Raw genomic sequence first — 72,089 nt, forward strand, 5'->3', positions numbered from 1 at the left:
AATCTGTCACAAGTACAGGGGTTAGGACTTCAACATATCCTTTTAAGGGACACAACTTAATCCACAACAGAAACTTTTCTTTCATTTCATGCTGATAATACCCCCTAAGAAGTAGGCGTCACTGTCTCAATTTTACTGGTGAAGAAAGGAAGACTTTAAAGAGGCTTTAGCATCCTACTTGCAGGTAGGATGGAAGAACTTGAACTCAAGTATTTGGACTCCACGTTTCATATGCCTTCTACTCTCCCACACTGCCTTTTAAGAAGATTCCAGAAAACCATCCTGATCTCATTCCTGCCCAAGGGGGAAGGCAGGACTCAACCTAACCACTAAAATTCAGACCCTGAGGAAATTCCTCCAGCCCACAAAGAACAGAGGGCCCTAAGAAGTTCAGTGAGGACACTACCTATTTGTTTCTTAAACAAATATTTACCAAATGGCAACTTGGCACCAGATGCCACTAGGCATCAGCCACACAGACAAGGCTTCTGCCTTTCAGAAATTTGGAGTGTGGAGACACAGGCAGGGATCAAGTACATATTTCCACAATTATTTAAGTGCAATTGAGTAAGTGCTATAAAGGAAAATATGGGAGGCTATAAGGTCATCATGGACCAGAAAGAAGTGAACCCATTATATGGGGTTAGAGAAGGCTTTCTGAAGGGAGTGCCCTTGAAGAAGACCCAAAGAGGAAGCATATGGTCACGCTCTTAGTATCTGCTCATCAACTCCTGGCTTCCAGTCCTGGGCCAAAGGAGAATAAACCTGCTAGACACGGAGGTTGGGTAGGATCACATGGGATAAAACATTTACAACATATTAAAGGATTATTCTTGTTAAGGGTATAGTCATGACTCTCACATAGATGAATACATTTCAAAAATTGTATTTAACTCATTAATTAAGATGTTCCAACCAGTTCAAAGTAGAATTCAAAACACTATACTTACATAGTTAAATCAGGAATGCTAAAATAAATTTATAAATACAAATGATCTTTTTTTTCGTGGAAGAAGGAGAAGATTGAATTGTCCCTCCAACAAACAGGGTATATTTTGCTATCAATAATCTATAACCTATATAGTTGTGAAGTAGCTCAAAGACAATGAAAGACAGGCATAGAGCCCGCACAGAATCAGATAACCTGGAAGGGTGTGAAAGACAATGTCTTGTTTTTCACTGAAGACACCCAGTATTCTTTTGGCCCACTTCAAAGTCTTTCACAATTTTCACCTACAAACATAAGCTGATTAAAATATATCCAGAATATATAGAGCACCCCTGCAAATCAATTATAAAGATAAAACAATTCCATAGAAAAGTGGGCCAGAGCATTGAACACGTGTTTTACAAAAGATAAGCTGAAGGCCATGAAACATATGAAAAAGATGTTAAACCACAGTAGTCACCAGGGAAATGAAAATGGAAAACCACACTAGAGAAAGTAGTTCTGATTCCAGCAATGGTGGAGGAGCTTGTATCAGACTAACCCTTTGACAGAGAACAGTTATAAACTCTGGGAAAACTATTTTTAGAATAACTATTTGGAGGCATGGAACGTGATCAAATGCAGGCAGACACTGGAGAGCATTCTTCCCTTTGAATATTTGTCTGAAGGCACTCTCCAGTCCACACAACCTGGTGCAACCAGAGCTCAAGCAGAACACTGAAGTCTTACTGGCTAAAGGAGTCAGATAATGAAACTCTGGACTGCATTTCCCGAGCTACCAAGTTAAGGGAAGATACACAGTGAAACATGACAGAGCTGAAATTCGGCAGCACTGCCTTGTTTTTCTGGGTCTCTTAAGTTTTCCACCTTTGACAGAGTGAAGTCTTACCACTTTTCCCTCACTTGTTTTAGCGGAAAATATTTGAGCATTCCTTCTATAACATGTTTCCACCTTACACAGGTTTTGGTTTTCACAACTTTTACTGTGCATAAAAGGAGAAAGCCCACTAACTGGAAGAGATCCATATTTATGCCTATTCCCAAGAAAGGTGATTGAACCAAATGCAGAAATTATTAAACAATATCATTAATATCACAGGGAAGTGAGATTTTGCTGAAGATCATTCCAAAGTGGCTGCAGCAGTATATTGACCCGGACTGGCCAGGAATTCAAGCTGGATTAAGAAGAGGACATGGAACTAGGAATATCATTGCTGATGTCAGATGGATCATGGCTGAAAGCAGAGAACACCAGAAAAAAGTTGTGACATTTATGATTATGTGTCCACAGTCCTATTCCATGGTTCTCACTGTTTGGCAGTCATATAATGTGATCACTTCCCTGTTGATATTTGATATGTGATCACCCCATGATGGAAACTGCTGTGAGTAGCTGATCAGTTGAAAGAAGATTTCCAGGGGTGTGTGGTCTGCATTCGAGTGTAAGTGGACATTCTGGTAAGGCTTGGGGGCTTTTTGCTCATTCTGGATTCTGCTTCTGGCGCTTGTTCATCTGACCTCTGGTTCTTGGGAATTGAGCTAACAACTTACCTGTGCTGTTGCTGCCAATCTTGGGATTCAATGATCTTCACAGCCTGTGAACAAGAGCCCTACTCCCTGACCTGCTGATCATGAGTTTGCCATCCTTCTCAGCTACATGGATCTTGAGAAGCCCCTATCCTAATCCATAGATGTGGAATGTCCCAGCCTCTACAACCGTGTGAGCCGTGTCCTTGATATGAATCGCTCTCTCTCTGTGTATGTTGTTTTTGCTTCTCTAGTGATCCCACTCTAAAACATTTGGTACCGAGAATGGTTCGAGACAAACAAAATTGTATGGATGACTTTTCTAAATTGGTCCTCAAGTCTGGTTAGTCTTAAAGGTGTTGATGACTCTTCTCCCAGTAGCAAAGAGGACATTGTTAATCCATGGCATAAGACGACAATTCGAATACGCAAAATATCACCACCAATAGATCAGGTATTGGTGAAAGGCGAGGCTTTAGGTAAAGGCATGTGTGACACTTTCCTACAAGGAGGATGAGAAGTATAAGGAAGCTGGGTGGTTTGTCCTAATTTTGGTAGAAACTGGTGAAAGAAAAGGATAACCTCAGGCCTTCAGAGTCAAAGCTCAAGTGCTGCATAAATGACCTCAAAGTTTACACTACTGCCTTGAAAGAAAACCTTATTTCTTGTAGTAACGGAACTGACATTGCAGAAAACCAAACCCAGAGTCTAGCTGAATTACAATGGCAACTCAAGTGCCAACATCAAGAGATGTCTGAAGTTAAAGTGAGGACATTTATTGGGAAGAAATGGGATCCTGAAACTTGGGATGGTGACATATAGGCAGATAATCAGGAAGCTGGAGACACTAAGTCCCTAAATTCCATTGAACCACTCCTGCCAACAGAACCTGCCCACTCACTCCCATCTGAAGAGATTACTCCATGTTTGTCTGCTAAATCACCCTGCCCAGTAAAACCATTAGCCTACCCACTTCCATCTGATGAGATTAACCCCACTGCATCTAAAGCATTGTTGTCTGAGTCATTGCCTGGCGATTTACAAGACAAACCTGAATGTTCTCAAAACATTTCCCCACCACTTTTGGCTCCTAGACCTATAACTAGACTTAAGTCTCAGTGAGCCCCAAAGGGTGAAGCACAAAGTGTGAACCAGGAGGAAGTATTTATGCTACACTCCAAAAGAACTGCTTGACTTTTCTAATAAGTACAGACAGACACCTGGGGACTATGTGTGGGAATGGCTATTAAGGGTGTGGGATAATAATAAAAGGAATATAAAGATGGATCTGTCTGAGTTTATTGATGCGGGATCACTAAGCACAGATTCTTCATTCAATGTTTCAGTTCAGGAAGTTTGAAAAGGGTCTAATAGTTTATTCGATTGGGTTGCTGAAGCATAGATTACATGGTGGCCTACACTAAATCAAGTTGAAGTACCAGACCAGACTTGGTGTACTCCAGAAGAAGGTATTCAAAGGCTTAGGGAAATTGGCACGCTAGAGTGAATTTATCAGGTTAGAATGACAGACACACACATGGAGCTCCCAGAGGACACACCTTTTACCAGAACTGTGAGGAACAAATTTGTGAAGGGAGCCCCAGCATCCTTGAAGACCGCTGTGATTGCTAATTTATGTAAGAGAGATTTCACAGTGAGAACTGCCCTGGCTGAACTAAGACACCTAACTACAATGGGGCTGGTTGGACCCATTGGTGGAAGGGGCCAAGCGGCAGCACTCAATCAGCAAAGACAAGATGGGCGTGGTTACCGTAATGGACAACAGGTCAAAGCAGCAATCAGAGTAGTCTGACTCATATGGACTTATGATACTGGGTACTTAGTCATGATGGCTCTAGGAGTGAAATAGATGGGAAATCTACTAAATATTTACTTGATCTGTACAAGTGGATGGATTCTAGGTCAAGTGAACAGCACTCTAATTGGTATCTCCAGAAGAGAGAACCATGGCCCCTCAAGCAATTCCCAGACTTGAGTGAGTTTAAAGACCTACAACTCCTTGATTGAAGGGGAGGCTGTTGTCCCCTTGAGGAAGGACTCCAACACACTGCCAAAAGCTTATACTGTTAATCTCTCACCCAGCCTTTCTTGAAGGGATCTATATAGCCTTTTATGAGGGAATGTTCTTTGGGAGAAAAGGAAACAATTAGAATTTTCTTTACTGGCTTTGAACTGACAGTAATTCCAGGAGACCCAAAATATCACTGTGGCCACCAGTCAAAGTGCGCGCATGTGGAGGTCAGGTTAATAATGGAGTCTTAGCTCATGTCCATCTCATCGAAGGTCCACTGGGCTCTGAACCCATCCTATAGTGATTTTCCCAGTTCTGGGATGCATAATTGGAATACATATACTCAGCAACTGTCAGAGCCCCCACATTTGATCCCCAACAAATGAAGGAAGGGCTGTTATGGTAGGAAAAGCCAAGTGGAAGCAATTTCCTACATCGGAAAATAATAAACCAAAAGCAATTCTGCATTCCTGCAGGGATCGCAGAGATTACCACCACCATCAAGGATTTAAAGGATGCAGGGGTGGTGATTCCCACCACACCCCCATTCAACTCACCTATTTGGCCTGTGCAAAAAACAGATGGATCTTGGAGAGTGACAGTGAATAATCGAAAACTTAACCAGGTGGTAACTCCAATCCCAGCTGCTGTTCCAGATGCAGTTTCATTGCTTGAGCAAATTAATACATCACTCGGTACCTGGTACGCAGCTATTGATCTGGCTAATGCCTTTTTCTCCATAGGTGTTTTGAAGGACCATCAGAGGCAGTTTGCCTTTGGCTGGCAAGGCCTGTCATACACCTTCAGTTGCCTGCCTCAGCACTACATCAACTCTCCAGGCCTTAGTCATAATTTAGTCTGAAGGGACCCAGATAATCTTTCCCTTCCACAAGATGTCACACTGGTCCATAACACTGATGGCATTATGCTGATCTGATCTAGTGAGGAATAAGTGTCAATGACTCTGGGCTTATTAGTAAAACATTTGCGTGCTAGAGGGTGGGAAGTTAATCCCACAACAATTGAGGCACCTTACATCACTGAAATTTCAGGGGTCCAGTGGTGTGGGGTATGTTGAGATATTCTTCCAAAGTGAAGAACAAGTTATTACATCTGGCTCCTCCCACAAGAAAAAAGGAGGCACCATGCCCAGTGGGCCTCTTTGGATTTTGGAGACAGCGTACTCCTCATTTGGGTGTGGTACTCCAGCCTATTTAACAAGTGACATGAAAAGCTGAGAGTTTTCAGCAGGAGCGAGAACAAGAGAAGACTCTGCAACTTGTCCAGACTGCCATGCAATTGCTCCATCACTTGGGCTATTTGATGTGGCTGGTCCAATGGTACTTGAAGTGTCAGTGGCAGATAGAGATGTGTTAGGAGTCTTTGGCAGTCCCCTATTGGTGAATCAAAAACAGACCCTCAGAATTTTGGACCAAAGTCCTGACGTTCTCTGCAGATAACTACTCTCCTTTTAAGAAACAACTTTTGCCTTGTTACTAGGGCTTAGTGGAGACTGAATGCTTAAACATGGGACACTAAATCACCATGTGGCCTGAGCTACCCTTCATGATCTCGGTGTTGTCTGACCCACAGAGTCGTAAGGTTGGACACGCACAGCAGCTCTCCACCATTAAATTAAAGTGATATATACAAGATCAGGCCCAAGCAGGACCTGAAAGAACAAGTATGAGGAAGCAGCCCAAATGTCCATGGTGTCTATTTCTGCCAAGTTAGTTGAAAAAGTCACTTTGGAAAACAGCTTAGTATCGTCTTCATATGTGACTGTTCTAGTTTTCTAGGGTACCTTAAAAAGCCATCACAAAGCAGGTGGCTTTAAAGAACAGAAACCTATTTTCTTACATTTTGGAAAACTAGAAGCCCAAATCAGGGTATCAACTGTGTCAATTTTTTCCGAGGGCTTTGAGAGATGAACCGCTCTCTTGAATTCCCCTAGTTTCTGGGGGCTGCCAGGAATCCTTCGTGTTCCTCTGCTGCTTATAGATATATCTGCCTCTATCATCATATGATCTTTGTCTTACCCCTATGTATGACTCTCTCTCCATGTCTGTTCTCTCCTTTTATAAGACACCATACAGAAGAGGTTAGAACTATAACCTACCCTACCCTTATATGACTTAACTGATAATACCTTCAAAGAAAGACTATTTTCCCAATCAAGATCACATTCACATATTCAGGAGTTGGGATAGCAACATATCTTTTTGAAGGACACTATTCAATCCATAACATTTACATATCTACATACTATATGACCAAGCAATTCCACCCCTAAGTGTGTACTCAAAAGAATCCCTTGCATTTATAAACCAGAAAAACACATACAACAGATCATTTGGATCACTTGGTATTATATCAGAAAAGCAGGACCACAGTTAATAATGAAGATTTATGTCAAGGGTTAGAATTTGTACAATTGGGAAAGCTGGGAAAGGAAAGGTGTGAAGGAGACTGGATCACTCAGGGCCCAGACAGAAACAGAGCCAGTAGGAGGAACACATTAAGAGATTTCTTGCAAGGAATTGGCTTATGGAACTGTGGACTCTGGCTAGGCATGTCTGAAATCTGTAGGGCAGACCATCAGGAAAGACATGCTGGAACTCTAGGGCATGATCCAAAGCTGCTATTGTTGTTGTGAGTTGCCACTGAGTCAGCTCCAACTCATGGTGACCTTATATATAACAGCACAAAGACTTGCCCAGTCCTGTGCAAAGGCAAGTTACGGGGCAAGGTTTCTCAGCTCAGGAATAAGCTTTGCCTAGGTTCTTGCCTTCTACTGACCAAGAATGACCAGGAGAGGCTCAGAGGTTCCACACAAACAAAGGTTTATTAGCAGCAGAATGAAAGTGAATGTTCGCAAGCTGGGAACAGAGAGGGATCAAGCAACGCTACCTTCTGTTCCCCTGAACAAAGGTTTTCTGGGGCTTATTTGGGTTTAGTGAGGATAATAGGATAATGAATATTTAGTAGGTTTCTTTAAGGGGCAGATATTTGCCAGAATGGCAGTGCATACTAAATAGCTACATGCATCTGGAATCCAAGATACAACCTGTAGCAAAGGCTCCTGGGACTGGATGGCAGGACTTATCATGGAGTGTCATGCCTGCACAGTCACTCCCCATGGTACCAGTTCAATTCCTGTCGAGGGTACTTGCATCAGGCGGAGGTCATCTGTAAATCACCTTGCGGATGTCTGCACATGCTCCAGGGACCAGATCCAGCCAGTCCTTCTAAAAGGCATCTTACAAGGGAGTACATTGTTTGTTCTTTCCTTATCACACATTCCAGGATGGGGCTTTTAAGTCAGTAGCCAAGCACATAATTTTTGTAAGTAAGTTGCAGGTGTTGCAGTGTTCCTTGCCTAGGGGCTCAGTCTCTTCCCTATCAGTCTCTGTATCTTCCCTATCTCAGGCAGAATTTCTTCTTCTTCAAGGAATCCTCAGCTCTGATCTGAAAAAAAATGATTCAGTCTGGATCACCCAGCTAAAACAATCTCCCATAAAGTCAACTGAAGATGGAGTTTGATCACATCTGTCAAATACCTCCACAGCAACAGATTGAAGAACTGGGGGCTGTAACCTATCCAAGGTGACACACAAAACTGACCTTCATAGGAACCGTAGTAGAAACAGAGAAAAATCACTGACCAGGGACCATGAAAGGGAGCTGGTGCCAATGTCCATGGATGGCTCTAGCTTCTGCATCTGGTGTGGACCCAATGTCTCTGTAAGTCATCAAGCCAGGGACTTGAAGGAAAGCTGGACAGAAAGCAGTGAAAAACAAGAGCAAACAGGCATCTATAAAGGCAACTGAAGCTCATGGAAAAATTTTTGGAACCTGAGTTTCGCTAACCTCTAGAAGAAGTTGATGACCTTCACCACACACATACTGTGGCCTGGGACACAGAAGAGTTGAAGAAGACATGGTGGAAGCTGAAGAAGAACTAGTCTATGCCAACAACTTGAGTCTGCTGATCAGCAACGGCACACATGAGCAACACCTGGAACTCTATACCTGCCTCCTCTCAAACATAAGGACTGCAGCTTCATCTTTGTCTTCCAAATCTTCTCTTGTGATCATCCCTGACTTTAGTACACATTCAGAGAAGGAAATTCTAAGAAATGTAGTTAGAGCTTAGCTAAGTTGACATACTCCAAAACTACCACAGTCCATTCCTTGACAACCAAACATGTCTCTTTAAACCTTTTTTTCTTCCAGATACAAACAATAGCAAACTTATTTCCACCGAACATGTTGAAACTATCCCACATACATCTTAAACATGTTCACCATCTTCCCAAATAAAGAGATAATTCAATCGATCACTTTAACTAGTTTTGAATGATGTTTATTTCTCTCCTTTGATGAGTTTCCTAGTACCACAAAGTGGCTGACTTAGAGGAATGGAAATTGATTTTGCCATAGTATGGAGGGTAGGAGTCTAAACCAGGGTGTCAGCAGGGCCATAACCTCTGACATTTTTAGAGGAAGATCCTGTCTTGTGTCTCCCAACTTCTGGTGGCCTCAGGCGTTCTTTGGCTTGCAACTGAATAACTCCAATTCCACCTCCAATGTCACATGGCTGTCTTCAGTCTTTTATAGGATATTAATCATATAGGATTAGAACCCTGTCTTAGTTATCCACTGCTGCTATCACGTCAGTACTGCAAGTGAGTGGCTTTAACAAACAGAAAATTTATTTTCTCACACTTAGGAGGGTAGAAGTCCAAATTCAGGGCACTGGCTCTAGAGGAAGACCCTCTCCATTTGTCAGCTCTGGGGGAAAGTTCTTGTCTCTTCAGGTTCTATTCCTTGGCTCCTTGGTGATCTTCATGTGATATGACATTTATCTTCCCCCATCTCTGCTTGATCACTTGCTTGTTTAATCTCTTTTGTATATCAAAAAAAAAAAGAGAGAGATTGACTTATGACACACCCTACACTAGTACTGTCTCATTAACATAACAAAGAAAAGCTATTTCCAAATGAGATTTTAACCACAAGTCTAGGGATTAGGATTTACAACACATACTTTTGAGTAACACAATTCAATCCATAATAGACCAACGTTACGGCAGTATGACCTCACATTGTCTGTTAACATCTTCAAAGACTCTGCTTCCCAAAAAGATCACATTCAAATGTACTGGGGTTAGGACTTCAACATTCCTTTTTGGGCAACACAATCTAAACTAATAAATAATAGGTTACCCCAGATATCTTACAACTTGAATACTGAGACATAAGATAAATCTCTACTAGTGCATCTTATGTGAGAAGTAGAGGAAAGAAAGGGAGAAAACAAGAAAAGAATTACAGACATACTCTATTTTGGTCCCATTGTGTAGCCACAACCCAATTACCTCCTTAGGTAATTGGTTTAGTCATGGTCCATTACCCCAGCTAGGAGACTAACTCCTCTTTTTTTTTTTTTTTAAGTTTCTTTGCCTGTTGTTTTATTGATATGAGGAGCCCAAAGTTTCCGGGAGAGAGTTTCTACTTCCAGTTTAATGGAACCATTGCTAAGGCCCCTGGTAGAAGCACTCTCCCATATGTAATTATAACTACTATACTACTTTTTTTTTTATACTACTATCAGGATCCAATGTTGGAAGGAAAAGAATTCAAGATCCATGTAGGTTAAAATTCTATTTTTGGTACAAATTTCTATTTTGGTTATTTTTTACTGCATAACAAACCACTCCAAGCTTAGTGGATTTAAACTATGTACTATCATTTTGACTTGGCTTAGCTTGGGATTCTCACCTGAGGCTTCTCATGTGGCAATAGTGAGATTTTGGGTGGAGCTGGAGTCATCTGATGGCTTAAATGGGCTGGAAGATCCAGTGTGGTTCCCTCAAAAGGCTGGTGGTTGATGCAGGTTGGTAGCTGGGAGTCCAGCTGGAATAACTGAATGGAGTGTCTACATATGGCGTTTTCATAGGGCTGGGGCTTCTCACAGCATGACAGCTGAGTTCTAAGTAGGAAGAGCCCAAGTGTTAGTGTTCCAAGAGGCAGGAATTGCTATACCTGGAAATTGCAAAGCATCGCTTCTGTCTTGTTATCTTGATCAGAGCATCCCCAAACCCCACCCAAGATAAAGGATGCTGAGAAGTGGCACAGACACATTGCCTAAAAGCTTGTGGCATGGGAGAGACAATTGTTGCCAAGTTTGGGAAATGTAATTGGTCACATTTATAAATGTTTAAGGTACCTCTGTTTATAACGGCAGTCCTAGAAACAAGCCAAAAGCACATGTATGAGAAAAATTAAGAAATAAAATCAAATCTTCAAAGACTCTTTTTATAAATAAGATGCACAGTGTCAGGGAATAGGATATGATATTTTGGGGGCCACCATTCAACCCACTACACATACTCAGATACCATTACAGGCACACTATATAGAAACAAAATTAAATTTTGAAAATACCAAATAGTAGCAAAATGTGGGTCACCTAGAACTCCTAGTAGTATTTTAAATTTGTAAAATCACGTCGATGTTTAATATTTTCTAACATAGTTGAATAAATTCAAACCATAAAGGATTCACTCCTAGGTACACACTCTAAGGAATTTCATATACAAGTGCACCACAAGACACATACAAGGACCTTCATGCAACAGTGTTCATAATGACCAAAAAATGGAGGATAAAACTAAAAATTCTACAAACACTAGAATGTATAAATATACTGTGGCATATGCATAAATTTAATTGAAGTGAGAATCAGTAACACAATATAAATACCTTAGCATGGATGATTCTTGCAAACATAGCATTAAAAGAAACATGCCACGAAAGAGTATATGCAGTATAATTCCCTTTACATAAATTTAACAAATAGAGTAAACCAAAATATATTTGTTTGGGGATATATAATAGAGATAAAATTCTAAAAGTGGGGACTTTCACATATGACCACTTTGGAGTAACTGGCACTGGTATTGATCTTCTATAGTAAACCCTTCAGATCACTGTCATGTCACTGAACTGACAAGAGATTGTGGTTTGGAGAGTCTAAAGTGGTTGGAATTAGTAGTAGAGAGAACTGGAGAGGAGGGAACAAGACAGAAGGAAAGTACCAGGCATACACACATAAATGTGATAGAGAATGCTAATGAAAACCAAACTGCATGTGTAAAGGGTATAACTCTATAAATTTGGGAAAAGTACTCCTAGGAGTCTGTAAGTTGACAAATCACCAGAGCATACACACGTCTGGGAGACATTGGAGTTTGATCCAGGTAGAATGTAAAGACCACTGTTACTACCCAAGGCATTCAGGAGACACCTCAGAATGGCCACGCTTTAGTGGTAGACCTGCTTGTCCAAACAAAGTTCAATAGTCATGAAATCAATCAACAAAGTCTAGACACTGTAACATCCACAATATCCACCACCCAGTGAAAAATTACTAGATAAGCATAGATGCAGGAAAATGCAGCCCATAACAAGGAGAAAATTGGTGAACAGAACAGGTCCAGAAATGAAAGAAATGGTGGAATTAACTATTATAAATAAATGCAAGATTTTTTAGAAAATAATATACATAATAGTAAAGGAAATAAGACATGTAAGCAAAAGCCAATAGAATTTGTACAGCTGAAAAATGCAATATCTGAAAGAAAAAATTCATTCATACAGAAAGAAATAAAATATGCAAAATGAAGTACAGAATGAAAAAAGAATAAAACAAAAAAGAAAAGAGACTCAGGAATCCATACAACAATAGCAAGCAATCAATTTTATAGGAAATTGGCAAAGAAAATAGAAAAACCCACAATTAGAGTTGGAGATTTCAACTTTCTCACTAAATGATAAAACAATCAGACAGGAGAAAACAATGCATGGAGTATAATTACACTTTTACAAAATTCTAAAACAGACAAAATTTATCCATAGTAACAGAAAGAAGTTCAATGTGTGGGGCTGGGAAGTGACGAATGACTGCAAAGGTGCATGAGGGAACTTTCTGGGATGATGAAAATGTTTGATATCATAAATGTGGTAGCGGTGATATGCGGGAATATCTAAAAAAAAAAGAAACGTAAAGTGGGTAATAATTGTTCACAAAAATCCAGACACTGATTGCCTCCCTGAAAAGAGGCACTTGGATGTGCTTAGAGTAGGTACACTGTCAAGATTCTAGTTCTTCAACTCAAATATTTATAATCATTCTTTTCACTTTGTGTATTTGTTATATATGCTCTTTTGTATACCTGTTACAATTCACAAATTTTATGTATTTTTAATCAGACTAATGAATTTGTGAAGGTATTTATTCCCTAGAAAATAGAGGTATTATAGTTTTTATATACACAAATGTCCTAATCAGATTTATGCTTGCTTCAGGAAAGTTAATTTACTAGTAACTGAAAATATCTTGGAACATTGAGAGAACAGAGGCAGAGAGACCACGAGAAAAGAAACTACCATAAAATGAAAGGAAAGAGATTCCAAATTGATGCTTTTCTTGTCCCCCTGAGGCAGGCTTCCAAAATCTACTGAGTGTGCTGCCCATTGTTTGCCATTCCCTGTGTATTAGTTATCTATTGCTGTGTAACAATTGCCAAAAGCTTAGCAGCCAAAACAACACACATTTATCTTCTCCCAGTTTCCATGGGTCAGGAGCCTCAGGAAGGCTTAGCTGGGTCATCTACTCAAAGTCTCATCAGGCTACAGTCAGGAATTAGTGAAGGCTGTGGTCTCATCAGAGGCTCAAAAGGGGAAAGATCCATTTCCAAACTCCCTCACTTGTTGGCAGAATTTATGTCCTTGCAACTAAGGAACAATGTCCTCATTCTCTTGCCAGTTGTTAGTTCTGGGTATCTATCTGTCCTAGTGGCCCCACAGTTCCTTGCCAGGTGGTCCTCTCACATGCCCTCTCACAACATGGCAGCTGACTTCTTCAAAGCCAACAGAAGACTCTGTCTCTCCAATTTGCTTAGAAAGAGTCTTACGTAACATAATGTTATCATAGGACTGACTATTCCCTCACCATTTCCATATAATATAACCTAATCGAAGGACTGTTATGGAATAACAGTCTCTGTACTTGTGGGTGTAATACCCTTTGGGAGTAAGGTTTTCACTGTTATGTTAATTAGATCATATCACTATAGAGTGTGTCCTAAACCTAATCACTCCTGAGTAATATAAACAGAATCATAGACACAGAGACATTATGGAACATCATAAGGAAGACAGGTTCCATGTGAGGACTGTCCACAAGTAAAGGAACCAAGGAATGCCTGGGGCTAATGACAAGGAAGGAACTGACATGGTCAAGACCCTGATTTGGGTTTTCAGCCTCCAGAGCTGAGAGAAACTTAATTTTTGTTCTTTAAAACCACCCACTTGTGGCATTTCTATTATAGCAGTACTAGGAAACTAATGGTCTGTTCCACAGTCTGCCCCTTGCCTTCTTCTGACTGATTATATTCTGTGGAACAGATCATCAATTTCTCATATGCAAGTTCAAGCTGAAACTGAAGAAAATCAGAGCAAGTCCACGAGAGCCAAAATATGACCATGAGTATATCCCACCTGAGTTTAGAGGCCATCTCAAAAATAGATTTGATGCATTGAACACTAGTGACCGAAGACCAGATGAGTTGTGGAATGACATCAAGGACATCATCCATGATGAAAGCAAGAGATCCCTGAAAAGAAAGAAAAGACCAAGGTGAATGTCAGAGGAGACTCTGAAACTTGCTCTTGAGCATCGAGCAGCTAAAGAAAAAGGAAGAATTGATGAAGTAAAAGAACTGAACAGAAGATTTCAAAGGGCCTCTCGAGAAGACAAAGTAAAGTATTATAATGACATGTGCAAAGAGCTGGAGATGGAAAACCAAAAGGGAAGAACACGTTCGGCGTTTCTCAAGCTGAAAGAACTGAAGAAAAAATTCAAGCCTCGATTTGCAATAGTGAAGGATTCCATGGGGAAAATATTAAACGACGCAGGAAGCATCAAAAGAAGATGGAAGGAAACACAGTCATTATACCAAAAAGAATTAGTTGATATTCAACCATTTCAAGAGGTGGCATATGATCAGGAACCGATAGTACTGAAGGAAGAAGTCCAAGCTGCTCTGAAGGCATTGGTGAAAAACAAGGCTCCAGGAATTGATGGAATATCAATTGAGATGTTTCAACAAACAGATGCACCGCTGGAGGTGCTCACTTGTCTATGCCAAGAAATATGGAAGACAGCTTCCTGGCCGACTGATTGGAAGAGATCTGTATTTATGCCTATTCCAAGAAAGGTGATCAAACCAAATGTGGAAATTATAGAACAATATCATTAATATCACACACAAGCAAAATTCTGCTGAAGATCATTCAAAAACAGCTGCAGCAGTATATCGACAGGGAAATGCCAGAAATTCAGGCCGGTTTCAGAAGAAGACGTGGAGCCAGGGATATCACTGCTGATGTCAGCTGAATCCTGGCTGAAAGCAGAGAATACCAAAAGGATGCTTATGTGTGTTTTATTGATTATGCAAAGGTATTTGACTGTGTGGAACATAACAAACTATGGATAACACTGAGAAGAATGGGAATTCCAGAACATTTAATTGTGCTCATGAGGAACCTTTACATAGATTAAGACGCAGTTGTTTACACAGATCGAGGGGATACAGATCGGTTTAAAGTCAGGGAAGGTGTGCGTCAGGGTCGTAGTCTTTCACCATACCTATTTAATCTGTATGCTAAGCAAATAATCCGAGAAGCTGGACTATATGAAGAAAAAAGGGGCATCAGGATTGGAGGAAGATTCATTAACAGCCTGTGTTATGCAGATGACACAACCTTGCTTGCTGAAAGTGAAGAGGACTTGAAGCACTTACTAATGAAGATCAAAGACCACAGCCTTCAGTATGGATTACACCTCAACATAAAGAAAACAAAAATCCTCACAACTGGACCAATGAGCAACATCATGATAAACAGAGAAAAGATTGAAGTTGTCAAGGATTTCATTTTACTTGGATCCACAATCAACAGCCATGGAAGCAGCAGTCAGGAAATCAAAAGACGCATTGCATTGGGCAAATCTGCTGCAATGGACCTCTTCAAAGTGTCGAAGAGCAAAGATGTCACCCTGACGACTAAGGTGCGCCTGACCCAAGCCATGGTATTTTCAATCACATCATATTCATGTATAAAGCTGAACAATGAATAAGGAAGACCGAAGAAGAGTTGACGCCTTTGAATTGTGCTGCTGGCGAAGAATATTGAATATACCATGGACTGCCAAAAGAACGAACAAATCTGTCTTAGAAGAAGTACAACCAGAATGCTCCTTAGAAGCAAGGATGGCGAGACTGTGTCTTACATACTCCGGGCATGTTGTCAGGAGGGATCAGTCCCTGGAGAAGGACATCATGCTTGACAGAGTGCAGGGTCAGCGGAAAAGAGGAAGACCCTCAATGAGGTGGATTGACACAGTGGCTGAACCAATGAGCTCAAGCATAACAATGATTGTAAGGATGGCGCAGGACCGGGCAGTGTTTCGTTCTGTTGTGCGTAGGGTCGCTATGAGTTGGAACCGACTCGAGGGCACCTAACAACAACATCAACAAGGAAACTAATACACCATCTTACTCATAAGCCCTGCCCACACTCAAGCGGAAGGGATTATACAGGGCATGTACACCAGGAGGTGGGAAATTTAGTACCTTTTTTTCCCCAATTATCCCCGCCACACTCTGGACCCACCTGATCCTATCAGTGGGGCACCCATGGTGAATGCTGAATGGAATATACCCAGTTTACAGAGAGACATAGCCCATGCCCTTAAGATGCGTGGGTTCATGAGGCTGGAGTCCAGAATTCTTTTTCAATCTATAAACAACCTTATGTAAGACTACTTCACACCCAGGAAAAAACAAAGCTGCGGTGCCACTTTTACCACCTAAGATGATGATTGTACTATCTTTGTCTATCTGCACCAAGAGGCCTCCTGCTGCTGTCCATAATGCCACTCTAGTTAGCCCTGGTGAAGATGTTCTGAACAGCTCTCCATGGTCTTGCTTTTGTTTGTCTCCACAACATATTTTAATAATAGGACTACTTTTGATAGACTTCTTCCAATTGATTATTTTGATGGTGTTACCCATGGTTCTGATATTGTATAAGCTTTACTCTATAATTGGATGCAAATGTCAAAGGCAATTCTTGAAAGGTACAGTCAATTTGGTAAAAATGATAACATAATTACAGTAACCTATATGTTTCTCCAGAAACTGGTGCCTCCTGATAACATGACCAAGCACCAGTCACTGCAGAAGGGCATCATGCTTGGTAAAGTAGAGGGTCAGTGAGGAAGAGGAAGACCTTCAACAAGGTTGATTGACACAGTGGCTTCAACAATGAGCTCAAACATAACAACGATTGTGAGCATGGTGCAGGGCTGGGCAGTGTTTCCTTCTGTTGAACATAAGCTCACCATGAGTCAGAATCAACTCAATAGCACCTAACACAGCAACAACTTATATCTATACTTGGAGTCCCTGGATGGAATAAACACTTAATGTCCTCCACTGCTACCTGAAAGGTGGGAAGTTTGAGTCCACCCAAGGTACTTTGGAAGAAAGGCCTGACAAGCTCTTTCTGAAAATTTTACCCATAAAAACAATATGGACCACAGTTCTACCCTAACACACATGGGGTTCCCATGAGTCAGAATTGACTCAATAGCAGCTGGCTAACTGGTTTATGTCTATATTCACATTTTAAATTAATAAAGATCAGAAAAGGTTAGGGCAGCCAGAGAAATATAAATATGCTGAGTTGTTCCTTTGTTGAGATTATAAAAAAGATACTCTTCGATTTTCAAGTTTGATAAGTACAGAAATAAATCTTTGATGTTTCTTTAGAATGTAAAATTACCATATTTACATTACACTTGGATAACGATAGACAATTGTCTTAGGCTGAGTTCTCTAGGGAAGCAAAATCAGTGAAGCATCCACATATATATATATATATAGACAGAGACAGAGAGACAGAGAAAGAAATTTCTATCAAGGAACTGACTCACATGGTTAGAGAGGTGGGAAACTTCCAAGTCTGTGATGTGGATCAGGATGGAGGCTTCTTCAGACTCATGGAGCTGCAGGGGCTGGCAAAGCCAAGATCCAGACTGCAGAGGCTGACAAACCCAAAGATCAGCAGACAAACTGCTAGCTCAATTCCCAAAGCCCAGAGGTCAGATGAATCGGAGCCAGCTAGAAGATCCAGCATAAGCAAAAGCCAGCGAGCTTTATCACAAAATCCTCCTATATTGGAAGCAGGCCAAGGAAAAGCCCTTTCAACATATTGGCTATGCACAACAGATCTCATCCTGGAGGTGATTACATCATTAAAAAACTGCAAACTGCATCATAACTGCCAAACCACTGTGAATCATGGCCCAGCCAAGTTGACACACAACCTTAACAATCACAACAAGGAAGATTCTCCCTACAGGAGAAGCAGGGCGTAATAAAAGAATAATTGAGACACCCAAGGTAGGGGCCTTCACATTGCCTGCCCAGCAGGATTTCAGAATTTCCATAAATCATCTGTGTCTTCTATTCTTGTTAAATGCCATTTTCCTGAACCTTTTCCATCACTGTATATTGTTTCACTTACAGGCTAGAGGGAATAATTTCTTGTTTATATCACAGTTCATAGGATTACAGGGCACCACTGAGGACCTAATGGAAATAAATGAGCACATCACTTATACATCTTGGCCTTTGGGTTTTTTCTTATAGAGTTGAAAAATGCAATATCTGAAAGGTAAAGAGCACCTGAACAGACAGCAATTTAAGTATCCAAAATGAAGCACAGAGAGAAGAAAGAAGGAAATAAAAATTAAAGAAGACCCGGTAGCGCATACAACAATAGCAAGAAGTGAAAATACATTTCCAAGCCCCCTACTCTGTGACGAGTCCTGACCAGAGAAATGTCAGCAATCATATACCATTTCTGGGCCGGGCCCCTAAAACCTCCTCTGGGACCCACTAGTTAGAAAGAAACTGGGGCCCAGAGTGATGTCGTCACCCATGATGGCTGTCTCAGGCCAGAGTGTGAGCATAAATAAATCAATGAAATGTCAAGCCACTGGGACTTGGAGGCATTATCCAATACCAGTTGGACTAAAGCAACGGCAAAATAAGTCACGCCGATCTCTTGAATCATCTGAGCTGTCTGCAGGAGATACACTAGAGTGATAGTCAAAGAATAAAAAGGGTCATCAACCCATAAGAACAAGGAAATTTTAGAAGAGACAACAACAGGTAACAAAATTTCGTATAGTGGGAAGCAATGGGAAAGGTTTCCTGGGTTATTATCAGGACTATTGAGGATCTGTGACCCTCACACCCCAAAAAGAAGTGTGCTGAAGCCCTAGTCCCTGCACCTATGAATGTGACATTGTTTGAATATAGAGTCTTTCTTTTGGTATGTTAATGATTATTCAGGCTTCGAGCCTCCATAACTGTGAAACAATAAATTTTTGTTTATTAAAGCCACTCACTTCTGTTTTTTTTCATTCTGGGAGCACTAGGTAACTAAGACTAAGATGGCACAAAGTAAAGACCCACAAAGAATACGGCATGTGAAACCAAACAAGTAAATTCATCCTGGAAAGGAACATGAGAGGAGGGTGGCAAGTATTTCTGAAGTCCAGGGCAAATAAAAAAAGTCTAAAAACTATTTAAAAGCATTTATAAACAGTAACTGAGCTTCTGGAGACCCTCCCACCCTCGCCTCATTATCCATTCTGGAATAAGATGGAGATCGATATGTACAAGGCATCCATCCACTACTACTCAGGGAATCTGGTAGACATCAGGGAGAGAGGAGAGCTATGAGATTGGAAATAGGGTCACTGAGCGGACCATCAGGCCACAGTCCTTTTGATGTTGCCCAGAACACTGGAAACAAGGTCAATCCCCCAAGAGAAAAGACCTACTGATGTTTAGATTTGGAGTTTACCAACAAAACTGTGCATTCCCACTTAATCGCACTAGTTAAACCAACTGGTCAACAAACTCCACTCACCCACACAGAGCATTCGGTCATGATTTAGTGATGCTCCATTCCTAAAACAAAAGAAAGACAACATCTCCAGGCATTTGAGGAAATCTTTTAGCATGAAAAACAAACAGGAAATAGAGACAATTCAGGAAACAAAAGAAAACTTCCAAAAAGCTGTGAATAATACATACCTAGGTAGTTGTTGCATTCAAAAAGCAAGAGTGAGGTGATGAAACTGAACATACATAGAAAAAGAAAGTGATCTTGAACATAAAATCTCTGTTAGCAAAAAATTTAAAAATTCAACAGATGCACTTAAAGACAAGGTGGAAAACAGAATAAAAAAGAGTTGGAAAATGAGAAAGTTAAAACATCTAAATAATAGACATTCTCCAGAGGAATTGGAGGGGAAGGGATTGTTAAATAAACAATACCTGAAAATGTCCCACAACCAAGAACAAGAGTTTCCATATAGTAAAAGTATAGGGAGCAGCCAGTACAATAAAAGAAAAAGATCCACAAAAGAGACACTTGTACCCCAGGGTTCACTGTAGCGTTATTCACAATAGCCAAAAGAGGAAACAACTCCAGTGCCCCTCAATGGATGGATGTACTAACAAAATCTGGTTCTTGCATAAAAGGGAGTATCATTCAGCCATAAAAAGAAATGCTGGTACATGAGGCAAAACGGAGGAACCTTAAAAACATGATGCCAAATGAAATAAGCCAGACACAAAAGGACAGATACTGTCTGATTCTATTGATGTGCAATGTCTGTAATAGTCAAATTCAGAGAGACAGAAAGTAGATTAGAGGTTACCAGGGACAATAGGGAGGGGAGAACAGGGAGAAATTGCTTAATGGGGGTGCTGAGTTTCTGTCTGCAGTAAAGTAAAAAATATAGAAATGGATAGTGGTGATCGTTGAACAGCATCAGGAATTTAATTAACCTCACTGAAATAAACATTCAAAATTCTTAAGATGTCAAATTTTATATTATATGTATTTGGCCATGATAAAACAAAAATTAAATATAAAAGTAAAGCGTGGTAACATTTCCAAATACCATAGATAAAAATAAAAGTTTCTAACAGCTGCCATTAAGAAAACGTAAGGTCAGCAATGTTAGGAAGCAAACTGCCCCACTCCTCACATTGCTCCTCCTGGGCCTTCAGTCCCCTATCCTACCCCACTCCTACCCTGGAAGTGGAAAGATGTTTACCTGATTGATTTGTGTGGGACCAAAAAGGTGGCCCCTTCTACAGACAGCTCTCTTTTGCCCATTATACAGTGGACAAACATGTATCACTCCAGAATCAGTATTAGGAAGCGTATTGTTGGTGCACTTATGAGCACATCCTCCAAACATGTTCGTTTAGAAATAAAGCTGACCTCCTTTATCGGTGACAGAGTAGAATTCCTCCATAGCATTTACTGGGCTATAATCTTAACAGGCTGCTAACGGAAATGTTGCCAGTTAGAACCCACCCAGCATTTCCTCATGAGAAAGACCTGTCAGTCTGCCTCTGAAGATTACAGCCTAGAAAACCACATAGGGAAGTTCTACTCTGTCACATGGGATCACTATGAGTTGGAATCGACTTGATGGCACCTAAGAACATCAACAATCTTAACAGAAGTAGTTTGTCAGGGCTTTCTTTCTCAAGGCTGCTGACTGGGATCAAACCACCAATACTTAGGTTAGCAGCCAATGACTGCAAACCAAGCTCCCATATAAATGATAAAAACAAAAAAAGGGAAGCATAATTACCTCAAAGTAGAAACTAGGACACAATGAAAAACAGTCCAAAAAAAACTGAAGAAAAATTATTTTCAATTTAAAATTCTACATGCTCTTAAACTAAATAAAATGTGAAGGTGAAATAAAGACATTCTCAGACACGTAAGATCTCAAAAACTTTTCCTTCCAGTCACTCTTCTTCAAAAAGCTACTAAAGGGTGTGCACCAACAGAATCACAGAGTAAATCAGGAATAAAGAAGACACACACTTGAGAGAGCCAGGAATCCAAAACAGGAGAGAGAGGTAGGGAGACTCCTGGATGATGATAGGAGTGAAATCAAAGGTGATACTCTGTTATCAGGCCTAGAAAGTGACCAGTCCAAAGAGAAGGAGGATTATGGGGAGTCCATGAAAAGTGTCCCCAGGGGAAAAAAACTACCTGCTGACAAATGAAATATATTCCTAGTAAATGACTTTCTCAGTTGGAAAATATTGAGAGAGGAAATTGTTTCTCCTGTCAGAGTGTTTGATAATGAATTGCTGAAAGGTATAGAAAACTGAGAAAAAAGTGGGGGGAATAAAAACAATTCTTAAATCTATGGGTAATAAGAAGTTATGTATGAGACGTCCAATTTCAGAACACTGACAATGTACCTGTGTGGTACAAATGGTTAACAATCTCAGCTGCTACCTGAAATGTTGGAGGTTCCAGTTCACCCACAGGTGCCTTGGAAAAAAGGCCTGGGGCTATACTTACAAAAAATCATCCATTGAAAACCCTGTGGAGCACAGTTCTACTCTTGGTACTCTGACACATATGGGGTCACCATGAGTCAGAATCGACTTGACAAAAACTGGTTTTTCTGTTTGTTTCATTTTGTTTTCCTTTTAGATAATTGCAAACACCACTCAAAACCCAGCACCAATGCTTAATTAAGTGAAAGAAAAATGTTTCAATAAGTATAGAATAAAAACGTTAAGTAATAAGCATTGGGTCTGTGCACTTGATAACATTTTTCTTTCTAAATGCTGCTTAAAATAACAGCGTATTATAGAAGAAACAACATCCTGATTTTTAGAAATACAAGTGACACAGACCTGCCAATAAACTTTGCGGGTTCAACAGAGCAGTCCCATTCAGCCGTAGGTGTCTGGTGGGCACTGCTACTCCACTACAGCTCCCTCACCAGGGAGCTGATGGCAGCAGTGTCTCCTCAAGACCATGGTGAGCGTGTGATATTCCCACAAGGAGTCGTTCTCCACCTTTAGAGACAAAAATAGACAACTTTTCATAAGAAAGATTTACTCTGTCATCTGAGGTTATTGCACTTTGTTTGAAAGAGGCCCTATGTAGAATGAACTCACACCTCTATTGGCAAAGTTTAACACAACCAGGGGAAGGAAGGGAAAATGTGGCCAGGCTGATTCCTGTGCTTTACAGACATTCGTTCCATATTTCACATCCCCGTGTTGTTTCTCTAGCTCTGCACACTGCTGATGCTGCTACTCCTACTGCTGCTGCTCCTTGTCTCAGATTCACAGTCCAGATCTCTGCCACCAAAGATTACTGATTTACTTTAAGTTTAATACCCATTTACCATTTTCACTACTGCTGTTGTTTTAGTGAAAGACTTTTGCATGAATTAGCCAATTTTCTAAAAACAGTGCCAACATTTACCTTACCTTTTCTAATAACAGTTCCAACATCTAACGACATTTAACTAACTCTAACCCCTTATCCGAATGACAGGCAAGATGAAGAAATTCTTATAACACTGCATAGCCTTTAATCACAATGGGTTCCCCACTTAGTCCCCGGGAAGAATTCACCCGGGACAGTAGTCTTCAGTACGAGAAGTCTGTAAGCACCCAAGACCAGAATTCAACCAGAATTCTTTGCTCATGACCTCCTCCTTTCACTGCTTAAATCTACAAAAGCCTCCTCCCAGTTGCACACCTTCCCCAAGGAGAGCTATCAGGACCACCATGTCATCTGCCTCCAACTACTGCTATATCTATTAGCCTAAGCCTTTTCTTCTGACAATGGCAATAGTGTAAGGAGACACCCCTGTTACACACTGAATTGTGTCTCTCCCAAAATATGTGTTAGACCACCCAACAACACCAAAGTATACATTATTTTCCAATGCGCATGGAACATTCTGCAGCAGAGACCACATCTAAGGGCACAAAGCAACCCTCAGCAAAATCCAAAACGATGAGATAACACAAAGCATATACTCTGATCAAAATGTCATAGAAGTAGAAATTAATAACAGGAAGAGCAAGGGAAAAAAAATCAAATACATGGAAACTGAATAACACCTTGCTTAAAAACCACTGTGGAATAGAAGAAATCAAAGATGCAAGTAAAAAATTTCTAGACTCAAACAAGAATGCAAACACATCATACCAAAACCTTTGAGACACAGCAAAGGCATTGCTCAGTGCTCAGAGGTCAATTTATAGCAACAGATGCACACATCAGAAAAGAAGAAAGGCACAAAATCAAAACATTAGCTGTACAATTCAAACACATAGAAAGAACAGCAAAAGAAGCCCACAGACACCAAAAGAAAGGAAATAATAAAGACCAGAGTAGAAATACATGAAACAGAAAAGCAATAGAAAGAATCACAAAACCAAAAGTTGGTTCTTTGAAAGGATCAACAAAATTGACAAACCACTGGCCAAACTGACAAAAGGAAAACAAGAGAGGAAGTAAGTAACTCAATTAAGAAATAAAATGGGAGACATTACAACAGACCCATCTGAAATAAAAAGGATCATTACCGAGTACTGAGATACTGTACTCCAACAAATTTGAAAACCTAAAGGAAATGCACATATTCTAGAAACACACTACCTACCTAACTAATGCAAATGAAGTAGAAAATCTGAACAGAACTTTAGAAAGAGAAGAGATTGAAAAGATAATAATAATAAAACTCCCAACAACAAAAAGTCCTGGCCAAGATGGCTTCACTGTGCCCCTCTGGCAGAATTCTACCAAACATTCAAAGAGTTTGCACCAGCACTACTCAAACTGTTTCAGAACACAGAAAAGGATGAGGTATTTCCCAATTAATTCTGTAAAGCCAGCATAACCCTGATACAAAAACCAGGCAAAGACACCACAAAAAAAGAAAATTACGGACCCATATCTCTCACGAGTATAGATGCAAAATTTTTCAAAAAAATTCTAGACAATAGAATTCAGCACCATATCAAAAAAAATAATACACCATGACCAAGACAGATTCATAAGAGGTATGCAAGGATGATTCAACATTAGAAAATCAACCAAAGTAAGCCACTTCAGAAAGAAAAGAATTACATGATAATAATATCTCAATCAACACAGAAAAGGCATTTGTAAAGACCAACACCCATTCCTGATAAAAGCATACAATAAAATAGGAATAGAAGGGAAATTCCTCATCATAATAAAGGGCATCTATACAAAACCAAGAGGCAATGTCATTCTCAGTGGAGAGAGGCTGAAAAATTTGCCTTTAGAATGGGAACAAGACAAGGATACCTTTTATTACCACTCCTAGTTAACATTCTGCTGGAAGTCCTAGCTAGAACAATAAGGCAAAAAAGAGAAATAAAAGGCATCTAAATTGGTGATGAAGAAGGAAAACTATCCCTATTCACAGATGGTGTGATACTACACACATAGAGAACCCAAAAGACTCCACAAGAAAACTACTGGAACTAATACAAAAATTCAGCAGAGTAGCAGGACACAAGATAAACACGCAAAACTCAGCTGGATTTCTATACACCAATAAAGAGAACTATGAAAAGGAAATCAGGAGAACAACACCACTAGCCCCTTAAAAAATAAAATACTTAGGAATAAATCTAACCAGGGATGTAAAAGACGTATACAAAGAAAACTACAAAAAACTGCTGCAAGAAACCAAACAAGACCTACCTAAATGGAAAATCATACCATGCTCATGGATAGGCAGGCTTGATTTTCTGAAAATGTCCATTCTACCCAAAGCAGTCTACAAATACAATGCAGTCTTGATTCTAATACTAGCATCATTCTTTAAGCAGATTGAAAAACTAATCATTCACTTAATATGGAAAGGAAAGAGGCCCCAGATAAGTAAAATATTACTGAAGAAGTGCAATGTAGGAGTCGGAGCACTGATATATAACTATGGTAGTCAAAATAGCCTGGTACTGGTACAATGATAGACACATTGACCTATGGAACAGAATCGAGGACCCAGATGTATATCCATCTACCTACGGCCACCTCATCTTCACAGACACTCCTAAATGCCTTGAGAGACAGAGCTACTGGGCTGAGGGCTGAGGACCCCGGTCTCAGGGGACATCTAGCTCATTTGGCATAACAATGTATAAAAAAAAATTGCTCTACAACTGACTGTGGTGAGTAGCAACTGAGGTCTTAAAAGCCTATGAGTGGCCATCTAAGATACATCTACTGGTTCCATCCTGGCTGGAACAAAAGAGAATGAAGAAGAGCAAAAACGCAATGGAAAGATTATCCAAAGGACTAATGGACCACATGAACCACAGCCTCCACCAGCCTGAGCCCAGAATAACTAGATGGTGCCAGATTACCAACACTCACGGCTCGGGCAGGGAGCACAATAGAGGGTCCAAAAACAGAGCCGAAGAAAAATGCAGAACAAAATTCAAATTCACAAACACACACACACAAAAAAGATCAGCCTTGCTGGCCTGACAGAGACTGAAGACACCTGAAGAGTATGGCTACCGGTCACCCCTTTAACTCAATACTGAAGTCACTTCTGAGATCCACCCTTCAGCCAAAGATTAGACAGGTCTATAGGACCAACAATAACACATGTGAGGGACATGCTTCATAATTCAATCATGTATAGAAGACTAAACAGGCACACTAGCCCAGAAGCAAAGACAGGAAGGCAGGAAGGGACAGGAAAACTGGAAGAATGGGGTGGAGAAGGGTAGAGTGTTGACACATCACAGGGTTGGCAACCCATGTCACAAAACAATTTCTGTATTAACTGTTTCATGAGAAACTAATTTGCTCTGTAAACTTTCACCTAAATCATATTTTTTAAAAAAATCAATCATCAATATACTACAATGGAAAAAATATATATGTGTTAGAATTCTAGCCCCTATACAACTAATCTAATATAATGTAACCACCTTTCATAATGCAGTCTAATGTAATCGATCTATCAGTTGAGGTCATACCAGTGTTAGATGAGCCCTAAAACTAATCACTTCAGAGATTAGACACAGAGACAAAGGGAACACAGACACTATCTGACAACAGGGATAGATGCATTCAGAAGCTCAGGAATGCCAAGGATGGCTGGCAGCTACTAGAAGCTGAAATAGTTAAAGAACTGGCCTCTAGAGCCACATCCTGAGTTTGGACTTCCAGAGTCCTAAATGCTGAGACAATAAATTTCCTTTCCTTAAAGCCACCCACTTGTAGAATTTACAGCAGCACTATGGAACTAAGACACCGTCACGCCCAGGGTGCAGGACAAGGCAGTCTCATTTGGACAATCTTCAACTCTGTCAATCACATACTACATTTGGTGGTCCAGGAATGGAAACATTCCATTTTCCTCCTTCTACCCTCCCGGTCCCACAGTCCTGTAGACTTATCTCCATAATCCCCAACACTTGCCAAAAGCTCCATTCATCCTGCCCTGGATCCCGGCACCTTTCCCGCTCCAGGGCAAGTACCCATCTGGTCAGTGAGACCTCCAGCCTCTCACAGAGTACCTCCTGAGATTTCCTTGCTCGTTTTACATCAGGTGGGCTCTTTCTTGGGTGACAATGAGCTGCCAGAGGTGTGGGGTACAGCAGTGGCAGGGAGCCTGTGACCCCTATGGGAGGAGACACCTACAGATCACAAGATCAATGCTGGCTCTGCCTCCCATTGCAACCCACACAGCTCGACTGGAGGGGCCACCTGCATGAGTATCCATGGTCCCCTGGTCATAGCACCCCGCTTGGATAGGGAGGTGGGATGGCTTTCATGTTATAAAGACCCTGGCTCATAGCATTTGGCCATGCAAACTCCCATCAGGACCAAACCCCATCCGTCCCCCCACCCAGGCTCAAAGTGATGGCCTATACTAGGGGGTCAGACCCTGCAGACCTTTGCATCCATGCCCCACATTCTCTCCAGGAGTCCTTGAAGGGCAATGTCTCCTTGCAAGTTCACACGGAGATCCATGAACATCAGTTTCCTGTAGGACCACCCTCTGATACTTGTGTGGGCAGAAATACCAGCAGGACCACTGCAGACTCCAGAGCTGGTACCAACACACTTGGCCTGAAAGAGGAGGGAGGGAGGGGCAGTTGCTGAAGCCTGGAGGTCACCTTGACAAAACAGAGCCAGTTCACTGAGGGAGAGAGCCCAGGTAAATCCTCTGCCTTGATGTCCCCCCCACCCCATCTGACCTCCTGCCAGCTCCCCCTTGACCTGACACCCCTTTCAGCAGCCAGGGAGTGGAACATTTTATAGAGACAGCTCCAGAGCCAACCTGTGGATGCTGGCTGAACCAGGCATTTCCTGGCACCACACCTGGGGAACAGAGTATCTGGCAGCTGGAACGGCCGAAGGGTTGCACCTGGAGAGAGGTGCTGGGGACAGGGGCTGCCAGAGCTGACAGCATAGAAGAAATGGAGGCTGTCATCAGAGATGCCTTGATCTTCCTCGCTGGCAGGCTAGGGGATGTCAGACTACCCTGTGCAGACCACACTAGGCCTCCCCATGTTGGGACAGTCTATTCCAGTTATTGGACAGGAACACTGGGAGAGGTTGTGGTAAGGTTCCATGGAGTCACCCCTCAACTTATAGTGACTCCGTCCACAGCGGAACAAAGCGCTGCCCAGTCCTGCACCATCCATGATAGGTTTCAGATCACAGATGTGATCCACAGGGCTTTCGTTGGCTGGTTTTCAGAAATCCTTCTCCAGGCCTTTATTTCAAGTCCATCTGAGTCTAGAACCTCTGCTGAAATCTCTTCAGTACCATAGTAACATGCAAGCCTCCGCTGACAGATGGGTGGTGGCTGCACATGATGTGCATTGGCTGGGAATCGAATCCGGGTCTCCCACATGCAAGGTGAGAACTCTACCGCTGAACCTCCAATGCTGCATACTGGGAGAACATCCTTTAACTGATCTCCTTTGGCACTTCTAGAATGTTTTGTCACTGAGTGGGGACATGGAATCAGACAGAAACCGATTTTCCATGTTCCTTCTAAGTCTGTCGGATCCCGGAACCCCACATTATTGTCTACCTCTAGGCATGACTTTGAGGGGCATGGATTGTCCTAGAAAATAGCTAGACCAAGGCCCTATCACTGAGGCCAGTGGAGACAGGAGGTACATATCCAGAGCTACCCTCTAGCTAAGCTGGGAGGATGTGCATCCACTCAGCCTGAAAGGCAGATGTTTACACTCACCATGACCAGGAACTGGCTTAAGGGTGTTATGAGATCAAACATAGCACAGCACAGGGATTTTGTCAAAACAATACCAACCACTTTGCATGAGTTGCCAAAAGAGAAAGTAAGGGTTCAAAAGCTGGAAACATATGTCCTACATTCCTAGGGGTTAGGGTAGAAAACTGGGTTGGGGTTGTGGCTCAAAGGAAGTATCTCAGTTAAAGGGAAGGGGTCCTCAGTTGTTATCGTGATTTGTATCAGCACAAAATAAATCTCTTAAATATGTTTGATTCTTAGTCAAAATCATCTAAATTCCCTGCACCGTTGGAGCATGTTCCAGTTTCTATGGCTGATTAGGACTGCGGTTCCCAGGAAGGGGTTACCCTACGGCCTTCTCTCTTCCACCCCCCACCCATCCACCTGCCTGATGGCCTTAAAGGCAGGCCAGTGAGATTGAGAGCGTGTTGGAGATTTAAGATCCTGCCCAGTGGTTCTTATGGGCTTTCCTTTTAAGATACACTGGGTTGGGCTTATTTCTTAGAAGACACAAGGTTTTGTGATCACAGCTCATGATCATGGTTACAAACAGCCTAACTCTATTTTTGGACTTGGACTCAAGCAGGAGGCATACGTGAACCTGATGAGGGCCTAGAGCCCCTTGGGGCACAGTGTGGACAAACAGAAGTTGGTTGCAGTCTGTGGAAGAGCATCCCGAATACAAGGGCTGGTCCAGGCAACCCTGTACCCCCTGCAAGCATCTTCCAGAGCTAGAAGGTTCCTGGAGACTCATACCTTTAACCAGGGCCTCCAAATAGTGAGGCAACTCAGGTCATTAACTTTCCACTCACTGTGTTGTTCCAGCCATGACAAGGTTGCCTGCTGGGTTTTGTTGTTGTAGCAGCTCATGTCAACACCATGCATAATGGTACAAAATGCTGCCCAGTCCATCCCCTTCACTGGTTGCAGACCAGACTATTGGGATCCATAAAATTTTCATTGGCTGCTTTTCAGATGTAGATCTCCAGGCCTTTCTTCCTAGTCTGTCTTAGTCTGGAAACTTTGCTGAAACCTGTTCGGCATCATAGCCACATGAACGTCTCCACTGACAGATGGATGATGGCTGCACAAGAAGTGCACTATCTGGGAATAGAACCTGGGTCTCCCACATGGATGGTGAGAATGCTACCACGGAATCACCAATGAGTGTTGATGATGGGACTCACTTTCACCTTCTTGTTTTGGGACATGTGCACACAATCATGCCAACACTCAACCCCATAGTGTGATCTGACCCACACCACAAGGAAAAGTGGATATGCTGTCTTTCTTTCAGATTTTGAGCAAGTGTACCGCACCCCAGTGGCCATCATTTTTACCATTATGGCAATTTTGAGCAGCCTCCTGGGAATCACCCACTTCGGTGTGGCAGGCAGTTGACCACTTGCTTCCTTGGGAATCCTGAGCCTCTGCGTTTCTGGATGGCAGCACTTTTTTGCGATCTTCACTCCCCCAGCTCATCTAACAAGGTTGTGCGCATTTGGTTCACCATGTCGCGTCCCTAACTCTTTGAAACACCTGGAGGGTCTTCCGTTTTCTTGATTCAATTCTGTTTTACAAAGTAATGAGCAACAAAGTAATTTCATGAGGCAGAACCCCAGAGATGGGAACTGAGATTGCTTATCTGATTAATTAATTATGACGTCTTTTGGAGGAAATGCTCATCAGTGGAAAGGAGACAGGGGCAGTCCCGGCAGACTGTGGCAAATCTGGCACATAAATGATCATCTACATTTGCCTGAAATGAAGTGGCGATTAACAGCGAGCCTTTGGGGAGACAGATACTGTTGCAAGACAATGTTAGCTTAGGAATGAGGACTGGAAGGACTGAGGAGCAGCTGGCCTTTCATCATTGCATTGGAGACTACACAATAAGAAGGATGATCTCAGAACTCCAAGCTCTCAGCTAGAGGCAAGGTCAGAGAGCAAGGGGCCCCATCGCTGCCCTAAAAGCATTGATTTTCTCTCATAACCACAGGTTGAATGTGATTGTAGGGGGGAACGTATCTGGAAGTCAGACCCAACGTTTGCTACAACAGCTTGCCAAGTCTCAACACCAAATGAATTAATTCACAGCCTCACCAGGTGTCTCATGTGAAAGAATTTGTCTGGAAAGAATGTGACCTTGAGAACTAGAATGGTGACATTCCTACAGATTTTGATAAAGCCCAGAACCATAAATGCCCAAATGACCACTGGCCAAAGCAGTTTTTGCCCTCCTTGGTCCAAGGACAGTAGCCACCTGGTGCTTGTGAATCCTGTAATTACCTCCAGAGTTGCCAAGTTTCCTGGAGACCAGCCCACACTGCTATAATTCAGGAGCAGTCCTGGGAGAGGCCAGGGAGCCAAGACAGGTTGGGACCAGAAGATGGTGAGCTCCACACAGCATGCAAGAATTGTCAGCTGATCTTCCAGAAAGCTGGGCCTGGTGGTGGGTATGGACTCTATGTGATGCACACTCACAGGTCTGAACCAAGAAGACAGAAATACACTGAGGGACTTTGCCAATGTTATCAACGTGCATGAGCTGACAAGGGATGATACAGACTCAAAGTGTTTCTCTAGTGTCTGCAAATGTCCCTTGGGTGGATCTTGAGACCAACGTCCCCTCTGGCCAGGGCATTGCACCCATTTGGTGGTCAGGAAGATGGGCCAAGGATGGTACCAAAGAGGCAGGAGGGAAGCCATCTGCAGGAGCCAGAGGCAGGGATCAAAATGACAAGGTTTTCCTCCTGAGGCCAGTTGTGCTGGTAGCTCAGACAGGTGTGGAAAAGGATGGGGCTTGGGGCTGGGCTGAGGGTCTCAGCGGCACCAAGGACCAGGATCATCCAGAGGCACTGATCTGCCCACACTGCACCCAGGTAACAGCAGAGGGATGTGTCCATGGGGGTCAGGAGAGAGGCCCTGGAACCTCAGCCTGCTGGTGGGTTTTAGTCTGGGCACTTGATGTGGGGGGCCTGAGAGGGACACAGTCACTGCCCGGCCAAGACTGGCCTGGGGATCCTGGGGGGGAGGGGGGAAGTAGCCAGTGCCTGATACCTGGTGCTTCTACCTGCCCCTCCCAGGCTCCTCTGGGTCCCAGGGCACCACGCCTCTCCCACACGCCCAAGTGAGAGGCTCTAGAGTGTCTGGACTGCCCCCAAGGCAGAAATCACCCAGACGAAAGGAGAACTTCAGGAAGCAAGCGGTGCCAGCCAGGTTTCAATCCCGTTCTTAGTTGTTGCAACCTGTGGAGGAGTTCACAACTCAGGGGCCAGGGCTGGGAGGGGCCAGGAGCCCCCTGGGCCAGGGCCAGCGCAGGGCACTAGCTCGGTGAGTCAGGTGGGCAGGGAGCAGCTTGTCTGCAGAGGAGGGGGGTCAGAGCTAAAGGTGAGGGTGGAGGGGCATCGGTGGGATCAGCCAGACCTGACCAGCGAAACAGCCACAAGGATTCTGGGATGAGCAGAGCAGAAAACAGGCCCTCAGGCTCAGAGAACAACTGGCAGCTCAGGCTGAATGGCTGGCCATATGGGGTTGGAGGCTGCCCATTGCAGGGACCAAAGAGCGGTGGCAGGGGCACGGCCACTCGAACAGAGCTGGATGCCAAAGGCAGGCAAAGCAGGCTGCAAGGGGCCCTGGGCCCTTGGAGACAGTGCCAGGATGGGTGGGTGGAGGCCCAGGAGTTGCACAGTGTCTGAGTTGGGCTTAGGGCACAGGCAACACAGCAAAGCCAGGGCTCAGGAATGAGGTGGGCTCAGCACAGGGGAGGGACCTTCCAGTGGCCAAAGGCTTCAGTCCAGACTCATGGAGCCAGTAGGAGCCCCAGGGGAGGGTCAGAGAAGGTGGCAGGGAGGGATACTAGGCTACAGCCCGGGCCAAGGGCAGGAGGGGTCAGAGTGGGTGTCCCTGTGCCCAAGCTCAGAGGGTGGGGGACTGGGCCCAGGGCAGGCATTGAGTGGCCAGCAGGATGGGCTTCAGGAAAAAAGGGTCAGATCCAGGGACCTAGGGGCAAAAGGGAGATGTCGGGCTCCCAGGAGTAGATACAGGGCTGGGAGGAGTAGATCCAGTCATGTTTGGGGGTCAGCATTGATCCTGCCAATGGGGAGATCAGGGGCCAAAACTGGGGTTGAGGAAGTTGGGGTGAGGCCTGACAAGAGCCAGCAGCTCATTGGGAGGGAACTAGGGAAATGGGGCCGGGGTAGCGGGTGCGAGGAACTGGGGGCTACAAACTGAAAGCTGGGAAGTGTGGTTTGGGAGCTGGAGCTAGAGGCTGGTTGTTAGAGGCCAGGAGGTAGGGGTTTGGATCTGGTGCTACTGGGTGCTAGGAGCTGGGAGCTATGTGCTAGGGGCTTGGGGTTGGGGAGATAGGAGGTGAGAGCTAGGGGCTGGGATATAGGGGCTGAGGGCTGGGTGTTAAAAGTGGAGAACTAATGGCTTGGGGCTAGGGGCTGGGAGCTGCAAGCTGGGGACTGGGGACAAGGACTGGGTTCTGAGGGCTGGATGGTAGGAGATTGGAAGTTGGAGCTGAATGCTGAGTATTAGGAGCTGGGAGCTGAGAGCTAGGGGCTGAAAGCTGGTGCTGGGTGCTAGGAGCTGGAGGCTGGGGATAGGGGCTGGAGATTGAGAGCTGGGAGCTGGGAGATACAAGCTGGGGGCTAGGTACTTAGAGTTGGCAGATGGAAGCTAGGGGCTTAGAGATGAGAGCCAGGTGTTAGTAGCCAGTAGCTGAGAGCTGAGGGCTAGGGCCTCGGAGCTGGGAGCTGAGAGCTGAGAGCTGAGAGCTAGGAGCTGAGTGCTAGGTGCTAGGTGCTGGACACAGAAACTGGGTCCTAGTGGTTTGGAGCTACATGATAGGAGTGGTGTGTTAGGAGCTGGGTGGTGGTGACTGGGAGCCTGGGGCTGGGGGCTGGGTGCTGGGAGCTAGAAGCTGGGAGCCAGGTGCTAGGGACTTGGGGCTGGGTACTAGGGGCTGGGAGCTGGGGGCTAAGGCCTGGATGCTAGGGGCTGGGAGCTGGGGCTAGGGACAGGGTGCTAGGAACTGGGATCTGGGAATAGGGGCTAAGAACTGAGAGTTAGGAGCTGGGGGCTGAGAGCCATGAGCTGGGGGATAGGGGAAGGGTGCTAGGAGCTGGGAGCTGTAAGTTGAGGACTGGGAACTGGGTGCTGAGAGCTGGCAGCTGAGAGCTGGGGCTAGGGACTGTGAGCCTGGGTCTGAGAGCTGGGGGGCTGGTGGGTGAATGCTGGTAGCTGAGAAGTCAGTACTAGGGCTGGGAGCTGGGTGCCAGGAGCTGGGGGCTGGGGATGAGAGCTGGGGGCTGGTAAGTGATGCTGAGAACTGAGTGGTAGGTGTTGACACTGGGAGCTTGTTTCTAGGAGCTGGGAGCTAGGGACTAGAAGCTAGCGGTTGAGAGCAGGGAGGCAGGAGCTGGGTGCTAGGACTTGGGGGCTAGGGGCAGAAAGCTAGGAGCTGGGTGCTAGAAGCTGGGGCTAGTACCTGGGGACTGGGAGCTGGGGTTTAGGAGCTGAGGGCTGGCAGCTGAGGGCTAGGAGCTCACAGCTGGGATATGTGGTCTAGGAGTTAGATGCTGGGACCTGGGTGCTAGGAGCTGACTGCTAGAAGCTGGAGGCTAGGAGCTGGGGGCTTGGAGCTGGTTGCCACAAGCTGGGAATAGGAGCTGGGGGCTGGGCACTGGGAGCTGGGGGCTAGGAACTGGAGAGTGCTAGGAGCTGGGGCTGGGGGCTGGGGGCTGGGGGCTGGGGGCTGGCTGCTAGGAGCTCAGGGCTGGGAGTGGTAACTGGTAACTGAGATCTGAGAGCTGGGATCTGATTGCTAGGAGCTAGGGGCTAAAAGCTGGTGGATGGTTGCTAGGAACTGAGGGCTAGAAGGTGGCTGCTGGGAGCTGGGGGCTAGGAGCTGGATGCTAGGAGTTCGGGGTTGGGAGATGAGTGCTAGGAGCTGGGGACTAGGAGCTGGGGTCTTGTTCCTAGGAGCTGAGTTAGGAGCTGGGGGCTAGGAGCTGGGGGCTAGGAGCTGTGTGCTGGCAGCTTGGGGCAGGGAGCTGAGGGCTAGGAACGGGGTGCTAAGAGCTCAGGGCTGGAAGCTGGGGCTAGGAGCCAGAGGCTAAGAGCTGGGTGCTAGAAGCTGGGTACTAGGAGCTGGGTGCTAGCAGCTCGGGGCTAGGAGCTGGGTGCTAGGAGCTGGAGCTGGAAACTGGGCGCTAGGGGCTGGGTGCTATAAGCTGGTGGCTAGGAGCTCATTGCTAGGAGCTGGGGGCTGGGTGCTGGGTCTTAGGAGCTCGTTGCTAGAAACTGGGTGGTAGGAGCTGGTTTCTAGGAGCTGGGTGCTAGGAGCTGGTTACTAGGAGCTAGAGGCTGGAGTTGAGTGCTAGGAACTAGGTGTTAGGAGCTGCGAGCTGAGATCTGAGGGCTAGGACCTCAGAGCTGGGGGCTGGGAGCTGAAAGCTGGGTGTTAGAAGCTGGTTGCTAGGACCTGGGAGCTGGGAGATGCAAGCTGAGAGCTGTGTGCTAGCAGCTGGGTGCTAGGAGCTGGGGGCGGGGGCAGCAAGCTGAGAGCTAGGGGCTGGTGGGTGAATGCTGGGAGCTGAGAGATACATGCTAGGAGTGGGAGCTGGGTGCTAGGAATGGGAGCTGGAAACTGGGAGCTGGGTGCTGGGTGCTAGGAACTGGTTGCTAAGAGCTGGGGCTGGGAGATGGGGGCTCGCGTTGGGAGGGGAGAGCTGGGGGCTGGGACTGGGAACTGGAGGCTAGGAGCTGGGGGCTGAGGGCTGAGAACTGGAGGCTAGGAGCCAGGAGATGAGGGCTGGAACCTGGAGGCTAGAAATTGAATGCTAGGGGCTAGAAGATAAAGAGTAGGAGCTGAGTCTGGTGAGTGAATAGTGGAAGATGAGAGGTAGGTGATAGAGCTGAGAACTGGGTGCTAGGAGCTAGAGGCTAGGAGCTAGGGGCCAGGGACAGGTAGCTGAGAAGCAGGGACTGGGATAGGGGTCGGGAGGCTGGGACTTGAAGGCTGGGAGCTAGGAGCTAGGGGCTGGGAGCTGTCTGCTCAGAACTGAGAGCTAGGGGCTGGGAGCTGAGGGTTGGGTTCTGGAGCCTGGGACTTGAATGCTGAGAGCTGGTAGTTCAGTGCCAGGAGCTAGGGGCTGGTAGCTGGGGGGTGGGTGCTACCTGCTGGGGACTTAAAGCTAGGGATTGGGTTCTAGGAGCTGGGGGCTGGAAACTGAGAGCTAGGAGCTATGATTTAGTCGCTGGTTGCAAGGGGGTTGGGGTCAGAGAGCTGAGGCCGAGAGATGGGGGTAGCAGCTAGTTGCTCTGACAGGAGAGACTGAGAGCCTTGGCACCTGAACAGCTGGGCCTAGGGTGGGTGTCCTGGCGGCCGAGGGAACAAGCCCAGTACTGGGAAGTGCCACCTGGCAAGTCTGGCTGAATGTGCTGGGGCTGGCAGGGGGGCAGAAGGCCTGAGGACACTGAGGCAGGTCCTGGCCTCAGGGCCTGTGTAGGTGGTCTCAGGCCTGGAGAGCAGGGGGCGCGGGAGTCCTGCAGGAGCTGGGGAAGGAGTTCTGGTTACTCAGTGCTGAGGGCCCTGAGGAGGGCGAAGTGCTCTAGGCTGGGAAAGCTGGGAGGGGCCAGGCCTGAGCTGACCGATGGGGAACAGGTGGGCAGAGGCAGGAGACTGGTCTGGCAGGAGATCCAAGGCTGGTGCAGGGAGGGGACTCTGGGCAGCGGAGGCCCCAGGGCTGAGGGAGAAGCCAGTGGCTCTTCCAAAGGGCTCAGCCCTGTTTCAGGGGTGGTGGCAACATGGGGTGAGGTCACAAGGTGGCTGACCCAGCAGAGGGGCCTGAGCAGCGGCTGCTGGAACCTGTGGGACGAGTGGGCAAGGGAGAGGGGACAGCCAGGGGGGCTCATAGTTGGAAGGCACAGGCCTGGGAGGGGTGGGCTTGAGCTTCTGAAGCCTGAGGACTCAGGGACAGAGAGTGCACTCGACCTGCCTGGGGCTCACAGTACCGGCACAAACAGGGAAGAAGAGGATCCAAGGGCAGGTGCAGGGCTCCCACCTGGGCTAAGGGTGGGCTGGGGTGCCCTGGTTTCCAGAGCTGCTAGGCTACAAAGCAGGGCCTGAGGGTGGGTAGGGCTCGGGCTGAACTGATAGACCTGGGAGCCAGGTGGGCAAAGGCAGGGACAGGCTGAGTTTGGATTGTGGAGGGAGCAAGAGGTGTGCCTTGGAGCTAGCTCAGGAAGGACCATGCAAGGAGGAGGAAGCGTCTAGGTGAGCAAGGAGCTAGACAGTGGCCAGGAAGCATAGGTAGGCCACAGTGTGGGGAGTGTGGATGCTGGATTGGTGGAGTCACAGGGGGCCACAGGATCGCAGGCCCAGAGGAACAGACTAGAAGGAGCCTGGGCTCGGCGCCTGGGCTGGGCTGGTGGGTGGGGAGTGGGACAGAGAAAGCCATGCCCACGCTCCCAGGGAATTGGTCCAGGACAGGGAGGGGCCTGGCCAGCAGTCACTGACATAAGACAAGGCCTGAGCAGCCTTCACTACAGAGAGAGATCCTTCCTGGAGGGAGGGGGTGGACCCCAGGAGACCTGGAGACACAGAAGGCAGAGACAGGACTGGCAAGAGGCTCTGGGTGGAACACCCTGGACTGGAGTCCTGACAGAGTACAGCAGAGGCTCCCACTCCAAAGTACAGGCCCAGGCTGGGGCAAGAGGGGCCAGAGATGGTCACTGGCTGAAAGACCATAGAGAAGCTGGCTGGACCAGGGGCCCACAGTCTGGGGTCAGGCAGACGAGGTAGGGAACCTGGTGCCACCCACCTGAAGGCTAATGGATAAGCAAAGTGGGAGGAAGGGACTGGGAGACCCCAGGGCTGAACTGGCTCTAGGTGGTCTTAGAAAGCTGGCCAGCTGACCGATTCAAGCCTGTGGTCCTGGCATAGTCAGCGAGGCCACAGCCAAGGCTCCTGGTCCTGGAAGCATGTCAGATCAGAGACGTCCCAGGCCTGGCACCTTCCCAGGGGCCTCCAGAGACGGGGTGCTGAGGTGGGAGTGGGTGGGCCTGGCTAGCTGTGTGACCCAGGTGTGTCCAGATGTGCTCCTCAGGTGTATACCCCTGGTGCCTGTGAGCACAGAGGACACGTCTGGCAGGCAGGCAGCCTGGCTCGGCTTGCCCACATTGTCATGTGGGGTCCCCTCTCTTGCAGCCTCCACCACGGCCCCATCAGTCTTTCTCCTGGCCCCCGGCTGTGGGACCACATTCGAATCCAAGGTGGCCCTGGCCTGCCTGGTCACCAACTACTTCCCAGAGCCAGTGACGGTGTCCTGGAACTCTGGAGCCCTGTCTGGGACACACACCTTCCCAGCCGTCCTGCAGTCATCCGGCCTGTACTCCCTCAGTAGCATGGTGATCGTGCCCGCCAGCGGCTGGAACAGCCAAACCTACATCTGCAACGTCGCCCACTCGGCCAGCAACACCAAGGTGGACAAGAAGATCGGTGAGCCATGACATGGTTCCAGTGGGGGACCCACAGCCTGCGTCCCCAGCAGACAGGTTCAGGGTCAGCCTGAGGCCCCTGACACACCAAGAGATGCCTGCCTGCCCTCACAATAGGGCTCTGCCTACCCCATCCTGGGATCCCACAAATTCAAGCAGGGGGTCTTCTGGGGTCACGCACCAGGCCTAGGGCACATACAGTCTGGATGCCCATAATCCAGTCGCTGGGCTCAGAATCGGATGGTGGGTCTCAGAGCCGCCAACTGCTGCATGGAAGGGCTAACTTGACTTCATCCCTGTCTGAGGGCCAAACATTCCCTCCTTCAACTGGGATGCCCACCCTCTTTCCCACTAAGGTAACACTCCCTGTCTGTCTGCTCTCTCTGCAGTGCCACCCAAAGTGGGAGGAAAATGCAAGTGCACAGGTAAAGCAAGCCCCACACTTGCTAAATGGAGACAGCCCCAATGGGAGGACAAACCCAACCCACACCCAGCCCCCATAGCCCTGTCACTGATACTCAGCTCTTCCACCAGAAGCTGAGCTCCTGGGAGGGCCCTCCATTTTCATCTTCCCCCCCAAGCCCAAGGACACCCTCACGACCTCCCGAACCCCCGAGGTGACGTGCCTAGTGGTAGATGTTGGCCAGGAAGACCTGAACGTCCAGTTCACCTGGTACGTGGATGGTAAACAGATGAACACGGCCAAGACCAACGAGCCGAAGGGGCAGTACAACAGCACGTACCACGTGGTCAGTGCACTCCCCATCTCGCACCAAGACTGGCTCGAGGGCAAAGAGTTCAAGTGCAAGGTCAACAATACTGCCCTCCCATCACCTGTTGAGAAGGTCATCTCCAAGGCCAAAGGTGAGGCAGCAGGTGGGCGAGGACAGGTGGGCAATCCCTTCCTCTACACTGGGAATAACTCTCTCCACCTTCATCCCCACAGGCCAACCCCATGAGCCACAGGTGTATGCCTTACCCCCACACCGAGATGAGCTGACCAAGGACAAGGTCAGCCTCACATGCCTGGTGAAGGGATTCTACCCCTCTGACATTGATGTTACATGGCAAAAGAACCAGCAGCCACAGCCTGAGAACAGCTATGCGAACACTGAAGCCCAGCTCGAGGCTGATGGAACCTTCTTCCTGTACAGCAAGCTCACACTGCCCAAGAAGAGCTGGCAGCAAGGAAACACCTATTACTGTGTGGTTCTGCATGAGGCGCTGCCCAACCACCACACCCAGAAGGCCGTCTCCCTGTCTCCCGGTAAATGAACGCTGGCCAGCATGTCCAGCAATTGCCACCCCCTGCTGCTTGCCGGGGCCCCTGAGCACACCTGGAACCTCGCCTGTAAATACTCACAGGCAATTCACCCCGAAAATAAAGCACCCAGCTCTTCCCTGGGGTACTGCAAGACTGGCATGGTTCTTTCCAAGGCCCACATGAACCTGAGCTCTCCCAGGCTGTGGAGTCAGGTGGGGCCTGAGACCTCCACTGTCACCATTGGGAAGACCATAGGGGTCTGTGTAGGCCACCCTGGGGAAAATGGCCATGGGCAGCCTACTACAGGGACAGGTCCTTCATAAAAGGTGTCTCCCCTCTAGGTCCTTCCTCCAGCCAGCAGCTACTCTGGGCTGGAGTGGGGGAGGGAACAGGTAGACGCACCTAGGGAAGCTGTGTGGTGGAGAAAGTGTCTGATTTGTTTCCAGGGGTTCCTGTCCACAGGGCCTTGCAGGAGCTCCCACGGTGGCTCTGTGTTCACATGGAGGCCCCTGGATATGGGGATGGGCCCTCTTTTTTCTGCTGGGGCTCCAAGAATAGACCACTGCACAGAACACACTCAGGATCCAGGTGGTCTGCCCAGGAGAGAGAGGGCACTGACAAGACACCCACCTGGACACTGAATTCACACCCATGAACCACAAGCCTCTCCTGCGAAACAACACTCCAGCACCCACAGATCATCTTCACACACACCGCACGCATGCATGCAGGAATACATGGACCACAGTGCACACACACACACACGCACGCACACACGCACCCACGCACATAAACACATGGGCATGTGGGTACACATGCACTCTCACATAAAATCCTATATACACACACAGACACACGGCACACATGCAATCACTCATATTCACACACATGCATATACATCCATGTACATACACACACGTACGCACAAGTAAACACACGCAAAAACAAAGGCACACATGCACTTCCAAGCACACACATGTACCCGCACACACAACCATACATGGGCATGCATGTACACACAAACACATGGACACATTCACACATGCACAGAAAAGCACTCCCCTTATACACTGGGGCCTCACAAAGGGCAAACTGCACAATATCTGTGAACACAAGCCCAGGTCACATGAACACACACACCAGCCTCATCCTACACCCTCCAAAGCTGCACAAGTGCCCTGTGGGTTGCTCCCAGCTCATCTGTACCTGACCGACTCAGACAGGTCCCTATTGCAAGCACCCACATGCTTCCTCCCAGACCCACCCTCCAGAGCTGCTCAAAGGGGCAAGACTCCTGCTCTTCTCACATTACCACAAGCTCACTTCTGTGATGACAAAGAATGCCACTGGCCTCCTGCACACTCACACTCCTGCCCCTCACACATGGGGTCAAATCCCTTCACTGTCCCTAACATTACTTCTTAGCACTGTGCTTCCCTGGGGAGGGTGGGATGCCCTCCAGGCGTTTGCACCCAGGGGAGATGAAATGGAAGGCCTGGGGTCCAGGCAGCCTGCAGGAGTTCTTGGGGTGGCCATGTCCCAAGATGACCCCTTATGCTGACCTAACCAGCCCAGCGCAGGTGGGCGAGCAAAAATGAGTGGTTCTCACAGCTGGCTGGAACATAAGTGGGGACAGGAGTTCCCAGCCATGCCGGGGTCCAAACTGTAGGAGAAGGATGGGACTGAGGACAGTGCCCAAAGCTGGGGAGGGGTCCCCAGCACAGTCCTGAGAAACCACAGAAGAGGCATGGCCAGGGACAGCTGACCATGGGGCCCTACTGCCTCACCTGTCCCTGGGAGGGGACAGGCAGGGAGGGCAGGGTGATGGGACTGGAGGACCACCCCCAGCATGGATGGAACCCTTCCTCCTGTACCTTCCTGTCCCCCATCTCTGCACCAGCCCCCACAGCAGGGACACCCTCACTGATCCCTCGTCCCCTTTCCAGAGCTGCACCCAGATGAGAGCTGTGCGGAGGCTCAGGATGGGGAGCTGGACGGGCTGTGGACCACCATCTCCATCTTCATCACGCTCTTCCTGCTCAGCGTGTGCTACAGTGCCACCGTCACCCTCATCAAGGTCTGATCCTGGGGACCTCTACCCTGCGCCAGTCCCCAGCCCCCAGCCCACCGCCCCCCACAGCAGGCTACTCTGCCAGTAGGCTCTCCATGCATGGAGCAGCTGGACCCCAGGCGGGTAGTCAGAAGGAGAGAGGGGGCATCAGGGCTCAGGGCCTGAAGCCATAGGGGTCTGGGGTGGTCTGCTCACCGTTGCCACGCTGTCACCCGCAGGTGAAGTGGATCTTCTCCTCAGTGGTGGAGATGAAGCGAAACATCGTCCCCGACTACAGGAATATGATCGGGCAGGCTGCCTAGGGGCTGCTGAGAGAGGAAAACGCATAAGCCGAACTGAACAACAAGCTTCAGGTGGCTCCACCCTCCACCCAAGTCCCAACCTGCCCTCTGACCCCACCGTTTCAGACACCTCACTGCCCTCTGACCATGCTATCTCATATCTCTCCTGTCAGAGAAACTGGTGGACAGCAGGTTCTCCCACAGACCCAGCAGCCTGGATGCCCTGCTACCCCATACCTAAATAGCATTTACAGCAGCACCAGGAGCGCCGGTGGGGTCATTGCACTGGGAGACCCTCAGAATCAGCTGTGAATGTCCATTCTGGAGGAGGGGATGGGCCAGTATTCCCCATGTCCATTTGGAGCAGGGACCTGAGTTCAAACCCCACCCCAGGCCTGGCTCAGAAAGACACCAAATCTCAAAGATCCTTGGTGGGGACATCATGCACCAAGGCAGGGGAGCCACTGATCATCAACCTCAAAAGGGATACTCCTTGAGAAGTGCTGCAACCTTCACTGAATGGCCCTTCCTCCAGCCCTCGCCTGGCCAGTTCCACCCTGGGAGACCGCAGGGATTCCCCCACCACGTCTATGGCCCTGGCCTGAGGAAGAGGCTCCTTTTCATTTTGAACTGGAAACTTGGTCTCTGGTCTTGGGAAAGGGCTTTCCATCCAATCCTGACCTCCTACACAGAGCTCTTAGATATGGGGCTCAACCCAAGGGACAGAACCTCTGCCTGCATGGTGGCCAAGTGAGGGGCTTGGCCCAGGATACCCACCATCTCCCAGCCACCAACCCAGTTCCAGCTAAAGGCCCAACCTCGCCACCACACAAGAGACCACCTGAGAAGGCCTGGGCCATACCCGTGGACACTGCAGGGTCTAGAGGGTGCAATGGCAGGGCTCCTGGGGTGAGGATGGGCATCTGTGCCAAACAGGAAGGGCATCAGGTCTGAGGGGCAAGTAGCCAGACAGCCTCCTAGAAAGAGGCCTGGTGACCAGTGCTCCAAGTGGTCAGGGCATGCCATGGGAGGCCTCCTCCTTGGGCCTCTGGACAGAGGTGGCCGAAGACAAAGAGAATGGAAGAGAGGAAAATGACCAGATACTGGGAGTGGGCATCTGGCCAACAAGACTCTGATGGGAAACCGGGCCAGCCCAGCCACAGGCACTGCACAGAGGTCCCGGGGCCAAGCATTGCCACCCCTCTGGGCTCTCTGTCTCCCATCTTCCCTTCCAGCAAATACTCAGCAGAGTCACACCACAAAGGAACCAGAGTGCTGAGCCCGCTTCTTAAGGTGGGAAGAAGAATGACACAAATGGAAGCAAACCACACCAAAGAAAGCCACATCCATCAGCTCTGTAGCTTCTTACCTCTTTTTAATTTTCTGAATTTCCTTTCATGTAAATGTGTTGTTCTTGTTTTTTAATTACATTACAATGGACTTAAACTGCATGATTTATCATGGTTGTAGTCTTTCTATGGTGACACCCTTTGAGCCCTTCAAGTGCCAGCCCCAGGAATGAGTTGAGCCAAGCCATGAGCCCAGAGCACCCGGAACTCAGCACCCAACACTGGCCAGGGTCCCTTTGGTGTCCCCAGCATCGGTGTCCTTTGTTCTCCAGGAGACTTTCAGCTTGCAGCTGGGGGGGCATCAGATTTGCCTGCCCATTTGCCCTGTGGTGTAGGCAGGACAAAGGAGTCTGAGGACAGCCTCCACCCTCACTGGAGTGACAGTGGCTGGCACTGTATAGAACAAGGCCCCCAGCTGATCATCGTGGGCCCAGGAGTTTGAGAACAGCAAGTCAGGAGTAATGATCTCAGCACCTGAAATGGATGGATCCAGTAGGTTCCAGGAGGTTCAAGGAGGCTGTTGAGGGAAACAGCTGAGGCTTGGGGAGCAAACCCCCAAGGGACAGCACAGAAGGCGTGTCTAGCCTTGGTCATCCTGAGGGAGAAGCCTCTGTTCTGCTGGAAGGCAACCAGAACTGGGCGGGATGACCAACAAAGGGCCATGGAAGAGCTGGGACAAAAGCACCTTTGAGTTACTGACCCATGTCCTGGAGGCTATAGAGAGATACAGATAATTTTATGCAGGGAAGGGGTATGGATGGGTTCATTGGATGGTGGTGCATGGGAGCTGCTCTGAAGACAGGGAAGACAGAAGGGGCAGCTATGAGATTCCAGGTCCAACTTCTGGAACGGCTGTGGGTGGGACCCATGGGCCATGGCACTGACATGATTGGGTCCTTCCCACTTGGCTTACTTCCATAGTGCTGCCTTAAGAGAAATACCACAACTGAGAGCCAGAATTTATTGTCTCACAATTCTGGAGGCTAGAATCAGAGCATCAGCTCTAAGGGGGGACGGGGACCTATCTTTGTTGATAGCCCCAGCAGTTCCTTTGCATTCCTTGGTGATTGTCTTCACCCTGTGTGTGTCCCTGTGTCTATCCTGCTCTTTTTATAAGACACCAGTCAGAAATGATAAGGTGTAGGACCCACCTTACTCAGTATGACCTCATTACATGACAAAGTATACCCTGTTTCCAAACAGGGTCACATATACAGGTACGGGCTTAAGACTTCAACGTAATATTTTTTTTCAGGGGGAGGGAGGGTGGAGAGAGTGGGGAGGGTATTGGTGGTTCAGTGGTAGAATTCTCACCTTCCATGCACAAAACCTGGATTCAACTCCTGACCAATGCACCACCTGTCAGTCAGTGGAGGCTTGTATGTTGCTAGGATGCTGAACAGTTTTCAGCGGAGTTTCCAAGCTAAACTGGACTAGGAAGAAACACCTGGTGAACTACTTCAGAAAATCAACCAACGAAAACTCTGTGGATTATAGTGGCTTGCTCTACAACCAGTCATGCGGGTGGAGGAAGACCGGGCACTGCTTTGTTCCATTGTACACCGGCTCACCATGAGGTGGGGGTTGACATGGTGGCAAAGAACGACAAGAACTCTCCTATTTACAGAGTCAACATAACTTTTGGGGGGACATAATTCACCCCATAACACCACCAGAGTGTCCTTGCATTAGACTCAGGGTCAACCTTCAGGGAGCCTGAGACAGAGAAGGTTGTGCTCGGTAAGTGCTGCCAAATTGTGACTCTTAAAACCGTAAGGCTTCCCTGTTGTAGAGCTGCTGGGGAGGGGCAAAGGGTCCTGGGTAGGTCCTTCTTTCCTGACCTGAGGGCCCTTGCAGACAAAGAGGATATGCCACCTGCCAGCCCTATCCCAGCTAAGGATAGAGCTCCCGAGGTGCCATCGGCCCATTCACACACCTGGACACCAAGTCAAGGCCAGAACATGGGTGAGCAAACCCAGACACAGGAAGAGAAGACAGATGTCCAGAGAGTTCTCCACCTGGAAAGGGTCCTAGCCCCCAAACCTTGCCTGGAACACTGAGCATGGGCACTGCCTTTCCTGCAGCGTTGCTTGAAGCAAAGGCTGCCACTCTGACATCCATAGTGCACTTGGGACCCCTGGCTCAGTCCTTGCACTGGATGTGAAGGCCGTGCAGGATGTCCATGGTATGAAGTCCAAGGATCAGATCTAAAGTGTGCCTTTAAGTTTGCGGAAGTGCATTACGGGCAGCAAAGAGGGAGAAAAGAGCACTTACATCCTAGCCTCTTCTTCAAGTTGTACCCCAAGTTCCAGCGCAGGCCCTGCTATGGATGTGGCCAGGGCTGGGTAGATGGCAAAGGGCAGTGATGTGACCAATGTCACCCCATGGACATGTGGAACGGTGGGTCTGTACCTGGACTTCTGGACTCAGGGCAAGTAACCTTCCCCAACATGACCAATGTCACCCCACTGGCACGAGGAGTGGTGGCTCTGTGCCTGGATCCCTGGATTTGAGGCTAGTAACCTTCCCTAACATAAGACCATCCCCAAGCTATGTTCAAACACAGGCTGCAGATGTTCAGGCCAGAGGAAAGAGACCAGAGGGGAGGTTAGAGCTTGCCCACATAAAGTAAGAGAAAAGACGACACCAAGAGGGGCCCAGCGGCGCTAGGGAATACAAAGACAGACCTGGGAAGGCATGATGCACAAAATGCACAAGACCTAGCAGACGCATTGGCCCTGAGGCAGACTCTGCTGAGCTCTCCAGCTGTATCCTCATCCTGATGGTAAATCACAGTCCTGCTCCTCACTATTCACTGCTGCCCAATTGCTGTGAGCATGCTTTCCCCCTGAGAGGAGGATACTCATGCCACCATTAACACTGGACTAACACTGGCCTTGGTAGCCCACCCTATTTCCAAAGTGTGGCTCCACCATTGATCCTTTCTCTTGCTTGAGAATGGCATATTCCAGAAAGCACTTCTCCTTCAGCCTGAATCCCAGAACAAGGAAAGCACCGACACCAGAGCCACACAGTCACAGACAACTGCAGGGGACATAGAAATGGGAAAGAAATAAAGCTATTACACTGCAAGCCATTTTCATTTGGGGGTTGCTTGTTACCATGGCATGTCCTAGCAAAAGCATCATCAAAATGTTTCTCCAGTACTTGAAGTAACTCAAATAAGCAGTAAAATGTAACAATAACCATGCCTGAGTTTTGCGGTGTTTTGACTTTTCAGAGTTTTCTGATACTGTCTTGGTCTCCTAAGGCTATCACAAAATATCACAAAATGGGTGGTTTCAAAGAACACAAATTTATCTCACAGTTCTGAAGCCTAGAATTCCAAAGCAGGGTCTTGACCATATCCATTGCCTCCAAGAGCTCCCACCATGCCTCGCTTCTAGCTCCTAGTGGCTGCCAGAAAACCAAGACAACCTTTGGCTTGCTACTGTATCTGCCTCAGTCCTTCTGTCTCCCTTTCTCTATGTAACTCCTTTCCTTTTAGAAGATACCTTTCAGAAGGGATTAAGACTACAACACACCTTACTCCTGTGTGACTTAATGGATACTATATTTTTAAAAGACCTTATTTTCTAAAACAGAATCTGTCACAAGTACAGGGGTTAGGACTTCAACATATCCTTTTAGGGGGCACAACTTAATCCACAACAGAAGCCCTTCTCTCATTTCATGCTGATAATACCCCCTAAGAAGTAGGCATCACTGTCTCAATTTTACGGGTGAAGAAATGAAAACTGTAAGGAGGCTTTAGCATCCTACTTGTAGGTAGGATGGAAGAACATGAACTCAAGTATTAGGACTCCAAATTTCATATGCCTTCTACTCTCCCACACTGCCTTTTAAGAAGATTCCAGAAAACCATCCTTATCTCATTCCTGCCCAAGGGGGAAGGCAGGACTCAACCTAACCACTAAAATTCAGACCCTGAGGAAATTCCTCCAGCCCACAGAGGACAGAGGGCCCTAAGAAGTTCAGTGAGGACACTACCTATTTGTTTCTTAAACAAATATTTACCAAATGGCAACTTGGCACCGGATGCCACTAGGCATCAGCCATACAGACAAGGCTTCTGCCTTTCAGAAATTTAGAGTGTGGGGATACAGGCAGGGATCAAGTGTATACTTCCAAAATTATTTAAGTGCAATTGAGTAAGTGCTATAAAGGAAAATATGGGAGGCTATAAGGTCATGGAACAGAAAGAAGTGAACCCAGTATATGGGGTTAGAGAAGGCTTTCTCAAGGGAGTGCCCTTGAAGAAGACCCAAAGAGGAAGCATATGGTCGCGCTCTTTGTATCTGCTCATCAACTCCTGGTTTCTGGTCCTGGGCCAAAGGAGAATAAACCTGCTAGACACTGAGGTTGGGTAGGATCACATGGGATAAAACATTTACAACACCTTAAAAGATTATTCTTGTTAAGGGTATAGTCATGACTCTCACATAGATGAACACATTTCAAAATTTTTTTTAACTCATTAGTTAAGATGTTCCACCCAGTTCAAAGTAGAATTCAAAACCCTATACTTAGTTAAATCAGGAATGCTAAAATAAATTTATAAATACAAATGATCTTTTTTTTCCATGGAAGGAAGGGAAGATTGAATTGTCCCTCCAACAAACAGGATATATTTTGCTATCAATAATCTACAAACTATATAGTTGTGAAGTAGCTCAAAGACAATGAAAGACAGGCATAGAGCCCGCACAGAATCAGATAACCTGGAAGGGTGTGAAAGACAATGTCTTGTTTTTCACTGAAGACACCCAGTATTCTTTTGGCCCACTTCAAAGTCTTTCACAATTTTCACCTACAAACATAAGCTGATTAAAATATATCCAGAATATATAGAGCACCCCTGCTAATCAAGTAAAAAGATAAAACAATTCCATAGAAAAGTGGGCCAGAGCATTGAACACGTGTTTTACAAAAGATAAGCTGAAGGCCATGAAACATATGAAAAAGATGCTGAACCACAGTAGTCACCAGGGAAATGAAAATGGAAAACCACACTAGAGAAAGTAGTTCTGATTCCAGCAATGGTGGAGGAGCTTGTATCAGACTAACCCTTTGACAGAGAACAGTTATAAACTCTGGGAAAACTATTTTTAGAATAACTATTTGGAGGCATGGAACGTGATCAAATGCAGGCAGACACTGGAGAGCATTCTTCCCTTTGAATATTTGTCTGAAGGCACTCTCCAGTCCACACAACCTGGTGCAACCAGAGCTCAAGCAGAACACTGAAGTCTTACTGGCTAAAGGAGTCAGATAATGAAACTCTGGACTGCATTTCCCGAGCTGCCAAGTTAAGGGAAGATACACAGCAAAACCTCACAGAGCTGAAATTCTGGATTTCTTAAGTTTTCCACCTTTGACAGAGTGAAGTCTTACCACTTTTCCCTCACTTGTTTTAGCAGAAAATATTTGAGCTTTCCTTCTATAACATGTTTCCACCTTACACAGGTTTTGGCTTCCACAACTTTTACTGTGCATAAAAGGAGAAAGCCCACTAACTGGAAGAGATCCATATTTATGCCTATTCCCAAGAAAGGTGATTGAACCAAATGCAGAAATTATTAAACAATATCATTAATATCACAGGGAAGTGAGATTTTGCTGAAGATCATTCCAAAGTGGCTGCAGCAGTATATTGACACGGACTGGCCAGGAATTCAAGCTGGATTCAGAAGAGGACATGGAACTAGGGATATCATTGCTGATGTCAGATGGATCATGGCTGAAAGCAGAGAACACCAGAAAAAAGTTGTGACGTTTACGATTATGTGTCCACAGTCCTAGTCCATGGTTCTCACTGTTTGGCAGTCATATAATGTGATCACTTCCCTGTTGATATTTGATATGTGATCACCCCATGATGGAAACTGCTGTGAGTAGCTGATCAGTTGAAAGAAGATTTCCAGGGGTGTGTGGTCTGCATTCGAGTGTAAGTGGACATTCTGGTAAGGCTTGGGGGCTTTTTGCTCATTCTGGATTCTGCTTCTGGCGCTTGTTCATCTGACCTCTGGTTCTTGGGAATTGAGCTAACAACTTACCTGTGCTGTTGCTGCCAATCTTGGGATTCAATGATCTTCACAGCCTGTGAACAAGAGCCCTACTCCCTGACCTGCTGATCATGAGTTTGCCATCCTTCTCAGCTACATGGATCTTGAGAAGCCCCTATCCTAATCCATAGATGTGGAATGTCCCAGCCTCTACAACCGTGTGAGCCGTGTCCTTGATATGAATTGCTCTCTCTCTGTGTATGTTATTTTTGCTTCTCTAGTCATCCCACTCTAAAACATTTGGTACCGAGAATGGTTCGAGACAAACAAAATTGTATGGATGACTTTTCTAAATTGGTTCTCAAGTCTGGTTAATCTTAAAGATGTTGATGACTCTTCTCCCAGTAGCAAAGAGGGCACTGCTAACCCGTGGCGTGAGATGACAATCCAAATATACAAAATATCACCACAAATAGATCAGGTATTGGTGAAAGGCGAGGCTTTGGGTAATTGCATGTGTGACACTTATCTACAAGGAGGATAAGAAGTATAAGGAAGCTGGGTGGTTTGTCCTAATTTTGGTAGAAACTGGTGAAAGAAAAAGATAAACTCAGGCCTTCAGAGTCAAAGCTCAAGTGCTGCATAAATGTCCTCAAACTTTACACTACTGCCTTGAAAGAAAACCTTATTTCTTGTAGTAACGGAACTGACATTGCAGAAAACCAAACCCAGAGTCTAGCTGAATTACAATGGCAACTCAAGTGCCAACATCAAGAGATGTCTGAAGTTAAAGTGAGGACATTTATTGGGAAGAAATGGGATCCTGAAACTTGGGATGGTGACATATAGGCAGATAAACAGGAAGCTGGAGACACTAAGTCCCTAAATTCCATTGAACCACTCCTGCCAACAGAACCTGCCCACTCACTCCCATCTGAAGAGATTACTCCATGTTTGTCTGCTAAATCACCCTGCCCAGTAAAACCATTAGCCTACCCACTTCCATCTGATGAGATTAACCCCACTGCATCTAAAGCATTGTTGTCTGAGTCATTGCCTGGCGATTTACAAGACAAACCTGAATGTTCTCAAAACATTTTCCCACCACTTTTGGCTCCTAGACCTATAACTAGACTTAAGTCTCAGTGAGCCCCAAAGGGTGAAGCACAAAGTGTGAACCAGGAGGAAGTATTTATGCTACACTCCAAAAGAACTGCTTGACTTTTCTAATAAGTACAGACAGACACCTGGGGACTATGTGTGGGAATGGCTATTAAGGGTGTGGGATAATAATAAAAGGAATATAAAGATGGATCTGTCTGAGTTTATTGATGCGGGATCAACTAAGCACAGATTCTTCATTCAATGTTTCAGTTCAGGAAGTTTGAAAAGGGTCTAATAGTTTATTCGATTGGGTTGCTGAAGCATAGATTACATGGTGGCCTACACTAAATCAAGCTGAAGTACCAGACCAGACTTGGTGTACTACAGAAGAAGGTATTCAAAGGCTTAGGGAAATTGGCACGCTAGAGTGAATTTATCAGGTTAGAACCACAGACACACACATGGAGCTCCCAGAGGACACACCTTTTACCAGAACTGTGAGGAACAAATTTGTGAAGGGAGCCCCAGCATCCTTGAAGACCACTGTGATTGCTAATTTATGTAAGAGAGATTTCACAGTGAGAACTGCCCTGGCTGAACTAAGACACCTAACTACAATGGGGCTGGTTGGACCCATTGGTGGAAGGGGCCAAGCGGCAGCACTCAATCAGCAAAGACAAGATGGGCGTGGTTACCGTAATGGACAACAGGTCAAAACAGTAATCAGAGTAGTCTGACTCATACGGACTTATGATATTGGGTACTTAGTCATGATGCCCCTAGGAGTGAAATAGATGGGAAATCTACTAAATATTTACTTGATCTGTACAAGTGGATGGATTCTAGGTCAAGTGAACAGCACTCTAACTGGTATCTCCAGAAGAGAGAACCATGGCCCCTCAAGCAATTCCCAGACTTGAGTGAGTTCAAAGACCCTAAACCCCTTGATTGAAGGGGAGGCTAAAGTTCCCTTGAGGAAGGACTCCAACACACTGCCAAAAGCTTATACTGTTAATCTCTCACCCAGCCTTTCTTGAAGGGATCTATAGCCTTTTATGAGGGAATGTTCTTTGGGGGAAAAGGAAAGAATTAGAATTTTCTTGTATTACTGGATACCGGCTCTGAACTGACACTAATTTCAGGAGACCCAAAATATCACTGTGGCCACCAGTCAAAGTGTGCGCATGTGGACGTCAGGTTAATAATGGAGTCTTAGCTCATGTCCATCTCACCGGAGGTCCACTGGATCCCTGAACCCATCCTATAGTGATTTTCCCAGTTCCGGGATGCATAATTGGAACAGATATACTCAGCAACTGTCAGAGCCCCCACATTGGATCCCCAACAAACGAAGGAAGGGCTGTTATGGTAGGAAAAGCCAAGTGGAAGCAATTTCCTACATCGGAAAATAATAAACCAAAAACAATTCCACATTCCTGCGGGGATCGCAGAGATTATCACCGCCATCAAGGATTTAAAGGATGGAGGGGTAGTGATTCCCACCACACCCACACTCGACTCACGTATTTGGCCTGTGCAAAAAACAGATGGATCTTAGAGAATGACAGTGAATAATCGAAAACTTAACCAGGTGGTAACTCCAATCGCAGCTGCTGTTCCAGATGCAGTTTCATTGCTTGAGCAAATTAATACATCACTTGGTACCTGGTACGCAGCTATTGGTCTGGCTAATGTCTTTTTCTCCATAGGTGTTTTGAAGGACCATCAGAGGCAGTTTGCCTTTGGCTGGCAAGGCCTGTCATACACCTTCAGTTGCCTGCCTCAGCACTACATCAACTCTCCAGGCCTTAGTCATAATTTAGTCTGAAGGGACCCAGATAATCTTTCCCTTCCACAAGATGTCACACTGGTCCATAACACTGGTGACATTATGCTGATCTGATCTAGTAAGGAGTAAATGTCAATGACTCTGGGCTTATTAGTAAAACATTTGCGTCCTAGAGGGTGGGAAGTTAATCCCACAACAATTGAGGCACCTTACATCACTGAAATTTCAGGGGTCCAGTGGTGTGGGGTATGTTGAGATATTCTTCCAAAGTGAAGAATAAGTTATTGCATCTGGTTCCTCCCACAAGAAAAAAGGAGGCACCATGCCCAGTGGGCCTCTTTGGATTTTGGAGACAGCGTACTCCTCATTTGGGTGTGGTACTCCAGCCTATTTATCAAGTGACATGAAAAGCTGAGAGTTTTCAGCAGGAGCGAGAACAAGAGAAGACTCTGAAACTTGTCCAGACTGCCATGCAATTGCTTCGCCACTTGGGCTATTTGATGTGGCTGGTCCAATGGTACTTGAAGTGTCAGTGGCAGATAGAGATGTGTTAGGAGTCTTTGGCAGTCCCCTATTGGTGAATCAAAGAACAGACCCTTAGAATTTTGGACCAAAGTCCTGACGTCCTCTGCAGATAACTACTCTCCTTTTAAGAAACAACTTTTGGCTTGTTACTAGGGCTTAGTGGAGACTGAATGCTTAAACATGGGACACTAAATCACCATGTGGCCTGAGCTACCCTTCATGATCTCGGTGTTGTCTGACCCACAGAGTCGTAAGGTTGGACACGCACAGCAGCTCTCCACCATTAAATTAAAGTGATATATACAAGATCAGGCCCAAGCAGGACCTTAAAAAACAAGTATGAGGAAGCAGCCCAAATGTCCATGGTCTCCATTTCTGCCAAGTTAATTGAAAAAGTCACTTTGGAAAACAGCTTAGTATTGTCTTCATATGACTGTTCTAATTTCCTAGGGTGCCTTAACAAACCACCACAAAGCAGGTGGCTTTAAAGAACAGAAACCTATTTTCTTACATTTCGGGAAACTAGAAGCCCAAACCAGGGTATCAACTGTGTCAATTTTTTCCGAGAGCTTTGAGAGATGAACTGCTCTCTTGAATTCCCCTAGTTTCTGGGGGCTGCCAGGAATCCTTTGTGTTCCTCTGCTGCTTATAGATACATCTGCCTCCATCATCACATGATCTTTGTCTTACCCCTATGTATGACTCTCTCTCCATTATCTGTTCTCTCCTTTTATAAGACACCATACAGAAGAGGTTAGAACTCTACCCTACCCTACCCTTATATGACTTAATTGATAATACCTTCAAAGAAAGACTATTTTCCCAATCAAGATCACATTCACATATTCAGGAGTTGGGATAGCAACATATCTTTTTGAAGGACACGATTCAATCCATAACATTTACATATCTACATACTATATGACCAAGCAATTCCACCCCTAAGTGTGTACTCAAAAGAATCCCTTGCATTTATAAACCAGAAAAACACATACAACAGATCATTTGGATCACTTGGTATTGTATCAGAAAAGCAGGACCACAGTTAATAATGAAGATTTATGTCAAGGGTTAGAATTTGTACAATTGGGAAAGCTGGGAAAGGAAAGGTGTGAAGGAGACTGGATCACTCAGGGCCCAGACAGAAACAGAGCCAGTAGGAGGAACACATTAAGAGATTTCTTGCAAGGAGTTGGCTTATGGAACTGTGGACTCTGGCTAGGCATGTCTAAAATCTGTAGGGCAGACCATCAGGAAAGACATGCTGGAACTCTAGGGCATGATCCAAAGCTGCTATTGTTGTTGTGGGTTGCCACTGAGTCAGCTCCAACTCATGGTGACCTTATATATAACAGCACAAAGACTTGCCCAGTCCTGTGCATAGGCAAGTTACGGGGCAAGGTTTTTCAGCTCAGGAATAAGCTTTGCCTAGGTTCTTGCCTTCTACTGACCAAGAATGACCAGGAGAGGCTCAGAGGTTCCACACAAACAAAGGTTTATTAGCAGCAGAATGAAAGTGAATGTTCGCAAGCTGGGAACAGAGAGGGATCAAGCAACGCTACCTTCTGTTCCCCTAAACAAAGGTTTTCTGGGGCTTATAAGTGTTTTGTGAGTATAATAGGATAATAAATATTTAGTAGGTTTCTTTTAAGGGGCAGATATTTGCCAGAATGTCAGTACATACTAAATAGCTATGTGCATCTGGAATCCAAGATAGAGCCTGTAGCAAAGGCTCCTGGGACTGGGTGGCAGTACTTATTAGGGAGTGTCATGCCTGCGCAGTCTCTTCCCATGGTACCAGTTCAATTCCTGTCGCGGGTACTTGCTTCAGGCCGAGGTCTTCCGTAAATCACTTTGCAGATGTCTTCACATGCTCCAGGGACCAGATCCAGCCAGTCCTTCTAAAAGGCATCTTACAAGGGAGTACATTGTTTGTTCTTTCCTTATCGCACATTCCAGGATGGGGCTTTTAAGTCATTAGCCAAGCACATAATTTTTGTAAGTAAGTTGCAGGTGTTGCAGGATTCCTTGCCTAGGGGCTCAGTCTCTGTATCTTCCCTATCTCAGGCAGAATTTCTTCTTCTTCAAGGAATCTTCAGCTCTGATCTGAAGACCCTCCAAATGATTCAGTCTGCTGAACCCAGCTAAAACAATCTCCCATAAAGTCAACTGAAGATGGAGTTTAATCACATCTGTCAAATACCTCCACAGCAACAGATTGAAGAACTGGGGGCTGTAGCCTATCCAAGGTGACACATAAAACTGACCTTCATAGGAACCATAGTAGAAACAGAGAAAAATCACTGACCAGGGACCATGAAAGGGAGCTGGTGGCAATGACCATGGATGGCTCTAGCTTCTGCATCTGGTGTGGACCAAATGTGTCTGTAAGTCATCAAGCCAGGGACTTGAAGGAAAGCTGGACAGAAAGCAGTGAAAAACAAGAGCAAACAGGCATCTATAAAGGAAACTGAAGCTCATGGAAAAATTTTTGGTACCTGAGTTTCTCTCACCTCTAGAAGAAGTTGGTGACCTTCACCACACACATACTCTGGCCTGGGACACAGAAGAGTTGAAAAAGACATGGTGGAAGCTGAAGAAGAGCTAGTCTATGCCAATGACTTGAGTCTGCTGATCGGCAACGGCACACATGAGCAATACCTGGAACTCTATACCTGCCTTCTCTCAAACATAAGGACTGCAGCTTCATCTTTGTCTTCCGAATCTTCAGTACGTTTCTCTTGTGATCAACCCTGATCTTAGCACACATTCAGAAAAGGAAATTCTAAGAAATGTAGTTATAGCTTAGCTAAGTTGACATACTCCAAAACTACCACAGTCCATTCTTTCACAACCAAACATGTGTCTTTAAACCTTTTTTTCTTCCAGATAAAAACAATAGCAAACTTATTTCCACCGAACATGTTGAAACTATCCCACATACAACTTAAACATGTTCACCATCTTCCCAAATAAAGAGATAAGTCAGTCAATCACTTTAACTAGTTTTGAATGATGTTTATTTCTCTCCTTGATGAGTTTCCTAGTACCACAAAGTGGCTGACTTAGAGGAATGGAAATTAATTTTGCCATAGTATGGAGGGTAGGAGTCTAAACCAGGGTGTCAGCAGGGCCATAACCTCTGACATTTTTAGAGGAAGATCCTGTCTTGTGTCTCCCAACTTCTGGTAGCCTCAGGCATTCTTTGGCTTGCAACTGAATAACTTCAATTCCACCTCCAATGTCACATGGCTGTCTTCAGTCTCTTATAGGATATTAATCATAAAGCATTAGAACCCTGTCTTAATTATCTATGGCTGCTATCACATAAATACTGCAAGTGAGTGGCTTTAACAAACAGAAAATTTATTTTCTCACAGTTAGGAGGATAGAAGTCCAAATTCAGGGCACTGGCTCTAGAGGAAGACCCTCTCTATTTGTCAGCTCTGGGGGAAAGTTCTTGTCTCTTCAGGTTCTATTCCTTGGCTCCTTGGTGATCTTCATGTGGTATGGCATCTATCTTCCCCCATCTCTGCTTGATCACTTGCTTGTTTAATCTCCTTTATATATCAAAAGAGATTGACTTATGACACACCCTACACTAGTACTGTCTCATTAACATAACAAAGAAAAGCTATTTCCAAATGAGATTTTAACCACAAGTCTAGGGATTAGGATTTACAACACATACTTTTGAGTAACACAATTCAATCCATAATAGACCCACGTTACGGCAGTGTGACCTCACATTGTCTGTTAACATCTTCAAAGACTCTGCTTCCCAAAAAGATCACATTCAAATGTACTGGGGTTAGGACTTCAACATTCCTTTTTGGGCAACACAATCTAAACTAATAAATAATAGGTTACCCCAGATATCTTACAACTTAAATACTGAGACATAAGATAAATCTCTACTAATGCATCTTATGTGAGAAGTAGAGGAAAGAAAGGGAGAAAACAAGAAAAGAATTACAGACATACTCTATTTTGGTCCCATTGTGTAGCCACAACCCAATTACCTCCTTAGGTGATTGGTTTAGTCATGGTCCATTACCCCAGCTAGGAGAGTAACTCCTCTTTTTTTTTTTTTTTTTTTTGCCTGTTGTTTTATTGATATGAGGAGCCCAAAGTTTCCGGGAGAGAGTTTCTACTCCAGTTTAATAGAAACATTGCTATGGCCCCTGGTAGAAGCACTCTCCCATATGTAATTATAACTACTATACTACTATATCAGAATCCAATGTTGGAAGGAAAAGAATTCAAGATCCATGTAGGTTAAAATTCTATTTTTGGTACAAATTTCTATTTTGGTTATTTTTTACTGCATAACAAACCACTCCAAGCTTAGTGGATTTAAACCATATACTATCATTTTGACTTGACTTAGCTTGGGATTCTCACCTGAGGCTTCTCATGTGGCAATAGTGAGATTTTGGGTGGAGCTGGAGTCATCTGATGGCTTAAATGGGCTGGAAGATCCAATGTGGTTCCCTCAAAAGGCTAGTGGTTGATGCAGGTTGGTAGCTGGGAGTCCAGCTGGAATAACTGAATGGAGTGTCTACATGTGGCGTTTTCATAGGGCTGGGGCTTCTCACAGCATGACAGCTGAGTTCTAAGTAGGAAGAGCCCAAGTGTTAGTGTTCCAAGAGGCAGGAATTGCTATACCTGGAAATTGCAAAGCATCGCTTCTGTCTTGTTACTTTGATCAGAGCATCCCCAAACCCCAACCAAGATAAAGGATGCTGAGAAGTGGCACAGACACATTGCCTAAAAGCTTGTGGCATGGGAGAGACAATTGTTGCCAAGTTTGGGAAATGTAATTGGCCACATTTATAAATGTTTAAGGTACCTCTGTTTGTAATGGCCAAGTCCTAGAAACACCCTAAAAGCACATGTATGAGAAAAATTAAGAAATAAAATCAAATCTTCAAAGACTCTTTTTATAAATAAGATGTACAGTGTCAGGGAAAAGGATATGATATTTTGGGGGCCACCATTCAACCCAGGTACACATACTCAGATACTATTACAGGCACAGTATATAGAAACAAAATTAAGTTTTGAAAATACCAAATAGTAGCAAAATGTGGGTCACCTAGAACTCCTAGTAGTATTTTAAATTTGTAAAATCACGTCGATGTTTAATATTTTCTAACATAGTTGAACAAATTCAGACCATAAAGGGTTCACTCCTAGGTACACACTCTAAGGAATTTCATATACAAGTGCACCACAAGACACATACAAGGACCTTTATGCAACAGTGTTCATAATGACCAAAAAATGGAGGATAAAACTAAAAATTCTATAAACACTAGAATGTATAAATATACTGTGGCATATGCATTGATTTATTTGAAGTAAGAATGAGTAACAAAATATAAATACCTTACCATGGATGATTCTTGCAAACATAGCATTAAAAGAAACATGCCACAAAAGAGTATATGCAGTATAATTCCCTTTACATAAAGTTAACAAATAGAGTAAACTAAAATACATTTGTTTGGGGATATATAATAGAGATAAAATTCTAAAAGTGGGGACTTCCACATATGACCACTTTGGAGTAACTGGCACTGGTATTGATCTTCTATAGTAAACCCTTCAGATCACTGTCGTGTCACTGAACTGACAAGAGATTGTGGTTTGGAGAGTCTAAAGTGGTTGGAATTAGTAGTAGAGAGAACTGGAGAGGAGGGAACAAGACAGAAGGAAAGTACCAGGCATATACACATAAATGTGATTGAGACTGCTGATGAAAACCAAACTGCACGTGTAAAGGGTATAACTCTATAAATTTGGGAAAAATACTCCTAGGAGTCTGTAAGTTGACAAATCACCAGAGCATACACACATCTGGGAGACATTGGAGTTTGATCCAGGTAGAGTGTAAAGACCACTGTTACTACCCAAGGCATTCAGGAGACACCTCAGAATGGCCACGCTTTAGTGGTAGACCTGCTTGTCCAAACAAAGTTCAATAGTCATGAAATCAATCAACAAAGTCTAGACACTGTAACATCCACAATATCCACCACCCAGTCAAAAATTACTAGATAGGCATAGATGCAGGAAAATGCAGCCCATAACAAGGAGAAAATTGAAGACAACAGGTCCAGAAATGAAAGAGATGATGGAATTAACTATTATAAATAAATGTAAGATTTTTTAGAAAATAATATACAAAATAATAAAGGAAATAGGACATGTAAGCAAAAGCCAATAGAATTTCTACAGCTGAAAAATGCAATATCTGAAAGAAAAAATTCAATCATACAGAAAGAAATAAAATATGCAAAATGAAGTACAGAAAGAAAAAAGAATAAAACAAAAAAGAAAAGAGACTCAGGAATCCATACAACAGCAAGCAATCAATTTTATAGGAAATTGGCAAAGAAAATAGAAAAACTCACAATTAGAGTTGGAGATTTCAACTTTCTCACTAAATGATAAAACAATCAGACAGGAGAAAACAATGCATGGAGTATAATTACACTTTTACAAAATTCTAAAACAGACAAAATTTATCCATAGTAACAGAAAGAAGTTCAATGTGTGGGGCTGGGAAGTGACGAATGACTGCAAAGGTGCATGAGGGAACTTTCTGGGATGATGAAAATGTTTGATATCCTAAATGCGGTAGTGGTGATATGGGGGAATATCTAAAAAAAAGAAACGTAAAGTGGGTAATGATTGTTCACAAAAATCCAGACACTGATTGCCTCCCTGAAAAGAGACACTCGGATGTGCTTAGAGTAGGTACACTGTCAAGATTCTAGTTCTTCAACTCAAATATTTATAATCATTCTTTTCACTTTGTATATTTGTTATGTATGCTCTTTTGTATACGTGTTACAATTCACAAATTTTATGTATTTTTAATCAGACTAATGAATTTGTGCAGATATTTATTCTGTAGAAAATAGAGGTATTCTAGTTTTTATATACACGAATGTCCTAATCAGATTTATGCTTGCTTCAGGAAAATTAATTTACTAGTAACTGAAAATATCTTGGAACATTGAGAGAACAGAGGCAGAGAGACCACGAGAAAAGAAACTACATTAAAATGAAAGGAAGAGGTTCCAAATTGATGCTCTTCTTGTCCCCCTGAGGCAGGCTTCCAAAATCTATTGATTGTGCTGCCCATTGTTCACCATTCCCTGTGCATTAGTTATCTATCGCTGTGTAATAATTGCCAGAAGCATAGCAGCCAAAACGACACACATTTATCTTCTCCCAGTTTCCATGGGTCAGGAGCCTCAGGATGGCTTAGCTGAGTCATCTGCTCCAATTCTCACCAGGCTGCAGTCAGGAATTAGTGAAGGCTGTGGTCTCATCAGAGGCTCAAATGGGGAAAGATCCATTTCCAAGCTCCCTCACTTGTTGGCAGAACTTATGTCCTTGCAGCTAAGGAACAATGTCCTCATTCTCTTGCCAGTTGTTAGCTGTGGGTATCTCTCGATCCTAGTGGCCCGACAGTTCCTTGCCAGGTGGTCCTCTCACACGCCCTCTCACAACCTGGCAGCTGACTTCTTCAAAGCCAACAGAAGACTCTGTCTCTCCAATTTGTTAAGAAAGAGTCTTATGTAACATAATGTTATCATAGGATTGACTATTCCCTCACCATTTCCATATAATATAACCTAATCGAAGGAGTGTTATGGAATAATAGTCTCTGTACTTGTGGGTGTAATACCGTTGGGAGTAGGGTTTTCACTGTTATGTTAATTAGATCATATCACTATAGAGTGTGTCCTAAACCTAATCACTCCTGAGTAATATAAACAGAATCATAGACACAGAGACATTATAGAACATCATAAGGAAGACAGGTTCCATGTGACTGTCCACAAGTAAAGGAACCAAGGAATGCCTGGGGCTACTGACAATGAAGGAATTGACATGGTCAAGACCCTGATTTGGGTTTTCAGCCTCCAGAGCTGAGAGAAACTTAATTTTTGTTCTTTAAAGCCACCCACTTGTGGTATTTCTCTTATAGCAGTACTAGGAAACTAATGGTCTGTTCCACAGTCGGCCCCTTGCCTTGTTCTGACTGATTATATTCTGTGGAACAGACCATCAATTTCTCATATGCAAGTTCAAGCTGAAACTGAAGAAAATCAGAGCAAGTCCACGAGAGCCAAAATATGACCATGAGTATATCCCACCTGAGTTTAGAGGCCATCTCAAAAATAGATTTGATGCATTGAACACTAGTGACCGAAGACCAGATGAGTTGTGGAATGACATCAAGGACATCATCCATGATGAAAGCAAGAGGTCCCTGAAAAGAAAGGAAAGAAAGAAAAGACCAAGGTGAATGTCAGAGGAGACTCTGAAACTTGCTCTTGAGCATCGAGCAGCCAAAGCAAAAGGAAGAATTGATGAAGTAAAAGAACCGAACAGAAGATTTCAAAGGGCCTCTCAAGAAGACAAAGTAAAGTATTATAATGACATGTGCAAAGAGCTAGAGATGGAAAACCAAAAGGGAAGAACATGCTTGGCATTTCTCAAGCTGAAAGAACTGAAGTAAAAATTCAAGCCTTGAGTTGCAATAGTGAAGGATTCCATGGGGAAAATATTAAATGACGCAGGAAGCATCAAAAGAAGATGGAAGGAAACACAGTCATTATACCAAAAAGAATTAGTTGATATTCAACCATTTCAAGAGGTGGCATATGATCAGGCACCGATGGTACTGAAGGAAGAAGTCCAAGCTGCTCTGAAGGCATTGGTGAAAAACAAGGCTCCAGGAATTGATGGAATATCAATTGAGATGTTTCAACAAACAGATGCACCGCTGGAGGTGCTCACTTGTCTATGCCAAGAAATATGGAAGACAGCTTCTGGGCCAATTGAATGGAACAGATCTGTATTTATACCTATTCCCAAGAAAGGTGATCCAACCAAATGTGGAAATTATAGAACAATATCATTAATACCACACACAAGCAAAATTCTGCTGAAGATCATTCAAAAATGGCTGCAGCAGTATATCAACAGAGAACTGCCAGAAATTCAGGCCGGTTTCAGAAGAGGACGTGGAACCAGGGATATCACTGCTGATGACAGTTGGATCCTGGCTCAAAGCAGAGTATGCCTGAAGGATGTTTACCTGTGTTTTATTGATTATGCAAAGGCATTTGACTGTGTGGAGCATAACAAACTATGGATAACACTGAGAAGAATGGGAATTCCACAACACTTAATTGTGCTCCTGAGGAACCTTTACATAGATTAAGACGCAGTTGTTTACACAGAACAAGGGGATACAGATTGGTTTAAAGTCAGGGAAGGTGTGCGTCGGGGTAGTATTCTTTCACCATAACCATTTAATCTGTATGCTAAGCAAATAATCCGAGAAGCTGGACTATATGAAGAAGAACGGGGCATCAGGATTGGAGGAAGATTCATTAACAACCTGTGTTATGCAGATGCCACAACCTTGCTTGCTGAAAGTGAAGAGGACTTGAAGCACTTACTAATAAAGATCAAAGACCACAACCTTCAGTATGGATTAGACCTCAACAAAGAAAAAAAATAAAGAAAACAAAAATCCTCACAACTGGACCAATGAGCAACATCGTTATAAACAGAGAAAAGATTGAAGTTGTCAAGGATTTCATTTTACTTGGATCCACAATCAACAGCCTTGGAAGCAGCAGTCAAGAAATCAAAAGACGCATTGCATTGGGCAAATCTGCTGCAATGGACATCTTCAAAGTGTCAAAGAGCAAAGATGTCACCCTGACGACTAAGGTGAGCCTGACCCAAACCATGGTATTTTCAATCACATCATATGCATGTATAAAGCTGAACAATGAATAAGGAAGACCAAAGAAGAGTTGACGCCTTTGAATTGTGCTGTTGGCGAAGAATATTGAATATACCATGGACTGCCAAAAGAACGAAGAAACCTGTCTTAGAAGAAGTACAACCAGAATGCTCCTTAGAAGCAAGGATGGCGAGACCGCATCTTACATACTCTGGGCATGTTGTCAGGAGGGATCAGTCCCTGGAGAAGGACATCATGCTTGGCAGAGTACAGGGTCAGCGGAAAAGAGGAAGACCCTCAATGAGGTGGATTGACACAGTGGCTGAACCAATGAGCTCAAGCATAACAATGATTGTAAGGATGGCGCAGGACCGGGCAGTGTTTCGTTCTGTTGTGCGTAGGGTCGCTATGAGTTGGAACCGACTCGAGGGCACCTAACCACAACAACAACAAGAAAACTAATACACCATCTTACTCATAAGCCCTGCCCACACTCAAGCGAAAGGGATTATACAGGGCATGTACACCAGGAGGTGGGAAATTTAGTACCATTTTTTTCCCAATTCTCCCAGCCACACTCTGGACCCATCCGATCCTATCAGTGGGGCACCCATGGTGAATGCTGAATGGAATACCACCGAGTTTACAGATAAACATAGCCCATGCCCTTAAGATGCGTGGGTTCATGAGGCTGGAGTCCAGAATTCTTTTTCAATCTATAAACAACCTTATGTAAGACTACTTCACACCCAGAAAAAACGAAGCTGCGGTGCCACTTTTACCACCTACGATGATGATTGTACTATCTTTGTCTATCTGCACCAAGAGGCCTCCTGCTGCTGTCCATAGTGCCACTCTAGTTAGCCCTGGTGAAGATGTTCTGAACAGCTCTCCATGGTCTTGCTTTTGTTTGTCTCCACAGCATATTTTAATAATAGGACTACTTTTGATAGATTCCTTCCAATTGATTATTTTGATGGTGTTACCCATGGTTCTGATATTGTATAAGCTTTACTCTATAATTGGATGCAAATGTCAAAGGCAATTCTTGAAAGGTACAGTCAATTTGGTAAAAATGATAACATAATTACAGTAACCTATATGTTTCTCCAGAAACTGGTGCCTCCTGATAACAGGGCCAAACACCAGTCACTGGAGAAGGGCATCATGCTTGGTAAAGTAGAGGGTCAGTGAGGAAGAGGAAGACCCTCAATAAGGTTGATTGACACTGTGGCTGCAACATTGGGCTCAAACATAACAACGATTGTGAGCATGATGCAGGGCTGGGCAGTGTTTCCTTCTGTTGAACATAAGCTCACCATGAGTCAGAATCAACTCAATAGCACCTAACAACAGCAACAACTTATATCTATACTTGGAGTCCCTGGATGGAATAAACACTTAATGTCCTCCACTGCTACCTGAAAGGTGGGAAGTTTGAGTCCACCCAAGGTACTTTGGAAGAAAGGCCTGACAAGCTCTTTCTGAAAATTTCACCCATAAAACAATATGGACCACAGTTCTACCCTAACACACATGGGGTTCCCATGAGTCAGAATTGACTCAATAGCAGCTGGCTAGCTGGTTTATGTCTATATTCACATTTTAAATTAATAAAGATCAGAAAAGGTTAGGGCAGCCAGAGAAATATAAATACGCTGAATTTTTCCTTTGTTGAGATTATAAAAAAGATACTCTTCAATTTTCAAGTTTGATAAGTACAGAAATAAATTTTTGATGATTCTTTAGAATGTAAAATTACCATATTTACATCACACTTGGATAACAATAGACAATTGTCTTAGGCTGGGTTCTCTAGGGAAGCAAAATCAGTGAAGCATTCATATATGTATATACAGACAGAGACAGAGATTTCTATCAAGGAAATGGTTCACATGGTTAGAGAGGCGGGAAACTTCCAAGTCTGTGATGTGGATCAGGATGGAGGCTTCTTCAGACTCATGGAGCTGCAGAGGCTAGCAAAGCCAAGATCCAGACTGCAGAGGCTGACAAACCCAAAGATCAGCAGATAAACTGCTAGCTCAGGTCCCAAAGCTCATAGGTCAGATGAACCGGGGCCAGCTAGAAGATCCAGCATAAGCAAAAGCCAGCGAGCTTTATCACAAAATCCTCCTATATTGGAAGCAGGCCAAGGAAACTCCCTTTCGACATATTGGCTACTCACAACAGATCTCATCCTGGAGGTGATTACATCATTAAACAACTGCCAAACTGCATCCTAACTGCCAAACCACTGTGAATCATGGCCCAGCCAAGTTGACACACAACCTTAACAATCACTACAAGGGAGATTCTCCCTACAGCAGAAGCAGGGCTTAATAAAAGAATAATTGAGACACCCAAGGTAGGGGCCTTCACATTGCCTGCCCAGCAGGATTTCAGAATTTCCATAAATCATCTGTGTCTTTTTTCTTGTTAAGTGCCATTTTCCTGAACCTTTCCCATCACTGTATATTGTCTCACTTACAGGCTGGAGGGTATAGTTTGTTGTTTATATCATAGTTCATAGGATTACAGGGCACCACAGAGGACCTAATGGAAATAATTGAGCACATCACTTATACATCTTGGCCTTTGGGTGTTTTCTTATAGAGTTGAAAAATGCAATATCTGAAAGGTAAAGTTCACTTGAACAGACAGCAATTAAAGTATCCAAAATGAAGCACAGAGAGAAGAAAGAAGGAAATAAAAATTAAAGACCCAGTAACCCATACAACGATAGCAAAAAGTTAAAATACATTTCCAAGCCCCCTACTCTGTGACAAGTCCTGACCAGAGAAATGTCAGCAATCATATACCACTTCCGGGCCAGACCCCTAAAACTTCCTCTGGGACCCACTAGTTAGAAAGAAACTGGGGTCCAGAGTGACTGTCCCCACCCATGATGGCTGTCTCAGGCCAGAGTGTGAGCATAAATAAATCAATGAAATGTCAAGCCACTGGGACTTGGAGTCATTATCCAATATCAGTTGGACTAGAGCAATGGCAAAATAAGTCATGCCGATCTCTTGAATCCTCTGAGCTCTCTGCAGGAGATACGCTAGAGTGATAAAATAAAAAGGGTCATCAACCCATAAGAACAAGGAAATTTTAGAAGAGACAACAACAGGTAACAAAATTTCGTATAGTGGGAAGCAATGGGAAAGGTTTCCTGGGTTATTATCAGGCCTATTGAGGATCTGTGACCCTCACACCCCAAAAAGAAGTGTGCTGAAGTCCTAGTCCCTGCACCTATGAATGTGACATTGTTTGAATATAGAGTCTTTCTTTTGGTATGTTAATGATTATTCAGGCTTTGAGCCTCCATAACTGTGAAACAATAAATTTTGTTTATTAAAGCCACTCACTTCTGTTTTTTTTTTTTTTTTTTCTGGCAGCACTAGGTAACTAAGACAAGACCTAAGATGGCACAAAGTAAAGACCCACAAAGAATACGGCATGTGAAAATCAAAGAAGTAAATTCATCCTGGAAAGGAACATGACTGGAGGATGGCAAGTATTTCTGAAGTCCAGGGCAAATAAAAAAAAGTCTAAAAACTATTTAAAAGCATTTATAAACAGTAACTGAGCTCCTGGAGACCCTCCCACCCTCACCTCATTACCCATCCTGTCATAAGATGGAGATCGATATGTACAAGGCATCCACTACTACTCAGGGAATCTGGTAGACATCAGGGAGAGAGGAGAGCTATGAGATTGGAAATAGGGTCACTGAACGGACCATCAGGCCACAGTCCTTTTGATGTTGCCCAGAACACCGGAAACAAGGTCAATCCCCCAAGAGAAAAGACCTACTGATGTTAAGATTTGGAGTTTACCAACAAAAATGTGCATTCCCACTTAATCGCACTAGTTAAACCAACTGGTCAGCAAACCCCACTCACCCACACAGAGCATTCGGCCATGATTTAGTGATGCTCCATTCCTAAAACAAAAGAAAGACAACATCTCCAGGCATTTGAGGAAATCTTTTAGCATGAAAAACAAACAGGAAATAGAGACAATTCAGGAAACAAAAGAAAACTTCCAAAAAGCTGTGAATAATATATACCCAGATAGTTGTTGCATTCAAAAAGCAAGAGTGAGGTGATGAAACTGAACATACATAGAAAAAGAAAGTGATCTTGAACATAAAATCTCTGTTAGCAAAAAATTTAAAATTTCAACAGATGCACTTAAAGACAATGTGGAAAACAGAATAAAAAAGAGTTGGAAAATGAGAAAGTTAAAACATCTAAATAATAGACATTCTCCAGAGGAATTGGAGGGGAAGGATTGTTAAATAAACAATACCTGAAAATGTCCCACAACCAAGAACAAGAGTTTCCATATAGTAAAAGTATATGGAACAGCCAGTACAATAAAAGAAAAAGATCCACAAAAGAGGCACTTTTACCCCAGGGTTCACTGCAGCGTTATTCTCAATAGCCAAAAGAGGAAACAACTCCAGTGCCCCTCAATGGATGGATGTACTAAGAAAATGTGGTTCATGCATAAAAGGGAATATCATTCAGCCATGAAAAGGAATGCTGGTACATGAGGCAAAACGGAGGAACCTTAAAAACATGATGCCAAATGAAATAAGCCAGACACAAAAGGACAGATACTGTCTGATTCTATTGATGTGCAATGTCTGTAATAGTCAAATTCAGAGAGACAGAAAGTAGATTAGAGGTTACGAGGGACAATAGGGAGGGGAGAAGAGGGAGTAATTGCTTAATGGGGGTGCTGAGTTTCTGTCTGCAGTAAAGTAAAAAATTTAGAAATGGATAGTGGTGATGGTTGAATAGCATCAGGAATGTAATTAGTGTCACCGAAATATACACTTAAAATTCTTAAGATGGCAAATTTTATGTTATATGTATTTTGCCGTGATAAAACAAAAATTAAATATAAAAGTAAAGTGTGGTAACATTGCAAAATACCATAGATAAAAATAAAAGTTTTTGACAGCTGCCATTAAGAAAAAGTAAGGTCAGCAATGTTAGGAAGCAAACTGCCCCACTCCTCACATTACTCCTCCTGGGCCTTCAGTCCCCTATCCTACCCCACTCCTACCCAGGAAGTGGAAAGATCTTTACCTGGTTGATTTGTTTGGGACCAGAAAGGTGGCCCCTTCCACAGACAGCTCTCTTTTGCCCATTACACAGTGGACAAACCTGTGTCTCTCCAGAATCAGTATTAGGAAGCGTATTGTTGGTGCACTTATGAGCACATCCTCCAATCCTGTTCGTTTAGAAATAAAGCTGACCTCCTTCATCGGTGACAGAGTAGAATTCCTCCATAGCATTTACTGGGCTATAATCTTAACAGGCTGCTAACGGAAATGTTGCCAGTTAGAACCCACCCAGCATTTCCTCATGAGAAAGACCTGTCAGTCTGCCTCTGAAGATTACAGCCTAGAAAACCACATAGGGAAGTTCTACTCTGTCACATGGGATCACTATGAGTTGGAATCGACTTGATGGCACCTAAGAACATCAACAATCTTAACAGAAGTAGTTTGTCAGGGCTTTCTTTCTCAAGGCTGCTGACTGGGATCAAACCACCAATACTTAGGTTAGCAGCCAATGACTGCAAACCAAGCTCCCATATAAATGATAAAAACAAAAAAAGGGAAGCATAATTACCTCAAAGTAGAAACTAGGACACAATGAAAAACAGTCCAAAAAAAACTGAAGAAAAATTATTTTCAATTTAAAATTCTACATGCTCTTAAACTAAATAAAATGTGAAGGTGAAATAAAGACATTCTCAGACACGTAAGATCTCAAAAACTTTTCCTTCCAGTCACTCTTCTTCAAAAAGCTACTAAAGGGTGTGCACCAACAGAATCACAGAGTAAATCAGGAATAAAGAAGACACGCACTTGAGAGAGCCAGGAATCCAAAACAGGAGAGAGAGGTAGGGAGACTCCTGGATGATGATAAGAGTGAAATCAAAGGTGATACTCTGTTATCAGGCCTAGAAAGTGATCAGTCCAAACAGAAGGAGGATTATGGGGAGTCCATGAAAAGTGTCCCCAGGGGAAAAAAAATTACCTGCTGATAAATGAAATATATTCCTAGTAAATGACTTTCTCAGTTGGAAAATATTGAGAGAGGAAATTGTTTCTCCTGTCAGAAAGTTTGATAAAGAATTGCTGAAAGGTATAGAAAACTGAGAAAAAAGTGGGGGGAATAAAAACAATTCTTAAATCTATGGGGAATAGGAAGTTATGTATAAGACACCCAATGTAAGAACACTAGCGAAGTACCTGCATGGTACAAATGGTTAACACTCTCAGCTGCTACCTGAAATATTGGAGGTTCCAGTTCACCCACAAGTGCCTTGGAAAAAAGGCCTGGGGCTATACTTACTAAAAATTATCCATTGAAAATCCTATGGAGCACAGTTCTACTCTTGGTACTCTGACACATATGGGGTCACCATGAGTCAGAATCGACTTGACAAAAACTGGTTTTTTTGTTTGTTTTGCTTTTAGATAATTGCAAACACCACTCAAAACCCAGAACTAATGACTAATTAAGTGAAAGAAAAATGTTTCGATAAGTATAGCATAAAAATGTTAAGTAATAAGCATTGGGTCTGTGCACTTGATAACATTTTTCTTTCTAAATGCTACTTAAAATAACAGCGTATTGTAGAAGAAACAACATCCTGATTTTTAGAAATACAAGTGACACAGACCTGCCAATAAACTTTGCGGGTTCAACAGAGCAGTCCCATTCAGCCGTAGGTGTCTGGTGGGCACTGCTACTCCACTACAGCTCCCTCACCAGGGAGCTGATGGCAGCAGTGTCTCCTCAAGACCATGGTGAGTGTGTGATATTCCCACAAGGAGTCGTTCTCCACCTTTAGAGACAAAAATAGACAACTTTTCATAAGAAAGATTTACTCTGTCATCTGAGGTTATTGCACTTTGTTTGAAAGAGGCCCTATGTAGAATGAACTCACACCTCTATTGGCAAAGTTTAACACAACCAGGGGAAGGAAGGGAAAATGTGGCCAGGCTGATTCCTGTGCTTTACAGACATTCGTTCCATATTTCACATCCCCGTGTTGTTTCTCTAGCTCTGCACACTGCTGATGCTGCTACTCCTACTGCTGCTGCTCCTTGTCTCAGATTCACAGTCCAGATCTCTGCCACCAAAGATTACTGATTTACTTTAAGTTTAATATCCATTTACTATTTTCACTACTGCTGTCATGTTTTAGCGAAAGACTTTTGCATGAATTAGCCAATTTTCTAATAACAGTACCAATATTTACCTTACCTTTTCTAATAACAGTTCCAACATCTAACGACATTTAACTAACTCGATCCCATTTATCCGAAAGACAGCCAAGATGTAGAAATTCTTATAACCTGCATAGCCTTTAATCACAATGGGTTCCCCACTTAGTCCCTGGGAAGAATTCACCTGGGACAGTAGTCTTCAGTATGAGAAGTCTGTGAGCACCCAGGACCAGAATTCAACCAGAATTCTTTGCTCATGAAATCCTCCTTTCACTGCTTAAATCCACAAAAGCCTCCTCCCAGTTGCACACCTTCCCCAAGGAGAGCTATCAGGACCACCATGTCATCTGCCTCCAACTGCTACTACACCCATTAGCCTAAGCCTTTTCTTGTGACAATGGCAATAGTGTAAGGAGACACCCCTGTTACACACTGAATTGTGTCTCTCCCAAAAAATGGGTTAGACCACCCATCAACACCAAAGTATACATTATTTTCCAATGCACATGGAACATTCCCCAGCAGAGACCACATCTAAGGGCACAAAGCAACCCTCAGCAAAATCCAAAACGATGAGATAACACAAAGCATATACTCTGATCACAATGCCATAGAAGTAGAAATTAATAACAGGAAGAGCAAGGAAATAAATCAAATACATGGAAACTGAATAACACCTTGCTTAAAAACCACTGTGGAATAGAAGAAATCAAAGATGCAAGCAAAAAATTTCTAGACTCAAACAAGAATGCAAACACATCATACCAAAACCTTTGAGACACAGCAAAGGCATTGCTCAGTGCTCAGAGGTCAATTTATAGCAATAGATGCACACATCAGAAAAGAAGAAAGGGACAAAATCAAAACATTAGCTGTACAATTCAAACACATAGAAAGAACAGCAAAAGAAGCCCACAGACACCAAAAGAAAGGAAATAATAAAGACCAGAGCAGAAATAAATGAAACAGAAAAACAATAGAAAGAATCACAAAACCAAAAGTTGGTTCTTTGAAAGGATCAACAAAATTGACAAACCACTGGCCAAACTGACAAAAGGAAAACAAGAGAGGAAGTAACCCAATTAAGAAATAAAATGGGAGACATTACAACAGACCCAACTGAAATAAAAAGGATCATAACAGAGTACTAAGAGATACTGTACTCCAACAAATTTGAAAACCTAAAGGAAATGCACAAATTCTAGAAACACTCTACCTACCTAACTACCACAAATGAAGTAGAAAATCTGAACAGACCTTTAAAAAGAGAAGAGATTGAAAAGATAATAATAATAAAACTCCCAACAACAGAAAGTCCTGGCCAAGATGGCTTCACTGTGCCCCTCTGGCAGAATTCTACCGAACATTCAAAGAGTTTGTAACAGCACTACTCAAACTGTTTCAGAACACAGAAAAGGATGAGGTATTTCCCGATTAATTCTGTAAAGCCAGCATAACCTTGATACAAAAGCCCGGCAAAGACACCTCAAGACAAGAAAATTACGGACCCATATCTCTTATGAGTATAGATGCAAAAATTCTCAACAAAATTCTACCCAGTAGAATTCAGCACCATATCAAAAAAATAATATACCAGGGCCAAGACAGATTCATAACAGGTATGCAACGATGATTCAACATTAGAAAATCAACCAAAGTAAGCCACTTCAGAAAGAAAAGAAAAGAATTACATGATCATAATACCTCAATCAACACAGAAAAGGCATTCGATAAAGACCAACACCCATTCCTGATAAAAACATGCAACAAAATAGGAATAGAAGGGAAATTCCTCAACATAATAAAGGGCATCTATACAAAACCAACAGGCAATGTCATTCTCAGTGGAGAGAGGCTGAAAAATTCCCCTTTAGAATGGGAACAAGACAAGGATACCCTTTATCACCACTCCTAATTAGCATTCTGCTGGAAGTCATAGCTAGAGCAATAAGGCAAAAAAGAGAAATAAAAGGCATCTAAATTGGTGATGAAGAAGGAAAACTATCCCTATTCACAGATGGTGTGATACTACACACATAGAGAACCCAAAAGACTCCACAAGAAAACTACTGGAACTAATAGGAAAATTCAGCAGAGTAGCAGGACACAAGATAAACATGCAAAATTCAGCTGGATTCCTATACACCAATAAAGAGAACTATGAAAAGGAAATCAGGAGAACAACACCATTTATACTAGCCCCTTAAAAAATAAAATACTTAGGAATAAATCTAACCAGGGATGTAAAAGACCTATACAAAGAAAACCACAAAAAACTGCTGCAAGAAACCAAACAAGACCTACCTAAATGGAAAATCATACCATGCTCATGGATAGGCA

At 44.5% G+C, this 72,089-nt stretch overlaps 1 long non-coding RNA gene and 1 gene segment (V, D, J or C); one reads left to right on the forward strand and one right to left on the reverse strand.

The window, feature by feature from the left end:
- Window positions 1-7,345: 7,345 nt before the first annotated feature.
- On the reverse strand, window positions 7,346-26,189 carry LOC135228354 (uncharacterized). Its single transcript, XR_010318816.1, has 3 exons — window positions 22,400-26,189; window positions 10,293-10,503; window positions 7,346-9,415 (listed from the first exon to the last, which is right to left on the reverse strand). It is a non-coding gene; the product is annotated as an uncharacterized LOC135228354 (long non-coding RNA).
- Window positions 26,190-38,238: 12,049 nt separating this feature from the next.
- On the forward strand, window positions 38,239-44,484 carry LOC111752813 (immunoglobulin heavy constant gamma 1-like). The segment is given in 6 exon segments: window positions 38,239-38,296; window positions 38,685-38,720; window positions 38,877-39,159; window positions 39,242-39,562; window positions 41,506-41,636; window positions 41,849-44,484. Coding segments are annotated over 4 exon segments (708 nt in total).
- Window positions 44,485-72,089: the final 27,605 nt, after the last annotated feature.

Source organism: Loxodonta africana, chromosome 21, assembly GCF_030014295.1.
Source record: "Loxodonta africana isolate mLoxAfr1 chromosome 21, mLoxAfr1.hap2, whole genome shotgun sequence".
Taxonomy (NCBI): Eukaryota; Metazoa; Chordata; class Mammalia; order Proboscidea; family Elephantidae; genus Loxodonta; species Loxodonta africana.